This window comes from Choloepus didactylus, chromosome 2 (assembly GCF_015220235.1).
Source record: "Choloepus didactylus isolate mChoDid1 chromosome 2, mChoDid1.pri, whole genome shotgun sequence".
NCBI classification, from domain to species: domain Eukaryota; kingdom Metazoa; phylum Chordata; class Mammalia; order Pilosa; family Megalonychidae; genus Choloepus; species Choloepus didactylus.
Window position 1 is genome coordinate 8,225,100 of NC_051308.1, and position 72,089 is coordinate 8,297,188.

At 36.3% G+C, this 72,089-nt stretch overlaps 1 pseudogene; it reads right to left on the reverse strand.

Moving 5' to 3' along the window:
• Positions 1–11,560: 11,560 nt before the first annotated feature.
• Positions 11,561–25,096, reverse strand: LOC119528240 (annotated as a pseudogene).
• Positions 25,097–72,089: the final 46,993 nt, after the last annotated feature.

Consider the following 72,089-nt stretch of genomic DNA (forward strand, 5'->3'; position numbering starts at 1 on the left):
GGTCCAGAAGTATAAAAACTTCTGCTCACAATCCATTGGCCAGAATTACCCACATGCCCCCAACCAAACTGAAAAGGAGGTTGAGGGATATTTTGTGAGCTCTCTGTACATGGAACTTTTAGTCTGTGGGTAGGGGAATACACAGATAATAAACAAGTTAGCATATAAGTGATTGCTAACAGTGATAGGTACAGTGATAGATAATAATAGATAGAGCCCAGTTAAAATTGAGTGGTCAGAGAAGTCCTCTCTGAGGAGGTTGCATCCAAGCCATAAATGAGTAGAAGGAAGCAGACGTGAAAAATGTTCCAGTCAGAAGAAGCCACATTCCTGTTTCAAAGGTGGCCCCTTGATCCCAACTCCTGATGGGCACAACTTTGTGCAACCCCCTACCCTGAATGAGGGCGGGACCTGTGACTTCCTTCTAATCAACAGAATGTGAGAAAGGTGATGGGGATGTCATTCTTGTGATCATGTGATCATGCTGCATCATACAAGACTCCAGCTTGCTGGCAGACACTCTCTAGGGTTTCTCTCTGTTGCAGGCGTTGAAGAATCAAGCTGCTGGGGATCCTACGGACTCAAGGGAATGAATGCTGTAACAACCTGAGGGAGCTTGGAAGTGGATCCTTCCCCACTCGAGCCTCTGATGAGAATCCAGTTCTAGACAGACACCTTGATCTCAGCCTTGTGAAAGAGGATCCAGGTAAGACATGGCTACACCCTTTCTGATAGAAGCTGTAAGACAGAAAATGTACTGAGTTTGTGGTAATTTGTTATGCAGCAGTATATAACTAACACAAACAGTGTCACAGGGTTCTTATAATCTGTTAGTAACTACTCTAAATAAGTTTTTATTGTGGGCTTTTTTTGTTTGACTTCCTATTTTTAAAGAATCCTTCAAGCATATGTAAACTACATAAAGTAAAAGAATAATACAAATACCTTCTAGCTTACAAGATAGACTTTACCAATCCCCATAAACCTCCTGCATGCACTTCCTAATCCCCTACCACTAGAAGTAAACAAAATCTTGAATTTTTTGTCTATCATTACTCCCTTGCTTTCTTTTCTAGATTTTCCACTAAAGTGTATATCCTTTAAACAAGGTGTCATTTTGCTTTGCATGCTTTTGTACTCTATATGAACAAATCATGCTGTGGGCATTCTACAAATTGCTTTTCTTATTCAATATTATGTTTGAGCTGCATCCGTGTTGATATGTGTAGCCTTAGTTATTACTATGTTTTTCACATTGCTTGATAGTATTTCATCTTATGAACATACTGTATGGTATTTATCCATTCTTCTGTCAATAGACATATGAGTTGTTTCCAGATATTTTTCTATTGTAGGCATTGCTGGAATGCATGTTCTTGTCTATGACTGCAAGTGGATTTGCTGCATCGTGGGTTGTGCACATTTTCAAGGTTACTAGAAAATATCAAATTACTTTCTTAAGTGGTTGTATCAAGTTACTCTCCGACCATTTGTGATCATCCCCAATATTCTGCATTCTTGCCAAAACTGGTTGCTATCAAGTGTTTTAATTTTTTTCAATCTGGTGATGCGAAGTGATATCCCTTGGGTTTTATTTGTCATTTCCAAGACTAATAATGCTGTTGCGCAGCTTTTATGTGTTTCCTGGCCATTTAGACTTCCTCTTTTCTGAGGGGCTTCTTTAAGTCATCAACTGAATTGGTCACGATCCCAGGAGGAAACAGAAGGCACACTCATGGGGGGAACTGGAGGAGACTTTTTAAAAGGATACCTTACAGATGTGTGTGGAGGACCTCAGGGCAGGTAGCAGTGCTGCTGCTAGTTAGCACCCCTAGACCTGAAGAAGCAAAGGGAGGACGCAGTAACGGTACTCCTAAAAGGAGAGAGGATCAGAGACATGAAGGTGACCTTCTGTGATACAGCCCACCTCAGATGGCCTGTAAGGAGGGCCTTGGTGGAGGTGGATGAACTCTGGAGTCAGTCTCTTCCCTCCCTCTGATCTTTGGCAGGTGCTTCCACTGTTTGAACCCCCTGGGAGCCCCAGGGGAAAATGGAGCCTACTGTTGTAGTCCATAAGGACGAGATTACCTGGACACAGAGCAGGGAGGCAAAAGGTGGCGAATGGATCAGGAGGGCAAAATGTGAGATCTCTGTGCCTTTTTTCTACTGAATTGGCTGAGTTTCTCCTGATGATTTGCAGATGTTTTGCATATATAGATATTTCTTTAACTTCTTCCTGGCTACATTTTCTGTTGGGATCTCACTGCTTTCCCATATATTTGGTATAATCTTTGGGGTGAAGTTTATCCTTACGTTGAGTCAAAATTTGCCTTCCTGAAACATCTTGTCCTTGACAATGTTCTAATTCTCCTTAAAGGGCAGACCTTCAGAATTCAGAAGATACTCTCGTGTCTTCTTTATTTCTTGAGTGCCTCTCTTTTTTGTGTAGCACCCAAGTCAGATTTATGATTCATATAGAGTGTGTGGTCCACCAATGGCTGCTGCCCATCCCCATTTCACATGAATTATCAAACTAGGTCTCCTTCATCCTATTCATACACAAATTATTTGTGAACCTAAATTCTCATATAACAATTGTACCTGTTACAGTTTTATCTTATTTAATGCAAATTTTGAGTACCTATTCCTATTGGAAACTATATATTTGATTCTTTCATAAAATGTATTAGTCCTCTTTCCAGTCTTGAGTCATACACAGTCTTTAAATATGGACTTTGTTTTAAATAAACCCACATTCTATTTTGACTCTGCTCTTTACAGTATGACTATATACAAATATCTTTTCTGAAATTCATCTTCTTATTAATAGAAAGGCAAAAATGTCTCTTATGCAGGGCTGTTGATTATTTTCAAAAAACTTGTAAGGTTGTATCTTTTGGAGTTTCATACTTCTTATGGTTGAGTAATTTCCCATTATGTATATATATATCACATTTTTTTATCCATTCATCTGTTGATGGACACTTGGGTTGTTTCCATCTTTGGACTATTTTGAATAATGCTTCTATGAAGCATTATTCTGTTCAATCTCTGTTTTCAGTTCCTTGGGTATATGCCAAAAAGTGGGATTGCCCCGTCATATGATAATTCTGTTTAACTTTCTGAGGAACTGCCAAACTGTTTTCCACAGCAACTGCACCATTTTACATTTTCACCAACAATGTACTAAGGATCCTACCACAACTTGTTATAGTTTTTTTTTTTTTCTTTTTTTTAGCCAGTCTATTGGGTGTGAAGTGGTATCTTGAGGTTTTAATTTACATTTCCCTAATGGTTAATGATGTTGAGTATCTTTTCACGTGCTTATTGGCCATTTGTTTATTGTCTATGGAGAAATGTCTGTCCAAGATATTTGCCCATTTCATAGATTGGGTTGTTTGTCTTTCTTTTGTTGAATTGTAGGAGTTTTTATATATTCTGGATATTAAAACATTATCACCTTATGGTTTCCAAAATTTCCCCCTATTACATAGGTTGTCTTTTCATTTTCTTGACAATGTCCTTTGATGCACAATAGTTTTTGCTTTCAATGAAGTCCAATTTATCTATTTTAGTTGTTTATTTTATTCATGCTTTTGGAGTAAAGTCTAAGAAACCATCTACTAACAAAAGGTCCAGAAGATGCTTCCTTCTATTGTATTCTGGAAGTTTTATGGCTTTGGTTTTTACATTTAGTTTTCTGTGTATAAGTCTTTACATCCTTGGTTAAATTTATTCCTAGATATTTGAATCTTTAAGTTCTTACGCAAATGGATTGTTTTCCCTGAATTCCTCTTCAGATTGTTCCTTGCCAGTGTATAGAAACACTACTGATTTTTGCATCTTGATCTTGTAGGCTGCCAATTTGCTGAATTTGCTTATTAGCTCTAATAATGTCTTTGTGTATATCTCAGGGTTTTCTATACGTATAGGATCATGTTATCTGCTAAAAGACATCCTTTCCAATTTTAATGTCTTTTATACCTTTCTCTTGCCTAATTGCTCTAGCTACAACTTCCAGTACAATACAAAATAATAATGGGAACAGTGGAAACACTTGTCTTCTTCCTGATGCTAGATGGAAAGCTTTCAGGCTTTCATCGTTGAGTATGATGTTAGCTGTGGGTTTTTCATATATGCCCTATATCATGTTGAGGTAGTTTCCTTCTATTCTTAGCTTTCTAAGTGTTTTTATCAAGAAGGGGTACTGGATTTTGTCAAATGCCTGTTCTTTGTCAATTGAGATGACTATGTATTTTCCCTTTGTTCTATTAATGCTGTATATTGCATAATTGATTTTCTTATGTTAAGCCACACGATTATCTGCGCTAAATCCTGTTGATCATGGTATATAATTTTCTTAATGTGCTGTTGGATTTAGTTTGCTAGTATTTTGTTGAGGATTTTTGCATCTATATTTATATTGGTCTGTAATTTTCTTTTCTTGTGATATCTTTATCTGGCTTTAGTATCAGGAGAATGTTGGCCTCATAGAATGATTTAGGAAGTATTCAGGATTGGTGTTAATTTTTCTTTGAATGTTAGATTCCCCTGTGAAGCTTATTGGGAGATTTTTGATTACAGATCCAATCTCTTTATTGATCAGTCAGCTAAGGTTTTCTATTTCTTCTTGAAAATCTTTCTACACAAATATAGGTATATGTGTAATAACTGTATTACACATATAAGATATGTATGTTTCTAGGAATTTGTCCATTTCATATAGGTTGTCTAAATTGTTGGTGTATGATTAATCATAGTGTCTTATTATAATACTTTTATTTTTGTAATGTCAGTATTAATATTCCCCCTTTCATTTCAGATCTTAGAAATATTTGCTTCCTCTTTCTCTTTTTTCTTTTCAGTCTAGATAAAAGTTTGTCTATTTTATTGATTTTCTCAAAGAACCAATTTTTGTTTCATTGAGTCTCTCTATTTGTTTTTATTCTCTATTTCATTTATCTCCACTCTAAACTCCTGTATTTTCTTTCTCTTGTTCTCTTTTGGTTTAGTTTGCTCTTCCTTTCCTAGACTCTCCAATTGTGAAGTTAGGTCTCTGATTTGATATTTTTCTTCAACATTACCTTTGCTACATCCCCTACATTTTGGTATGTTGTGTCTTTGTTTTCATTTCCCTAAAGATATTTCCTAATTTCGTTTGTGATTTCTGTTTGGCCTATTGTTTCATTGAGTATGTGGTTTAATTTCCATATCTTTGTGACTTTTTCTTTTCTCTCCTAGTTATTGATTTCTAGCTTCATTTCATTGTGGTGAGAGAAGATACATTGTATTACTTCAATATTTTTTAACTGATTGAGACTTGTTTTGCAACATAACATATGGTCTGTCTTGGATAACAATCCATGTATACTGGAGGTGAATGTGTATTCTGTTGCTTTTGAGTGAAATGTTCTATATATGTCTGTTTGTTCTAGTTGGTTTATTGTATCCTTCAAGTCTTCAATTCCCTTACTGATCTAATGTCTGGATCTTCTATCCATTATTGAAAATGGTGTTTTGAAGTCTTCTACTATTAATGTAGAACTTTCTATTTCTCCCTTGAAATCTGTCAATATTTGCTTCATATATTTTGTGACTTTGCTGTTAGGTGCATAGATTTATAAGTGTTATGTCTTCTTGTTGAATTGATCCCTTTATCTATATATAATGACTATCCTTGTCCTTCATAGCAATTTTGACATAAATTCTATTTCATATGATATTAGTATAGCTACCCCAGCTCTCTTTTGGTTATTATTAACATGGTATATTTTTTTCCATCCTTTCACTCTCAACGTACTTATGTCTTCTAACTTAAGTTGAGTCTTTTGTAAAAAGTATATAGTTGGGTCAGCTTTTTTTAATACATAGTAGTGATAACTTTCAAAGTACAAATACAGGTAGTTAGAGAGCAAATTTCAAAGAATGTTATGGGTTATAGTTCCACAGTTTCAGTTATTTCCTTATTATGAAATATAAGCTATATACAGAAAGGTGATAGTTGTCAAAGGACAATTTAATGAGTAGCTATAGAGCAAATTTCAAGAATGTTATGGGTTACAGTTCCACCATTTCAGTTATTTCCTTCTAGCTATTAATATGCCTGTTCTAGATTGCTAATGCTGCCAGAATTCAAAACACCAGAGATGGATTGGCTTTTATAAAAGGCGGTTTATTTGGTTACACAGTTACAGTCTTAAGGCCATAAAGTGTCTAAGATACAACATCAGCAATTGGGTACCTTCACTAGAGGATGTCCAGAAAACCTCTGTTAGCTGGGAAGGCACGTGGCTGGTGTCTGCTCCAAAGTTCTGGTTTCAAAATGGCTTTCTCCCAGGACGTTCCTCTCTAGGCTGCAGTTCCTCAAAAATGTCACTCTTAGTTGCACTTGGGATATCTGTCCTCTCTCAACTTCTCTGGAGCAAGAGTCTGCTTTCAACAGCCATCTTCAAACTGTCTCTCATCTGCAGCTCCTGTGCTTTCTTCAAAGTGTCCCTCTTGGCTGTAGCTCCTCTTCAAAATGTCACCCTCAGCTGCACTGAGTTCCTTCTGCTTGTCAGCTCATTTATATGGCTCCACTGATCAAGGCCCACCCTGAATGGGTGGGGCCATCCTCCATGGAAATTATCTCATCAGAGTTATCACCCACAGCTGGGTGGGGCGCACCTCCAAAGAAACACTCAAAGAATTACAATCTAATCAACACTGATAACATCTGCCCACACAAGACTACATCAAAGATAATGGCGTTTGGGGGGACATAATACATTCAAACTGACACAATAGCCTAGCATCTAAAAAAATTATTTATATAAAGGTTCATTACTCTTAATCCTTTGTTAAATTCTATCTTTTCTTTTGCTACCTCTTCCTCTCATTTAATCACTGTGTCAATCTTAAGGGGTGACTAGGCAGTGACCATGATAACTTGTTCACGTTGAAAAGAGGTGTTGACATTATGGGGAAGGGGGCTACATCTGGTTGTTTTTCTTAAAGAGACTGTTGTCTCTGAGTTTTAGGACTTGTCTGGCATAGGTACACTCTCATGGATTTAGGGGTCTGAGAGATAAACTTAGTGCGTGAAACTGTTATAAAATCTCAGATAGAGACGTAGATGTTTCAGGGCTACTGTTGGTTAGGGCTTGATATATTGTGGCCATTTGCTATATCTAGCTGGAGCTTGCATAAGAGCAACCTTCAGGATAGCTTCTTGACTTTATTTGAAATCTCTTAGCCACTGTGTCCTTATTTTGTTATCTTTCTTTTATCCCTTTTGGTCAAGAAGGCATTTCTAATCCCTTGATGCCAGGACCAGGCTCATTCCTGGGAGTCATGTTGCATGTCACCAGGGAGATTCATTCCCCCAGCAGTCAAGGTCATGCTTTTTTATCCGTTCCACCAATCTCTGCCTTTTGACTTGAAAGTTTAGCCCATTTACATTTAAAGAAGCTACTGATAATGTAGAACCTCTTTTGCTATTTTTCTATTTGGTCTTTGTAAATCATGTACTTTTTGACCCTCAATTTGTCCATTAATGCCTACTTCCATATTTATTTGATTTTTTGGATTGTACCATTTTGAGTCCCTTCACATTTCTGTCTGTGTGTAGTTTTCACATATTTTCTTTGTGGTTATAATTGACTTAAATTTGACATCCTAAATCTAAAACAATCATGTTTGATTTGATATCAACTTAAATTCAATAGTGTACACATACGCTATTCCTATACCTTTCTGTCTGCCCAATTTTTGTTGCACTTGTTAGAAATAATATCTTCATACATTGTATTTTCAAAACCATGGATTTATCATTCTTTTTTTTTCTGCATTTCTATTTTAGAGCCTTTAAGCAGTAAAAAGTGGAGTTGCATACAAAAAAGTACAATGCAATACTACTGGCATTTATAATTACCCATATGGTTAGGTCTTTATTTCTTTATGCCACTTGAATCCACTGTCCATTTTCTGTTCCTTTCAGTCTGAAGAACTCTCTTTAGCTTTGCTTGTAGTTCTAGTGGTGACAAATTTCCTTAGTTTTTGTTTATCTGGGAAGTCTTAATCCCTCCCTCATTTTTGAAGGACGTTCTTGCTGGATATAAAGTTTTTGTTGTATTAATCAGGGTTCTCTAGGAAAACAGAACCAACAGGAGATATCCATAAATATGAGATTTTATAAAAGTGTCTCAAAAAAAAAGTGTCTCACACAACTGTATGGATGCATGAGTCCAAATTCCATAGGGCAGAATGCACAAGTCCAAATTCTGTAGGGCAGGCCATGAGCTGGCAAGTCTGATGAAGGTCTTCAGTGAACTCCCCAGAAGAGGCTGGCTGACTGAAGAAACAGTGAAAGTTCTCTCTTCTCCTATAAAATTCTCTCTTCTCCTGACAAATTGAGGGTCAAAAAGTACATGATTTACAAAGACCAAATAGAAAAATGGCAAAAGAGGTTCTGCATTATCAACTTATTGGATTAAATCCAACTGATTGGATTCTTTCATTGCAGAATACAATCCCTTATTTGATCATAGATGTAATCAGCCAAAGATGCAATCAGTTGACTGATAATTTAATAAACCAGCCTTCTGTTTATTAACCAGCCATGAAATGTCCTTGCAGTAACTGTTAGGCCAGTGCTTGCTTGATCAGACACCTGGGCACCATCCCCTGGCCAAGTTGACACATGAACTTAACCATCACTGTTAGCAATTGATTTCTTTCAGAACTGTAAATATTTCCTCCTACTGCCGTCTTGCTTCCGTGGTTTCTGATGATATATCGGTACTTCATCTTATTGGAGCTTGTATATAACATTGTATTTTTCTTGCAGTTTCAGAACTCCCTACTTGCCATTGTCATTTGGCAGTTTGACTACTATGTGTCTGGGTGTAATTCTCTTCAAATTTATCCTGTTTGGTGTTCATTGGGCTTTTTGAATGTGCATAGTCATGTCTTTTGTTAAATGTGGGAAGTTTTCTGCCATTATTTATTTCAACCTTCTTTCTGCTCCTTTCTCTCTTTCTTCTCCTTCTGGAATTCCTATAATATGTATATTGGCATGCTTGATGGTGACCCACAGGTCTCTTAGGTTCTGTTCACTCTTTTCATTCTTTTTTCTTTCTGCTCCTCAGACTGAATCATTTCAATTTCCTTGTCATTGAGTTCACTGATTTTTTCTTCTACCAGCTCTTATCTGCCATTGAAATCCTCTAGGGAATTTTTCATTTCAGTTATTGTGGTCTTCAACTCAAGTATTTCTGTTTAGTTAATTTTAAAAATTTCTGTCTCTTTATTGAGATTTTCATATTGTTCTTTAATTATTTTCCTGATATCCTTTAGTTCTTTCTCTGTGTTTTCCTTTATCTCTGTGAGCATATTGAGGATTGTTTTTTAAAAGTCTTTGTCCAATATTTCCAAAATCTGGTCTTCTTTGTTGATGGTTTCCAGATTTTTATCTTGTTTCTTTAGATGGGCCATCATTTCCTTTTCCTTTGTTTGCCTTCTAAATCATTGGTTGCATACTGTACATTTTAATATTTTTAAGTGTTAACGCTGGGATTTAGTCCTTGGACTGTCTGTTCCTTAAGTTTATATTTAGCTAGTGATAAGATGGAAATTTCCTTGAGGGCTATGAGCTAACAAAAACCAACAAATGCAAAAAACCCTTTCACAGTGTTTGCAAATTATCTGTCAATTGCTGGTGCTCTCCTATGGAGTTTAGTTCTCCTATCAAGATCATTCCATGGGAAATGTAACATGCAGGGTCTCTAGATCTTTTCTGAGCTTGTGTCTTGTCCTGGGCTTGTGCTTACTTGTCTTAGGAATTCTCCCATTTATAGGAATTAGAATGCCCCCTCTACTTTCTATGAAATAGACTTTCTCCCCCTCTGAGTGCTCTATTGTATGACTTAAAGCAAGTAATCTTTTGTACCAGGTCACTTTGACTTAATTAATTGTTTCTTCTACTGCTTTAGCTGTCCACAAGCTGCTTCTGCCTGAAGTGCAAGTTCTAAGAGAGTGAACCTGAGACAAGTTTCCTGGTTCGGTCTTTCATGTTGCTACCCAATAGATTGGCAATGACATACAGGGACCACAATATACCCATAGCGGTTATTCTGCTTCCTTTAGAACAGAGCCAGGGACCCACAATGGGAGTGCAGGCTGGGTTCACAGCATGCCAGTGAGGAGTGGGGGAGGGGCTAGCATGTATACCATAAGCTTCTCTACCATTTTTATTTTAATTAATTCATTTACTCATTTGCAGCTTCTTGGTTGGTTTTGGCCAAACTTTCTTATTTAGTATTCTCTAGTTTTTAACACACACTTAAATGGTCTTATTGGGGCAAAGGAAAGGGGAGATTCTTGCAAATTCCTAAAAAAATGTCAGAAAGGCAAAACATGGCACCATTATCTATTTGCTTTTTTGGGTTTACTGGGTGAATAGCACTTTCCTTACTAAAGCATCTGATCTCAAGTTTTTCATACTGAGAACATTGAGATTTCAGTTTTAAGGTATACTGAAATCCTAAGAGTAGCATTACCCTGAGCACCCTCTAATATCTAGCTTGTTTGAATAAGCAGAAAGATTCATGTCTCCGTTTTACATGGCTTGATGTTTGTGGAAGCTCTTAGTGGAGTACTTGCTACATTTACTGGGAAAAATCAGATAGAAAGTGGCCTTTAGGTTCACTTTTAATAGGAAAATTACAACACTAATACACAAATCAAATCTTACACAGTTAACATTTGCTTGTTGAAAGCAATGCCTTAAATCAAATAAAATTAAGCTGTTTTACTTTTCCCTCACAAGAACATTAAAATTAGGAAGGGGAACTTAAACAGGAAATTTTAAAAAGATAATACAAATTTTCTTAGTAATCCTTGGGTAGTTATAACAGTTTCCACTTTTTGTTTGTTTCTTTGAACAGGGATTTTGGTCCAAAGTTGTGTTTGTTCTTAGTATCTGCTCTGTCTCCCCCTGTCGCAGATCGGCTTCCTCCACAACTACCACCTTTTGGTTCTCCACAGCTTGAACTACTATAGGAAGCACATGGAGGAGGGTACCTCTTTTCCATAGAAGGGGGAAGCCCTCTTTCTTGTCTTCCAACATGATCTTGACCACTTGAATAGAGATCACTTCGGCTGCTTGAGTAACTCTCGACTTCCACCATATCTGTCACATGAGCAGCTGTAATCATCAAAGCCACTGCTTCACCATAAGATGGCAGGAGCTCTCATGTAGGTGGAACACGATGTGAGTTACCGTAACTCTCATATGAAACTCTGAAGCACTCTCCACTTGGATGATCTCATAGTCTCAATCACGACCATAGCCATCTCTTATCAATATAGCCTCTTGATGGATAGTCATCACGTGAGCTGGAATGACCATAATCACGGTATGTATAATCCCTTGCTGGTGGTACATAATCTCTTATATCATGAGAATTTGGTTAATCTCTGCTTGAATAGCTGTCTTTAGTAGAATAGGCAGCTATTAGTAGAATTGGGGACAAATAAGCATCTCTACAAGATGGCAGGGGTTCCCTTCGTGGTGCCCTCCTTAACTATCTCTTCCATGTGATACAGGAGCTCTTCCTCCCAGTCCACTGCTGCTGCAAACTGGTCCTGAGGGGGCAGATCTTTTAGGAGGAGGACCCCCACTTCATGGTATGGTCCTCTTTTTATAGGATGTGGTCCGCTGGAAGAACTCATACTAAGATTCATGGAATAGGCACCATCAGCCATGTGTCCTCCACGTGAGGGAGGTCCCTTGTTCCTCCATGTCCTGCTTTTCTGCCTCTAAAACTTCTGGGATGGCATCTGCTTCTTGAAGGCGGAGGTGATCCATGTCTACCACTTTCAAATGATGGTTTAGTGGCTTGTTCCACCTTGATTGCTTTTCCATCTAAAGACTTTCTATTCATGTCTCTGCCTGTGTCCTTGGCATCAGGCAGGCTTTCAAAGGTAACCAAAGCAAAACCTCTCTATTTTTTGGTTTCACAGTTTTTCATCAAGAATATTTCCACTATTCCTTGATATTTGCCAAATACTGCTTCAAGGGCTTTCTCATTTGTTTCTGTGTTGAGCCCACCAATGAAGAACTTTCCTGGATGGTCTGCTTCAACCTCATTTCCCCCTGGAGTCAGAGGAAGGTGAGGATGGTTTCAAGCTCCTACAAGCTCACTGATAGGTGTATCCTAGGTGCTCAGCATGCATGAGGGCTGCTGGGTAGGGTCAGAGGACAGGAGGGTGAAGCCACTAGCACTACTGCCCAACGAATGTGAACAAAGGAGACAGCAACCTTTATACTGCCCGGGAATGAGGCTGAAGGACTTCTCCTACCATTTTTAAAGCTGTGTTTTCTTCATTTGGTAGTCTCCCAGTTACTACAACCCTTTATCTATTTTCTGGAATTTTGACTAAGATAGATCTGCCAGTCTTTGCTAGTTGTTCAAATATTCTGTGGGAGAATGGCATTCTGGAGTATCTTATACCCCCATCTTGGTTGACCAGAAGGTTATTCTCTACTTTTTCCAGTTTGCCAGAGCTGCCATTATGCAAAATGCCAAAAATTAGAGCTGCCATTATGCAAAATGCCAGAAATGAGGGGTTTTATTAGGTTACAAACTTACAGTCTTAAGGCCATAAAAGTGTCCAAACTAAGGCATCAACAAGAGGATACCTTCACTGAAGGAAGGTCAATGGCGTCCTGAACACCTCTGTCAGATGGGAAGGCACATGGCTGGCATCTGCTGGGCCTTTGCTCCCAGGTTGCGTTTCAAAATGGTTCTCTCCAAAATGTGTCTCTTATCTTCTCTCCCTCAGCTTCTGTGCATCCTTGCTTGGGCTTCTGTCTCTCTTAGCTTCTATCTCTCAGCTCTTATGTGCCTTTGCTTGTTCTCCCAGGGTGTTTCTCTCTAAGTGTGTGTGGGGGTCCTCTTTTAGCTTCTCCAGGGCAAACTCTGGGCTTCATCTCTTAGCTTAGCATCTCCAAATGTCTTTCTGTCTGCATTTCCAAGCATCTGGGTATGTGTTGGCTCTTAGCTTCTCCTGGGGGCAAACCTTGATTACATATCTTAGCTTCTCTTCAAAATGTCTCTCTCAGCTTCTCTGAATGTCTCTCTCAGCTTCTCTGAGCTCCTTCTCTCCATGATCTCTCTTAAAGGACTCCAGTGAACTAATCAAGATGCACACTGAATGGGCGGGATCCATACCTCCATGGAAATAATTTCATCAGAGGTCTCACCCACTTTTGGGTGGGTCACATCTGCATGAAAACGATCAATGAAAGTTTCCATACAACCAAATTGGATTAAAAGATCATGGCTTTTCTGGGGTCCATAACAATTTCAAACCTGCATGTTAGTGTTTTTTTCTGAACTTGTCTCTTATCCAGAGCATGTGCACATGGCCTTAGGAATTCCCCCATTTACATGTATCTGAAAGTCCCCTTTTTCCCTAAGAAATAGTCTTTCTTCTATGTCCTAGTTGCTATATTTTATCTTAAAGCTGGTAATCCTTTGTCCCAGGCTTCTGTGATGTGATTATTTCTAACAGCATATTAGCTGCATTGTGGGCTCTTTCTTTGTGCTGGGCAAGCGCTGGGATGGTGATCATGTGATACATCTTTGTCAGTGTTTCAGGATGCCACCAGATAGAGTGGTACCGATACACATGCATCCCAGCAAGTGCATAAGGGTCACTGTTCTCCTTCTAGAACTGGATCCAGGGATCTACACTGGGAGTTTGGGCCAGCTCTGCACCAAGTTGGGAATGGTGTGGAGGAAAGGCCAGCAATGTTGCCATGAGATTTTCCTACCATTTTTAAGTTTCCTTTTTCTGATTCAGTGCTTGCCCCTTTATTTAAACATTTTAACTATTTTCCAGAGCTCTGAAAAAGGTGTTTCTTCTAGTTTTTGCTTATTTAAAACTACTTTGGGAGGACAGAACCTAGGAGTACCTTGCTCTACTATCTTGGTGACATCATTCTTCAGCCCTTTTTTTATAAATCAGATTTCCTCTCAGAGTGGCCTACTTCTGAGCTTCAGTTTTTAAATTTAATTAACTAGTTAACTAAATTGAGGCAATGCTGGATATTTGATGATCATTTATTAGCACATTTCTTTTACAAATGTTATTGTATACTTTTTTACTCAAATGAGTATCATGATACACATGTTCTCATTTTTGCTGTCAGATGAATTTTTGTACAACCCTGCTTTGGTGATTGGCTCGTATCAGCCAAAATATTTTTAGTACTAATGTTGCAATTTTCTTGGCTTCTCCTTGAATTTCTGGGGTGATTCACTGCTGGATCATAGTGCTACATTGGCAGACTCATTTTGCTTTATGGTGTGCCCTCCCCTCCACGTTTGCTTCAGATGGCCTACAACATATTCATAGGATTCTTGGAGCCCTGAATACTTGGCTACATTAATGACTGCCTCATACATTGTCATCCAACATGACAGAAAGACAGGGCTTCCCTGGAATAGTAAAAGCAGAGGAGCAATATTAGCATTAAGAAGTAATATTATTTACTCAGCACTATCATTTGAAGGTACATGAGATTAATACAGTAAACTCAAAAGGTTTAAAAGCAAAATGATGGAATCTGTAATGTTTATTAATGGGCAAAGATAAATGATAATTTAGTGGCTGGGATTCTGGGGCTAAGCACAATCAATTTGGATTAGATTCACATTACCAAAATGAATACCTTTTATTTCTGCATAATGTTAGATCATAAGTTTTTAGTTTTTCCACTAGACTACAGAAGTAAAAGAAATTCTGGTTTCACCATAAATTAATTAACAACAGAAGTATAACAGGTTATCATATTTCAAAAAGAACTAGGTTATTTAAGGATTACTGTTTAATCATAGTTTTAAGAAATTTGGACAGTCATTGAATCTATTTCTAATCTGGGGAATAATCCATACAATATCAGAGGGAGAACTATTCTATATCACACTAGAACTATGATAATTCACTTTTTTATATATAGAGAGAGATCTTAGATGGTGCATTGTCTAGCAAAATGGAAAGCATAATCAGGAAATAGATGATTGCAGAAGACAGTTGGTATCAACTGGGCCTCACTTGGAAAGATGTTTTGAAATATTCAGTGAGAATGTTATCTGGCATAATCCAGAAAGCAATAAAACTTTTCTCGGGCCTCCCAGGAGGGAGTTGCCAGTGGGGACTTGGAGATTTGAGGGATATTCATGAATATGTTTAGTGAATGAGACTTACATAAGGTGTGAGCTGTCAGTTCAGAAAGACCAGCCTGTGGAGCACGTCTCATCTACAGTGGGAATGAGCACCTTGCAGTAAGTATATTTTATGCTTAACCAAATATTTTAAGATTTTCTATTCAAAATAATATATAACTCATTATGCCATGTTTTCCTCTTCTCCCTCCACTTGATATATATACTATCATTCTAGTATCTGAGAGTATCTATTAATACTGAAATTCCATGTAAAACAAATATACATGGCAAACCAAACAATTACTCACCACTACTATCCCCTCTGCATTACAGTTACTGAAAGCATTTTCATATGATGAATTTCAAAACACAGCTTGAAGTGAGTGAAATGTCTTCTAGGAACATATTTTTAGAGAAATATCTTACAGAGGACTAAAACATATTAAACTTATCCACCCAACCAACTCCACACTTACACAAATAAAATATTTATAATATTACAAAAGCATCTTATTATTCTTTAATACAGGACATTTTTCTTTAAAAATCCTTTCATCTTAAAAAGAAATGCATGAGTCATAAAATAGTTTGGGATTTTGTAAAACACTTTAATATTGAAGTTGAGTTTTTTTATGATCACTTGGCTATTGACTAGTTGTCTTTTAAAACATTTTCAGCTAATTTTTATAATATGAAATTTCAGTAAAGTGAAAGGTAGATTTAACAATAAATATTTCTATCTTAGTCTCTTCTACACTTTCTAACAAATTGATTTTATTGAAGATCGTGCTTGTTTGTTTACTAGTTTATTTCACTATATCAAAACTAACTATTGCAATGGTTTAGCAGTTCCTTAGTGTCCAGGAAATTGTTCCATTTGCCTGTGTTTTTTAAAGCAAGTCCCTTAATATTTAGCTTTCCCGTGTTGTAGTAATTTCTTAAGGTTTTTGCTATGGAGTAATTAGCATTTGGATTGTTCTACCAGTCATTTCCATTCTCCCATTAATCTTGGGGTATGATTTATTCTTTCTACTTGCTTTGATGCCCCACTTCCTAATACAAAGAATTACTGTTTTCTTAACCGTGAAGTCTCTTTTGTGCAGTGAATCGCGTATGACTCTGCTACTCCTTAGATTCAGTTATATTCCAGAAATATTCAGGATCTCATTGTTTCGTAGTATCTTTCAACATTCATACATTATTATTTATTTGAGGCATTCAACTCCACCCACTCATTTTTATCCTATAATGTCATTTCCATCATTACTTTCTTGAAATTCTCTTTTCCACATCTAGTGACTTTTCTCTATATGATTCTATAGATAACCATTATTTTAGAGCATAAAATGTTTTTCAAAAAATGGAATAAGTGAACAGGATGGCAGTAGTGGGAAAGGGAAATGATTTTAGAACCTTGAATGCCTATTATCTTGCAGGATTTTTTTTTTATATACTTAAAAATATCCATTTGGGACACAAATGATTAATCCCATATTAAAGACTTTTAAAAAGGTTTAGAAAGGTAAAAGAGTTTGCTTAAAGTCATAAAACTAGGAAATGGCAACATATGGATAGGAAATGAAATTTTCCTATTTCATTCATATTCTTTCTCACTAGATTGTGCCACCTCCTTGTGTGTACAAATAGATTCCATATTTCCTGTGATTGGTTCTTTATAGCACACTCTAGATCAAGTACACTTAGTGCCAAAGGTCATGAAACAGGCTGAAGCTTGACTGCCTTTGAGATAAGGCTTAATACTATTTAAAGAGCAAGTTGTAGACTGGCAGGATACCAGATAATTATGTATTTTGGACAGCTCTATAAGTTGCCTTGAATTCTGGGCTAATTCTAATAGTACCTTTGTGTTCTACTAGGGGCTAAAGTTGAAACACAGTCCTGAAGGAAGTCCTTCCATATGTCTGATTTTAAATGAGAATGGCACCAGAAGTCCAGAGGCTTCACAATCTAAGACTACTGGTAGGAAATCTAGGGTGTTTTCATCTTTAAGAGACTACTGAAAATTCTTCCGTTAAGGAAAATATTAATAAATTTTACCACATTAAAAGAAAACATAATACATGGTAAAATATCATAATGTCAAAAGACAAATAACAAACTAAGAAAATATTTGCGTTTTATATCATAAACCAGGGGCTAAATCCTTAGTATACAAATAACCATACAAATGTGTAAGAAAATAAATAGTATACAATAAAAGAAATATAAATAGTGCTTAAATATATGACAGGAGGTTCAATATCAATGATAAGAAAACAAATAAAAATGAAAACTACACTGGTCTCCTGGGTGGGGTGTTTCAAGAATTTCAAATGTGACTAGTATGAGTCTATTGGATTTGGTAATAAAGTAGTCAACTTCTCATCTCAGTTCCAGTAGTTTCTGAGCTATTATGGATGCCAAATATCAGTGGGTTAAAAAGTGAATGGGAAAGGAAGATGGGAGTATAGCAGTTGTAGCCTGTTCTTTTGAGGAATTTGATATGAAGATAAGGTAGTCAATAGAACAGATTTAAAGAAGGCACAGAGACAAGGCAGTGTATTTTCCGTGAACATTTTAATATTAGATATGAACACATTTGTAGTCTAAAATACAGGAGCCAGGAGAGGAAAGTTCAGCTTTTGGCAATTGAAGTTAGGTAATTTGGATCAACTTCTCTATGAGGATTAGACAATTTGAACCAAAAATAAATCTGCTTGAAAACTTTGAGAGATAACAAAGCAAGGAATAATTATGAGGACAAGATCAGATAGAAGATGGAAACACAGAGGGGTGACCATAAGCTTTTCCACTTGGGACATCCACTGATTTCAGAATTTATGATTGAGAGGCTGAGAAGTTGAACAGAGCTTTTGTTAGACACTCAGGACTAGGATGGCACAAAATAGGGTCAAGATAACACTGAAGGCCAAGGTGTTTGATAACTTCTGATGCTTTGGGTTGGAAACAAGGAATCATTCATTGGTTGAAATGGAAACTGACATCTTAGGAGTAAGAGATATTCGGAATTAAATGGACCTTTACAAGGACAGAAACCCTGATTGGAGGAAGTTATCCTTAATTGGTAATGACTTTATCCAACTGCCAAAGATAAACTTAAAATCCCTGTAGAATAAGACATCATCATACTAGCCTCAAATTAGTTTTACTAATTTTTAAATAGAATCTGAAGCATTTAAGTAAGAATAAACAATCAAGGAGATGTGACAATAAGAACAAAATTTTTTAAAAAACAAAAGAAAGAGATCATAGGAAAATCAGGTGGTGGTTAAATGGACATTAAAATAATTATTTTTAATATTTTCAAGGATAGAAAAGGTAAGATTGAGAATTAGTATTGAGAATTATGTTAGAGAAATTGAACTTAGAAATTTCAGAACTGAAAAATATAATAAGCACAATTAAGATCTCAGTAAATGGGTTTAACAGCATTTTCGATACCACTAAAGAGAGAATTAGTGGATCAGAAAATGGGTATAAGGGAATATCCAAAACAAAGCATGGAGAGACAAAAGGATCAAAAACACAGAGAAGAGATAAGGAACGTATAATATACGACTGAGAAAGACTAACAGAAATGTCATTGGAGAGAGAGAGAGAGAAAGAAAGGGTCAGAAGCAATATTTAAAAATTTTCCAAAAGACATCAAGCCGCAGAATTGAGAATTCTTACAAACCCCAAGTAGGATAAATATAAAGAAAACCACAAGTGGGCACATTAGAGTTAAACCAAGAACAAAGAGAAAAAATGTGAAAAGCAGCCAGCAGGGGTGAGAGTAAATCACATTATCTTCAAAGAAGCAACAATTCAACTGAGAGATGACTTCTCAGCAGAGACAATGGAAACCAAAAGAAAGTAAAATGAGATCTGCAGAGAACACCTAAAGTTTTATTCCCAGTGGAAAAAAAGTACTTGAGGAAGGAAGTTTAAATAAAGACAGTTTCCTGTTAAAAAAAACAACAAGAATTTATTATCATTAGATCTGCACTAAAGGAAATACTAAACAATGATTTTCAGGCAGAAAGTAAATGAATAAATAAAAGAGAAGAAATATAAAGGGTAAATATGTGACTGAACAAAAATTATGAATAATATATACAGTATTAATATATAAGCTAGGAAGGGGGAAAATGAGCACTTCATCTGGAAATCTGGTTAAAATACTAAGTAACATTAGATATTGATATGTCAAAGATGTTTTAATCCTAGTATAACTCACATAAAGGAAAAATAAAAGAATTTATAACTACTAAACAGAGAGGAAAACATAATGATAAAAAATAATAAAAAAGAAGATAAGAAAAAGGAAAAGAGTATACAATCAATCATACAAATATAAAGCAAATAGTAAGATAGTATATTTATGCCCAAATATATCAATAATCACAATAAACAAAACTGTAGAATAAATATTCCAATTAAAATACAAAGATTGACAAGCCAAATAAAAAATATAAAACAAGTATATGCTGTTCAAAAGACACATCCAATATATAAAGTTACAAAAACATGGAAAGTAAAACAATTCAAAACATCCATGCAAACACTGGCCAAAATAGAGCTGATTTGGTAATAGTAATATCAGCCAAGGTAGACTTTAAGGAAAGTGTCATTAGTAGAGGTTTAGAAGGGTCTCTAACGATAAATGATTTAAATCAACAAGAAGACATAACAATTCTAAATTCTGAATTTGTGTGCATGTATAAGAAAGTCATAATATACATAAAGCAAAAATTAACAGTACTAAAAAGATAAACAAATTTCCAATCACAGTGGGAGATTTTTAGGACAGCTCTTTCAGTAAATGATAGAATAAACAGACAGAAATACTGTTTTGGTTTGCTGAATTTTCTGAAATGCAATATACCAGAAGTGGGTTGGCTTTTACAATGGGGATTTATTAGCTTACGAAGTTACAGTTCTTAGGCAGTGAAAAAGTCCCAACTAAAGGCATCAATAGGATGATACCTGGACCCTGAAGACAGACTGCTGGTATCCAGGACTGCTCTGTCACATGGGAAGGCACATGGCTGGTGTCTGCTAGTCCTTCACTCCTGGGTTTCATTGCTTTCAGCTTCTGGTTCCAGTGGCTCTTCTCTGAGCTTCTGTGGTCCTCTCCTGGCTTCTCTGGGGATTTTCTCCATAAGCATCTCTTAAATTCATCTCTCTACTTCTCTGGGGCTTCTCTGAGCTCTTATCCTCTCAAAGGGACTCCAGAAAAAGGATTAAGACCCACCTTGAATGGGATGGGTCACATCTCAGTTGAAATAACCTAACCCAAAGTTCCCTCCACAACAGGTCTGTACCCACAGGAATGGGTTAAAAGAATGTGGCCTTTTCTGGGGGTACATAACAACTCCAAAGTAACACAGATATTATATGTAACAATTGCATTATTTTCAAAAGCCAAAGGGAGAGGATGAAAGCTGAAGAAAGCAGAGGATGAGTCCTTCCCATATTAGCCCACGCCTTGACCACATGGAACGACTTGGGTCTCCTGAACATGCTATGGCCTTTCACATTTCCACATTTTCCACTTTCTGCTTTCTACTGTTTGAATGTCCTACTCTTCTTCAACTAGAAATGTCTTACTTATTTTCTTAAAGGCTTAGTTCATATATAATTTCCCTGGTTATTTCCCTTTTCTGGACTCTCATAGCATCTAGGTTATAAATATATTATGGCAAATGTTGCATTCCAATACAGGATTTATTTCGGCATTTCCCTATGCACTCTTTGAAGAAAGGGACTGTGACATACAGGTAGATGCATAGACAGCACAATTCCTAGTATTTAAAAGAGGCTCTATAAGTGTTTATTAAATTTATTTACCATATATCACACCCATCCTTTTTCTCTCTCCACCTCTATGTTAAAAGTAAATATTTCCAAACCTACTCCAGACTCAGCCTTATTTAAAATATTTAGACTATTGTAAGTGCACCAACAGCTCAGATTACTAGAACTTTAGAAAGATTTAGAAGTCTGGAGGCACTAATAGATAGCTGGAGTGTGAGAAAATGTGGCTGCATCCTTCTTATCAAGGTAAAAGCCTAAATACCAGCCAATATTAAAAGTGAAGGATGAATAATTAGGAAATTATTTAACCGTGCCATTTAAAAATTTCTATTATCAAAGCTTAACGTTTAAGTAAGGCTTCCTGCTTTTGGCACAAAACAATTAATTTAGGATTAATAGTGCTTGGCAATGTATTTTCAAGGTCTGAAATTATGATGTGATATGTGCCATAGCTTGTCAGCTGCCCTGAATGCAACTTTGCGTTGTTATTTCAGCCCCTTGGAAAAGGGAATATTCTTTTCTGGTTACCTCATCCAGCAGTATTCCAGGGAGCTGTTGGACTAAGTAGCAAATGAGCTATTTTGGACTCAGAACATGATGGTGCTTCTATCTTCTTTGGAAATAGCCAAGGGAAAAATAATAAAAACCAAACAAAAGCAAGTTTAAAGATGGCAACTTGACTTTTTCTTTGCAAATACTTACCTTGTTTGTAATTATTAAATGTGTGACTTCTAAAAATGTTTTCTCTCTTTTCTCTCCACTGTATCCTCAAGTTAGTACCTTATCTGGTTCATAGTATTTGCTCAATAAATGTTTGACTGAATGAGTAAATGAATGTCTCATTCTATAGTACCTTTAAAGACCTTGATTTTAAATCATAAAACAGAAAGATAAATGTTGACAAAGAAACAAAAAAAAAAATGCAAAAACTTTTAATGTTATCAAGTGTGATAGGATCTTTTGTTTCCAAATCTATTTTTGAATGTTTTTCATCTCATCTAGTTCAAATCTTGAATGTGAGAAGTTTAAGTCAGATTTTAACAACTCAACCCAAAAGTGGCTGGCTTTCTTTGATAATTTGTTATAGCTTTTCTTCTTTCAGATGTCTGAGTCTTTCTACAGCCTCTCCTTTCTCTAGAAGTTCTCTCAACACAATGATTCCTCAATAGTCTGACATTTCTTTACCAAAAATAGTCATCAATCCCCATTTAAATTGTTTATTTTTTTTGTGTGTAGTGTTTGTCTTTCCCTCCTGCCATTAAACTTTTAAATAACAAAAGGAAAAATGGACAATAATTTATCAGAACAAAGAAACTTGTTTGTTTTCCTAAAACTAGTGAAATTCAATCCCACTTATAAAATGAAAAGCTTTTACACACTGTATACTGACCGGATATCAATGTATGTATAACCTTTTAGCAAAACAAATAGAGAATTAAATCTCCTGATTGGTCTGTAAATATTAGGCTGCTTTTCTATTCTTGCTGCAGCAGGAATTCCAAGCTATTTGTCTTTTTAAGCTTTGCAAATGTAAAATACATTAATGTAGGTTATTTCGTCTATTACAAATTCATCTCACTGTCTATTAACATATCTCAACTCTAACTCCGTGGCACTTCTACCTGTATTATTCATTTTTCATTATCCCATAATCCAGGCCTCTCTGCTGAGAGACTGTAAAAACACAACTATTAGGCTCAAACTCAGGGAGATCTGTCTGTTGGGACATGGATTAGATCATCAAGTTATTTCAACAGGCTAAACCAACTGCCACTCAGTTATAGTGTGAGTCTCCCACTAGTGCCAATTCTAGCCACAGTCCATGATTAAAAGTTTCCTTATTTATTTCCAGTTGCCTCTAGCACCAACTCATATTAACTTGACAAGGTTCTGTGCATTTCTAGTTAACTTTCCTGATAAACTAGCAATCTATGTCTCCCTCTGTATATATTTTCCTTCAAATGAGGCTTCAAGACGTCAGTTTCCCCAAAGAGAGTTAATACTGGACTGAAGACAAAAACTTCATATTTTATCAATCTCAGGTCAGAACATTACCTGTCAAAATCGATTGTTTTTCTTCTCACTCTTTTCCTTATTAAGAATTCCAACAAAATATGTATGAGTTGAAGTAACAGAACAAACAGCATAGCCTAGAAAGTTTAAAGTTTAAATTCTACTCAATGTCAAGGCAAAAAGCAATAAAATAGGGGTATGAGTTACTGAGATTTATCAAAGCACTTTTTAAAATGTTGATAAGTTGGAAAAACCTAATTGTAGAGCAATGGGGTATTAGTTAAATAAATCATAATGTAGCCATTCAGTGGAATGTGAGGTGATCATTGTAAGTGATGATAGAAACATGTTTTTATTATTGAACCAGCAAAATATATAATATTTTACTTCTTGTGTGCATATAAAATTAAGGGAGATTACAAAAGTAATTATTGCTAGATTAGAACATTTCAGATAACCTTATTGTTTCTTTTGCTTTTCTGCATTATGAAATTCTCTTTTTTTAAAGAATGGGCAACACATAGACTCAACCGTTGTTTCTCAACCATGATTGAGAAAGAGGGACCATATTTACCCTTCTGCTTTGAGCAACCAAAAATCTGGACAAAATATACAAAACAATGGTTTTCAAACATTGGACAACAGACAGTCCAGGACATTGCTGAGGGAAGGCAAACAAATGAGGCAAGCTTGATAATTGTCCCAGCTTACTGCCTAGAGTGACTTTCCAGGCTGTAGTACAGGAAAGGGGAAACAAAACTGAGCCTGGAACTATCGCTGAGTTGAGAAAGCAATGTTGAGAATTGAATTTGGGGAAGCCAAGGTGGCTAGAATTAGCAAAGCAGAGGACTGGAGAGCAGAGAGTGGCCCAGAGAGTGAGCTCTGGAGATCTGCAAAGCATTCCTTTGGAGTCTGTATTTCAGTACAACTAAGCACATGAATGTAAGGAAACTAGATGAAGCTAGAGAAAGAATCACAAGAAAGGAGAAATCACATAAAGATGGGAATTGTTCATGTTCTCAATAACAAGACGGGAGAAACTTCGAAATATAATGGGTATAATGTTGAATACTCAGTAGGATATTGTCCCAGTAGTGAGAAGAAATGAACCTCAGAATAAAGGCTCAATTTATTCTGCCTATCGTAGCTTAAAAGCAAACCTCAGAAGGATCAGGACATTTCCAAGTAAATTAACTGTATCATAGGAAAAAGCTCAAAAACAGTTAAAGAAATAGAAAAAAAATCTCAGCATCCAACATTGTAATTCTCACAAATCCTGGGATCTAATCAGAAAGTACAAAGCATGCAAAGATGCAGGGGAAAAATGATCCATAATGATAAAAATCAATCATTAGGAAAAACAGAAATGAAAGCTATGATAGAATTAGTGAAAAAAGGTTTTAAAACATTAAATATACTCCATATGTTCACCAAAGTAGTAGAGGAAACACAGTCATGTTAAGGAGAAAAAGGGATGATAAAGAGACCCAAATTGAACTTCTAGAGTTGAAAAAATACAATGTCTGAGCTGAAAAATACACTGGATAGGCTAGCCAATAGAGGTTATAAAATGCAATCATTAAAATTACTCAGTTAATCCTAAAGAAGGCAGAAAAATGGAAAAATAGAGCAAAGAACATATAGGATAAATAGAAACAAATAGCAGGATGGTAGATCAATACTTGTAATGGTTAATTTTATATATCAACTTGCTTAAGTTATGTCCATTTGTTTGATCAAACAAGCACTGGCCTGATTGTTACTGTGAGGGTATTTCATGCATGAATTTAAATCATTAGTCAGTTGGTTGTATTTCTGGCTGATTGTATCACATCTATACTCAACAAAGGAGACTGCCCCCAGCAATGAGGGGAGTTTCTTCATCCAATCTGTTGGAGACCTTAAAAGTGAGATTAATGATTTCCTCAGTCAGAGCAAAGAATTTCTATCTCTGCTTCAGCCAGCCCAATTCTCCTAAGGAATTCAATGTCACCTTCATCGGAGTTTCCAACTTGTAGCCCATGAAATTCAGACTTTCCAATTCCCATGGTCATGTGAGTCAATTCCTATAATAAATTTCTTAGTATATATCTTGTTGGTTCTGTTTCTCTGGAGAACCTGACTAATACAATACCAAAACAAATCAATATTTGTATTAAAGGTAAATCCTCTGAACACCCCAATTAAAAGGTAGAGATCATTAGCTTGGATAAGAAAGCACATCTGTAAGATACCCATTTTAATTTTAAATTTTAATTTAAAATTTTAATTTAAAATTTTAATTATAAATAAGCAATAGATTAAAAGCAAATGGATGGACATATCAGGTAAATTTAATCAAAAGAAGGTTGTAGCAGCTATATTAAAATCAGGCAAAAGGAATATCAGAGCAAATAGTACCAAAGATAAGATAATTTCATGGTGGTAAAGGAGTTGATTCATCAAGGAGCACATAAGATTCCTAAATGCTTATGTATCTAATAACAGAGCTTCAAAATACATAAAGTAAAATGGATATTTCTGAAAGGAGAAGTAAATCCATGATTATAGGCAAAAGTTTCAGCATCTTTCTTTCAACAATTGAATGGACAAGTAAACAAATGTAGCAACAAAGACTTTAATGACATTAGCAAAAAACTTGATTTATTTAACATTTCTAGAACATTATAATGAACAACATCAGAATACAAACTATTTTCAACTGCACATAGAAAATTTAGCAAAATAGGTCATATTCTGAGCCATAAAAAATCTCAGCCCCCAAATTATAAATATTGAAATCACAAAAATTATGTTTTGTGATCAAAATAGAATTAAATTCAAAATCAGTAACAAAAGATATCTGGAAAATTCTCAAATATTTAGAAAATAAACAACACATGCCAAAATAACCTATAGGTCAAAGGAAATTAGAACTTATTTTGAATGGAATGGAAATTGAAATATGACATGTAAAAAACTGTGGGCTGTGGCAGCTATAGCAGTGTTTAAAGGAGTTTTGTAACCTTAAATACTTGAAAAGAAGAAAGTCCTTAAACAAATATCTTCATAGTCCACCTTAAGAAACTAGATAAAAAAGGGCAAATTAAATCCAAAGAAAGCAAAAAGAAAGAATTTTTAAAAAGTAAGGCAGAAATAAATATAAATTACAAAATCAATATAAAAAATCAACAGATCAATAAAATACGATCTTTGAGAAATTGTAGACATTTTATAATGTCTATAAAATTAATAGACATTTAGCCAGACTGATCAGGAAAAAAAGAGGGAAGGCACAAGTTGCCAAAACATAAATGAGAAAAAGGATATCTATATAAGATCATTCAGAAATCATGAGGCTAATAAAAGGATAAAGTAAACAAATTTATGTCAAATAATTAGACAACTATTAAATGAAATTGAAAAATTGCTTGATAAACTTCCAAATCTCACTCAAGAAGTTATAGATAACCTGAATAGGCCTAAATATAAAAAATAAATAATTTTTATTTTCAATGTTTCCAAGAAAAGAAAATCCTAGGCTTCACAAGTGAATTCTTTCAAATATATTAGGAAGAAAAAAGAAAGAAGAATTCTGAACAAACTCTTCCAGAAAATAGTAGTGATATACTTCCAAACTTAATCTGTGAATCTAGCATTGCTCTGATACCAAAACTAGACAAACATATGAAAACTAAAGTCCATTATTTCTCATGAACATAAAAACATAAGTTCTTACAAGTTTTAATAAATAAATTTCATTAGTATATTAAAAAGGATAATATATCTGACCAAGTAGTTGTTATCCCAGGAATGTAAAATTGATTTAATATGTAATTCATCATGTTAGCAGACTAAAGGAATCTAATTCACCATATTAAGATGCGAAAGAAGAAAAATCATATGATCATCAAGTAGATGTAGAAAGCATTTGACAAAATTCAACAGTTTATGACTTAAAAATCTCAGAAAACAAGGAATAGAGGGGACCTATTGGAATCTGTTAAACAACATCTAGGAAAGCTCTACAGCTCATTTACACTTAATGGAGAAAGTCTTAATGCATCCACCCTAATACTGGGAATAAGATGTGTGTCCCACCACTTCTGTTTAATAGTTTACTGTTAGTCTTAGGCAAGAAAAATATATAAAAGGAATCCACATTGGAGTGTGAGAAGTAAAACTTTCTTTCCAGATGACCTGATTATTTAGGTAGAAACTTTTAAGGGATCTATAAAAATGCCTCTGGAACTAATAAGTGAGTTCTGCAAAGTTACATCATACATATTCAGGATATAAATATCAGTTGAATCTTTACAGGCTATCAGTGAACAAATGGAAATAGAAATTAAGGAAACAATGCCATAAAAAATACTTAGGGATAAATTGGCAAAAGATGCGTGAGTACGTACACTAAAAGACACACAAAAAAATGCTGTGAGAAATAAAAGACCTAAATTAATGGATACATATACCATATTCATTGGTCAGAAGAGGCAATACTGTAAACATATTAATTTTACCCAAATTTATCCATAAATTTAACACAATTTCAACCAAAACCCCAGCATCCATTTTGTAGAAATTCACAAACTGATTATAAAATTTACATAGAGACACAAAAGTTCTAGAATATCCAAAAGAAATTTTGAAAAATAAGAGCAGAGTGAAGAACTAGCCACTTGATTTCAAGTCTTACTACAAAATTATCAGTAACAAGGCAGTGTTGTATTAGTATAATAATATTACATGGATCAGTAGAACAGAATGCATTCCAGAAGTAGACACACACATAAATGGACAATTAGTTTTCAAAACAAGAGCAAGGCAATTCAATAGGGAAAGGATAATCTGTTCAACAAATGTTGCTGGAATAATTGGATATACATATGTAAAAAATGAACCTTGACACCTTATACCATATGCAAACATGAACTCAAAATGGATCATAGACATAATGTTAGAGTTGAAACTGTAAAATCTCTGTAAGAGAAACTGGAGAAAATTAATGACCTTGGTTTTGGAAAAAATTTGTTAACTATGACCAAAAAACCACAAACTACAAAAGAAAAAAATCAATCAATTAGACTTCATCAGCATTACATTTCCTCTTCAAAGACACTGTTAAAACTGAAAAAGCAAGACATGGAATGTGAGAGAATCTTTGCCAAACATATACCTGATAAAGGACTTGCATCTACATATAAAAAAAACATTTAACAATAAGAAGGCAACCAATTAAAAACGAGTAAGTTTTGAACAGACACTTCACCAAAGAAGAAATATAAATTGCAAATAAACGCATAAGAAGATGATCAATCTCATTCGTCATTAGAGTAATGCAAACTAAAATCACCATGAAATACCACTATATACACACTAGAATAACAAGTTTAAAAATATGGACTGAGGTAAGCAGAATTGGAAGATAATTCCCTGTGATCCTCACCCTTGTATAATCTCTGTCCCTTGAGTGTGGTACAAACAGTGAATATGATGAGTTATTATTGCTGAGATTATGGTTTATTTTATGGTGAAAGACAATTTGCAGATGTAATGGAGATCACAGGTCAGTTGACCTTAGGATAGGGAGATCATCCAAATGATACTGACCTAATCACATAAGCCCTTTAAATTTGGACCTAGAGGTAAGTATGGGAAGTCAGAGAGATTAGAAGTGTAAGAAAAGTTCTATGGGCCAGTGCTAGCTTTGAAGATGGAGGGGCCATAAGTCAAGGAACATGGGTGGCCTTTAGTCATTGAATGCACCCCTGGCCGACAGCCAGCAAGGTAAGGAGGACCTCAGTCCTACAATCTGAAGGAACTGAATTCTTCCACAACCACATAAGTTTGGAAGAGGGCCCCAAGGTCAAGATGGGAATGCAGCTTGACCAACACCTTGATTTTAGCCTTGTGAGACCCTGAGACCAGAACCGAGTCACTCTGGATCTGGACTTATATGCTAATGTTCATAGTATACTTACTTATAATAGCCCCAATCTGCAATGTCTATCAACAGGTTAATGGATGAACAAACTATAGTATAGAATACAACTCAGGGATAAAAATGAAGTATTGATAAATGCAACAACATGAACAAATCTCAAATCATTTTTTCTGAGTAAAAAAAAAAGCCAAACCAAAAAGGAGTGTAAATTATATGCAGATATACTATGTGATTCCACTTATGTCAAATTCTGGAAAATGCAAAATGACAAAATCCAGCTAAGTGGTTGCTAGGGAAAGGATGGAGAATGTAGAAATATAGGAATAAGTTATACAGAAGGAAGAAATTTTGGTGTGGGAAGGTATGTTCACTATCTTGACTGTGGTGATGGGTTCATGGACCTATACCTATGTCAAAGCTCATCAAATTGTATACTTTCAATATATGCAATTTATGGTATGATAATTATATATATGTATAATGCAAGTTTATTGAGATATAGTCACACACCATAGAATCCATCTGAAGTGTGCAATCAATGGCTCAGTGTCATCATATAGTTGTGCATTCATTGCTACAATTTTAGAACATTTTCATTGCTCTAAAATGAATAAAAAAAATAAAAATAAAAAAGAAGCACCCAAAACTTCCCATACCTCTTACCCCCCCTATTATTTTTATATTTTTTGTCTTTATTATATTACTTCTCTGCCCTGACTGGATAAAGGGATAAGGGAGTGTCAATCACAAGATTTTCCCAATCACTCAGTCACATGATAAAAGCTTTATAGTTATATAATCATCATCAAGAATTAAGTCTACTGGATTAAAGTTCAACAGATTCAGGTATTACTTTCTAGCTATTCTGATATACTAGAATATCCATATAATGCATAAGAATAACCTCCAGATGACCTCTCAGCCCTATTTGAAATCTCTTAGCCACTGCAACTTTTTTTTGTTTCATTTCTTTTCCCCCTTTTGGTCAAGAAGGCATTCTCAATCCCATGATGTCAGGGTGAGGCTCATTCCTGAGAGTCATGGCCCACATTGCCAGGAAGACTTACACCCCTAGGAGCCATGTCCCACGTAGGGGAAAGGGTGGTGAGTTTATTTGCTGAGTTGGCTGTGAGAGAGAGAGGCCAGATCTGAGCAACAAAAGAGGTTCTCTGTGGGTGACTCAGGCCTAATTATAAGTAGGCATGGCTTCTCCTTTGCAGGCATAAATTTCAAAAGGGCAAGCCCCAAGATTGAGGGCTTGACTTATTAAATTGGGAGTCCCTAATGCTTTCGAGAATATCAGGAATTCCCTAGGTGGGGAAGTTTAATATTTCCACAATTTTCCCCAGTGCCTCAAAGGGACTTTGCAAATATATTTTTATTTTCTGTCCAAAATACTCTGGGATATATCAGGTATTACATTAACCTGTACAGAATAACAAAATCTCATTCCCTATTCTAGTTTCCATGAAATTATGTTGTTTAAATAAACTGATCATACAGGTTAAATTAGATAGTGTGCTACAGAGAATATAAATTTTGTACCAAATAAACATCTCTTAAATAACAGTTAAAACTCGGGAACAGATGTGACTGCTGCATCATCAATTGCCCAGTTTCTGCCACATTCCATCCCCTGACAACCTGTGCTCTCGAATTCAATTCTCAGCATTTGCTCATTATACTTAGTTTATATTGAGGCCTTACAATATTTGTCCTTTTGTTTCTGGCATATTTCACTCAACATAATATCCTCAAGGTTCATTTACCTAGTTGCATGTCTCACAACTTCATTCCTTCTTGCAGCTGCTCAATACTCCATTGAAGGTATACACCACAGTTTTCCCTTCCATTTGCCCATCGATGTACCCTGAGGCCACCCCCATCCATTGCAAATTGTGAATGCTGCCTCCATAAACATCAGTGTGCAAATGCCTATTCATGTCTCTGCTTTCAGTTCTTCCAAGTATATACCATAAAATGGGGTTACAGGACCATTTGGCAACCCTATACTTAGCCTCCTATGGAACCACCACACTGCCCCCAAGAAGTGCTGCACCATTCTACTTCCCTACCAACAGTGAATAGGTATATCCCTGTCTCCACCTCTTCTCCAGCACATGTATCTTCTGTTTATTTTTTTTAAGTTTTATTCATACCCCATACAATCCATCTTAAGTGAGCAATGAATTGCTCCCAGTATGCATTCACTATGAAAATCCAAATGAGAACATTTCCATTTTTCTGCAAAGAAAGAAGAGGAAAAAATAAAAGAATAAAGATTTTAAAAAATAAAAAAGAAGAAACACCACCATAACAAGAAGAATCCCATACCTTTCCTTATATACCCCTCTGTTGACATTTAGCTTTGGTATATTGCCTTTGTTACACTTAATGGAAGCATATTTCAATGTTATTGTTAACTGTAGACCCTAGTTTGCATTGATCGTATTTTTTCTGATATACCGTCTCATTTTTAACACCTTGCAATATTGACATTCACTTCTCCCACATTAAAATGTTCTTACAGTTCTACATTTAATCACCATCATCGCCCACTCTAGGTTTTAAGTTATACAGTACCAGTTTTTATCTTCTATCTTTCCTTCTGGTGTCATACATGCCCCTAGCCCCCTTCTTTCAACCACACTCTCACTCAGCCTTGTTTACTAGTAATGGGATTGCTGGATCATATGGCAATTCTGTATTTAGCTTCCTGAGGAACCACCAAACTGACTTCCAGAGTGGTTGCACCATTCTACATTCCCACCAACAGTGAATAAGTGTGCCTCTTTCTCCACATCCTCTCCAATACTTTTGGTTTTCTGGGTTTTTTGATAATGGTTATTCTAGTAGGTGTGAGATGACATTCCCTTTTGGTTTTGATTTGCATTTCCCTAATGACTGGTAAAGTTGAGTATCTTTTCATATGTTTTTGAGCCATTTGTGTTTCCTCTTCAGAAAAGTGTCTGTCCATGCCTTTTGCCCATTTTTTAATTGGGTTGTTTGTCTTTATGTAGTTAAGTTGTAAGATCTCTTTATATATTCTGGATATTTAACTCTTAACTAATATGTCGTTTCCAAATATTGTCTCCCATTGGGTAGGCTGCCTTTTTACTTTCCTGTTAAAGTCCTTTGATGTGCAAAAGTATTCAATTTTGAGGAGATCCCATTTATCAATTTCTTCTTTCATTGTTCGCACTTTGGGTGTAATATCTATGAAACAGCCTCCTATCACAAGATCTTTAATATATTTCCCAACATTTTCTTCTAAAAGTTTTAAGTTCTTAGCTCTAATGTTTAGGTCTTTGATCCATTTTGAGTTAATTTTTGTGTAAGGTTTGAGATATGGGTCCTCTTTTATTCTTCTGGATATGGATATCCAGGTCTCAATCACCATTTGCTTTGTCCCAGTTGAGTCAACTTGACTGCCTTATCAAAGATCAATTGCCCATAGATGAGAAAGTCTATTTCTGAACACTCAATTTGATTCCATTAGTCAGTATACCTAGCTTTATGCCAATGCCATGCTGTTTTGACCACTGTAGCATTGTGTGCTTTAAAGTCAAGTACTATGAGACCTTCTACTTAATTTTTCTTTCTCAAGATATTTTTAGCTATTTGGGGCACACTGCCTATACAAACAAATTTGATTATTAGTTTTCTATTTCTGCAAAGTAAGTTATTGGGATCTTAATTAGTATTGCATTGAATCTATAAATCAATTTGTGTAGAATTGATATTTTAGCTATATTTAGTCTTCCAATCCATGAACACAGTATGTCCTTCCATTTATGTAGGTCTTCCTTGATTTATTTTAGCAATTTTTTGTGTGTGGTTTACTGGATGTAAGTCTTTTATGTTCTTGAAAATATCATATCACTGCCTTGTTGCCTCCATGGTTTCTACTGAGAAATCTGCACTTAGTATTATCGAGCTTCCCTTGTATGTGATGGATTGCTTTTCTCTTGCTGCTTTCAGAATTCTCTCTTTGACACTGGACAATCTGATCAGTAAGTGTCTTGGAGTAGGTCTATTTGGATCTATTCTGTTTGGGGTATGCTGTGCTTCTTGGATCTGTAACTTTTTGTCTTTCATAGAGTTGGGAAATTTTCAATGATTATTTCCGCCATTATTCTTTCTGCCTCTTTTCCCTTTTCTTCTCCTTTTGGGACATCCATAACACATACATTTGTGTGCTTTATGTTGTCTTTCAATTCCCTGAGACCTCGGTTCATATTTTTCCATCCTTTTCCTTGTCTGTAGGATTTCAAATCTCATGTCCTCTAGCTCACTAATCCCTTTTTCTGCCTCTTCAATCTGCTGTTTTGTGTCTCCATTGTTTTTCATCTCTTATATTGTTCCTTTTATTCCCGTAAGTTCTGTCATTTATTTTTTTCAAGCTTTTGAGTTCTTCTGTGTGGTCACTCAGTATCTTCTTTATATTGTTCATCTTTTTTTTGCCCCATTTTCCTTCATCTCATTGATTTGATTTAAAAGATGTGTTTGAACATCTTTAATTAGTTGTTTCAACTCCTATATCTCATTTGGAGTGTTAGTTTGTTACTTTGACTGAACGATATCTTCACACTCCTGGTATGACTCGTGACTTTTTGCTAGTGTCTTGGCAACTGATATCCTTGATTTGTTTATTCTGGAAGTCATTTTCACTCTTTTACCTGGTGTTTTCTTGTTGGCAGGCTTTGTTCTCTACTGTTCTTTGACATTCAGTTCAACTTATTCCAGACCTCTAGCATAGCTTCTGTTTAATTGATCAGAATTTTTCTGCTCTTGTTTATCTGGTTCTTGCCCTGCCTATATGGAATTTTTTTTGAGAAGGGTCTCCCCAGATTGGATTTACCTTAATCATATTTTCACAGATAAAACAGGTCCAGGTCTCAGGAAGAGGGTGTAATCAGTATCAAGATTCCCTCAAGATGAGACCCAGCAGGTTGCCAGTCTTTCCTGTGAAGCCTCTTGATTCTGCATTTTTCCTATCCTTCTCAGCAGGTGGCACTCATCAGCCTGCAGCTCTCCACCAGCATAATGTGGTACGGTGCCTTTAATTCTCAATAGACCCTGTCCCTACCAGGGGCATGGTTGAGACAGAGGCTGAGGCAGAGGGTTGGCTTAAACTGTTTGTTTTGCAGCCCCTGGGCCTGAATTCTCTGAGTGAGAGCAACCACTTGTGCTGGGCCCTGCCCTCCCCCTTTCTTGGAGAAGATGCGTCCTTCAGGGAATTATCACCTTTACCTGACTAGTTACTTTGTCTCTCAGATATTCTTTAACTCCATCCTTGCCTGTGGCAGTGCTGACAACTGGAAAAATTTCTTGCTTTCTTTATGCTAAAAATTAAAAAAAAAAAAAAAAATCCTTTTCAGAGCCAGTCCACAGCCCACCAGTTCACCAATCAAGAGTTGCAGTTGGTACCTGGTTCTGTGTGTCTCTTTTCTTGGGTCACGACCCTTTCCTAGTATTCTGCACCCAGCCAACTCCAAATGCCTCTGAATTTTTTGTTTTTGTTTGTTTGTTTGTTTAGCAGCCCTGCCTTCTCTCTGCCATGCACGAAGAGAGCTCTGGGTTCCTTTTGTGCTTTCACTGGATTTATCTGTGCTTGGAGCTTGTACTCAGCAGTCCAAACTTGTTAAGTAAATCCGCAGTTGAGCTTTGTTGAGCTACCTTCCCTTGCTCCTAGTAGAGACTGTTTCATTTTCCCACGGGGATGTGATTCCAGACCAGCCTGCCATGCTAGTGGGGGACGGGCAACAGCCTCCACTGATTGGGAAACTGACTTACAGACTCCTCCTCTTTCACCTATTTGCTATCTTTCCCTTTGTTTAACATCCAGTGCAGATAATTTGTCATGCAATTTATAGAATTTAGTAGCACAGCTCTTATTAATGTTAATATGTGTCACGGAGCAGATCTCGGCCCTTCACCCATTCCAGACTGGTGAACAATGTCTGTCTAGTCATAGAAGCCCCCCAAACAGTGTTCTGGCAGTTTCTGGCTATTTACTGGCTGCCCTAGGGGACAAACAAAATTCCATACTTCCTTATGCCACCATCTTGCCCCACCTCTCTCCAGACAATTACATTTTAATAATGTTGTCTTAAAATCCCAGGTACTATCTGTAAAATAAAATAAAAGCAGAATAAGGTTCATGGTATACCAGCTCTATTCCCAGATGTATTCCCAGCTCTGTTCCTAACTAGTTAGGTGAAGTTAGGCAAATGACATTGTATCTAATGTCAGTACACTCCTCTGTAGAATGGAGTGGTAGAATAGATGATATTTAAGGATCTTTTGAGTTCTAACATTATTATGAATCTTTAGTAATAACAGCTACCTTTAATTGTATGTTTATTAAATATCAAGCATTGTACTCATTACTTCACAACCTGAGATGTGGCTTAGACAAATCAATGACTTTTCCAAGAACATAAAGTGAGTAATTGGAAGATTCAGGATTCAGACAGTTCTGTTGAACTCTACAGCCTATGCTTCCAGCCAGTCTGCTATGCATTTGTAAATATAATTGTTTGACAACAGTGTTCACTCCCTGGTAAACTTCCTAGCAATTTAGATTTGATATGTTCTATTACCTATCTTTTGACCTATTCAGTCCCCTCCTATTTCCCCTATTGGCTATCTTTTCCCTTAGTTTAACATCCAGTGCAGATAATTTGTCATGCAATTTGTGGAATTTAGTAGCACAGCTCTTATTAATGTTAATATGTGTCATGGAGCAGAACTGTATCCATTGTACTGAGAATTTATTCTAGATACAATTTCATCACTAACATAACAGCTCACAAATTAGAAGGGCTTAATATAATTCTGAAGCCTACTTTTTATTTTCTATCATTGCCTTTTCACTCAAGAAGAAAAGTGGAAGAAAAAATCCACTGTGTACAGGATAATGCTTACATTTTTTTTTCTTTTATGGAATTTAACTTCACTTGAAAAAAAGTGATGTTAGAAATCCTGAAGCGAGTTCTCAGAGGACAGATCAGTTATCATAAATTTTCCCTTTCCTTTGCTTGCATGTATTTCTCAAGAGATAGAGTACAAGTATATATATAATCAAATGGAAAAATTACTATGCTAATTAATTAATTAATTATCTTATGAAACAGAGGAGAATGGAGAATAGATTCATCAGAAAATTTCACCATCACAAATCAGCCCTTGAACCCTCTTCCTGTCTTAAGTGGGCTGTGTTGCTGCTGAATTTATAATAGCCTAGAGGATGAGCTGATTAACGATAATCTGTTCAGCCTTCGAGCCGTGACAGGGCAATACTTGTTCTTTATTCACACAGTGGTTTAAACTTTTTATGCTAGGTCCAAATAAGGACTTAGCAGGTAAGTGGAAGAACTTATTGCCAAATAAATCCCACTGAAAAAGGGGAAGGACACAACAGGATATGGAAAATGGTTCTGTTTAACCCTTTTCTTGCATCTACCTTTCCTATTTCCTCTATGTAAGCTTTTTCTTTCTTATCCTATTCAGTATGATTCTATCATTTTTTAGTTAGAAACAAGAGACTAAAGAAGCTCAGAGACTGGACAGGGCTCATGTGTTGTAGTCCCTTTGTTCCTTTCATTCCAAACTGCTCTTGGGAGTTCCACGTATCTGCTGACCGAAGAGGTCAGCTCATTGCCTTATGTTCCCTGCTGGGAGCCATCTTGAATCAGGTACATGGGGCAAGCAATGCTGGAAAGCCTTTGTAAGTAGGAAATATATTAATTTTAATTTTATTTTTTTAATATTGGAGGAACTTATTACTTAAAAAAGCATTAAAAGTAGCCTTATCAAAGCTCAGTTGACATACAACAAATCACACCCATTGTGAGTGCACCATGACACTTTGTTTTTCTTTTTGTTTTTTTTAATTCGGTTTTATTGAGATATATTCACATATGATACAGTCTTCCACAGTGTACAATCAGCTGTTCAAAGTACCATCATATAGCTGTGCATTCATTACCCCAGTCAATTTTTGAACATTTTTCTTACTCCAGAAAGGATAAAAATAAGAATAAAAGTAAAAGTAAAAAAGAACACCCAAAGCATTCCGTCACCCCCCTCCATCCCACCCTATTTTTCATTTAGTTTTTGTCCCCATTTTTCTACTCATCTGTCCATATACTGGATAAAGGGAGCATGAGCCACAAGGTTTTCACAATCACACAGTCACAGCATGTAAGCTACACGGTTATGCAATAGTCTTCAAGAATCAAGGCTACTGGGTTGCAGTTCAACAGTTTCAGGTATTTCCATCTAGCTACTCCAATACACTAAAAACTAAAAAGGGATATCTATATAGTGTGTAAGAAGGCCCTCCAGAGTGACCTCTCAACCCCATTCGAAATCTCTCAGCCACTGAAACTTGATTTAATTTCATTTCTCTTCTCCCTTTTGGTCAAGAAGGCTTTCTCAATCCCAGGATGCTAGGTCCAGGCTCATCCCTGGGAGTCATGTCTCACATTGCCAGGGAAATTTACACCCCTGGGAGTATGGTGACATGATCTGATGCAAGTCAGTGTTTTGAAACCATGACCACAATCAAGACAAGATACATCTTCATTGTCCACAGAAGCAAAACACATTTACGACTTCAAATTTTCCTTTCACAACCTGGCCCCAACTTCTCAGCCTTGTTACCAGTAACACAGGATTCTCATCATGGTCATCTACAGTTGGACTTAACTCACTGTGCTAGGATGAAGAGTGTCCCCTCCAGATTTGCGTCTACCCAGAACCTCAGAAAATGACCTTATTTGAAGATAGAGCCTTTGCAGATGTAGCTGATTATGATGAGCTCATAGTGGGGTAGGATGTGACCTCAATCCAATGACTGATGTCCTCATAAGAAAAGGTAAGTTTGGACACAGACACAGACACACAGGGAGAAGGCCGTGTGAAGATGGAGGCAGAGATTGGAGTGAGGCTGCCACAAGCCGGAAGCGCCAGGGACCACCAAAAGCTGACAGAGGCTGGGAAGGATCCTTTCCTACAGTCTTCAGAGGCCGCATGCCCTGCTGACACTTTGATTTCACACTTGTGGCCTCCAGAACTGTGAGAAAATAAATTTCTGTTGTTTAAACCATCCAGTTTATGGTATTTTATTATGGCAGTCCTAGGAAACAAATACACCCACAAATGTGTTTTGTTTGGCTATCATACCATGTTAATATTTCTAAATCAGTTTTTAAAAATTTCATTTCAGTAACATAATGCAATCTAAAATTTCCCCTTTTAACTATATTCAGATATATAACTCAGCAGTGTTAATTAATCTGAATTGGTTTTCAATATTAAAATTTGGCCTATTTCCCATAAAAATCCAGATTTCTGTTTTCTTTTTGATCCCAAATCTGGGCCAGCATTTCAGCTGGAAGCCACATGTTTGCTGGAGCTGTGCCTGCTGGCCCCTTTAGGCAAGAGTCACACTTCTCAGTATGCCTTAGCTCCACATGATGGTTTTACTAATTGATGTCATTTGTCTAGCATCCCCACGTGATAGAGTTGGAGATGCAAGCCAAGGAACCCCAAGAACTAAGGCAAGCCAGCACCAGAACTCGACAGGCTCAGGGAGATTGCTGACCCCTTGATTTTGGACTTCTAGCCTCCAAAACCATGACCTAAATAAATACTGGTTGTTTAAGCCAACCCATTTTGTGGTATTTGTCCCAGCAGCCTAGAAAACTAAGTTTAGGAAGTTTCCAAAACATAGGAAAATGCCTTAATTAAAAAAAAAAAAAAAATCCTAGCTAGTTTTCTTACATTTTGGTGATTCTCTGGCTAGAATCTATCATATTTCTGACCAGAAGCTATCATATTTTTGCTGGGTCTACATCAAGAAAAAGTCTTGAAAAAAATTTTGATGCATTAATCTTTCCTTAGATAAAATACATTGGAGTTCAATGCCATTTCTCAGTAGCATTCATGAAAAGAAAAATACTGGCTTACATTTTGCAATCCAATTCTTTTTCAAAAAGCATTTTGTGACTGCCTACCATGTTCAAAAAGTTCTATAAACACTGTGGAGAATAAAGAAATGAATAACACCTAGTCTGTCTTCTCAAGGATCTCACAATCTAGTGGGAGCAACTAAAAAATACATGAGATTTCTGGTGATGGAAAACGCTCAAACAGAAGCTTAGAGATTGGGAAGTCAGCCAGTGTATTCATGAAATAGCCAAATGTATCACTCCTGCCTGAACCACAGTTTGTGTGCTGGGATTCGGAGAGGGTGTGTGAAGCTGAAAGTTGAAAAGAAGTGGGAAGTCAAATATAAAACTGATATTAAATGTTTAAATACCAGATTGGGGAGTTTGGGTCTTTATTGCATAGAGGTAATTGAGAACTGTTAATTTTTGTAGAGTGAGGGTTCAGATTGGAAACAAGTACTAGAATGTCTGCTGTGTGTCAGGGTATCTGTTCAGCATTTATATATAGAATTTTAAGGTTAAAGTAAGTTTTGCTTGCTCTCTGCCTCTGTTTGTCTCTCTGTCTCTTTGTTTCTCTCTCTTTAAATAAAGCAGACATCTATTGACGATCCCAAGGTTAGTTTCAAAATTAGTAACAGGATAGCGAAAGACCCATGGAGAATGAGCCTTCTCTACAACCCAGAAAATTCAATCCCAAGAACAATTTCGTAGCAATTTTAGGGGATTTATTTGAGCAAATAATGCTAAGAACAATTTTTTTTTTTAAGATTGTTTTTTCCATTTGTTTTGATCTGGTGCAACAAACGACTCCTAACTGGTGAGCAGTGGGCCACTGAAGGTGTAACTGGTTATCCTGACTACTCCAGTGAATCAGGTTGTATTTAAAAACAGGCATTTGTGAATGAGGCAGATGGCAAGAGCAGGCAGGGCTAAGACCCACAGAGTGACAGTATTAAGACTCTCTTCCTGTCTTCATCACTCTGATGGATGATAATAATTTCCTTTTTCCCTGCTGATAATAAATTTATGCTTTTCTTTCTCAGTGTGAGGATATTTTCCAGAGATTTTCTTAGCTCAGTCTTGATCAAATGATCTTTCGGAGGACAGACTTTTGGGGATTGGCTTCTGCCCCTACCCACAATGTGGATCAAAGAACCAGCCCTGAGACTCTCTTAGCGAAGCCGAGCATTCCTTGTATAAGACAAATGTCTCTTTTTATCCCAGCCCAAGGTAAAGGACCAAATTAAATTACTTTCCAAAGGGCAAAAGAGATGATTGTATTCCATGTGTGAGGACACACGTGGTTCAGGAAGCCAAGAACATAGCAGCCTGGTGGCCCCTGCAGTCCGGAACACCTGGACCCCTGATTTGCCATTCTGCTCCCATGCTCTCTTCTGAGTGGCAGGAACCAAACGCCAACGGGAGAACTTTCTGGGCGGCCACCTCAAGAGTTGGCCAGGTCATGCCATATTGTGTGAACTCACTGATATTACATAATTAAGATAAGCAAACTCATAGAGTCAGAATCTAGAATATAGGTTACGAGGGGCTGGATTGGGGATAGGGAATGGGAAGTTAGGGCTTAAAATGTAGAGGGTTCCTATTTGGAACAATGGAAATATTTTGGTAATGGATGGCGGTGACGGTAGCACAACATTGTGAAAATAATTAACAGCACTGAAATATATATCTGAATGTGGTTTAAAGGGGAAATGTTAGGTTGTAGATATGGTAACAGAATAAAAATGAAAAAAATAATCCATGGACGTACCCTCCACAAACAGTGGACCCCAAGTTAAACCATGGACAATTATAAAAATGTGGTTTCATCAATTGTAACAAATGTTCCCCACCAATGCAGGGTGTTAACAATAGGGTGGTATATGGGGACTCTGTATTTTATGCATGATTGTTCTGTAAACCCACAACTGCTCTAATAAAGAAAATAATTAAATAAAGAGTGACCAGGGCAGCCCCCGAGTCTGCACTGTTAATACCTGTCACAGGGACCCCTCACGTGCTAATTGTGATGATGGCAGCCTACAATTTCGTGTGTCCTCAAATGTTTATTCTCCCCTCCCCCAGTGTGGATGTTTCTAGCTTTAAACCTTAAAAATGTTTTTTCTTAAATTATCCATGGGCCATTTTTGCAGCATTACTTAGACTTTGATGGATAAATATTAAGTGTGAAGCCTGTTTTAAGCCCTTGACTGGGTCACATCAGTGTGTAATGATGCAGGGACTGGGAACCCAGGAGCAAGAGCTACTGAGTAGAAATAAAGACATGTCAAGAAGATTTAAAGAGCCTTGCAGTATAGCTAGGTCCAGTTGCCTGCACCCATCGTACTCACAGCTTACTGGTAGAATATCAGTGACGGATTGCAATTGAGAAACTCCCTCCTGGACACACGAGCCGTCTCACCCTGCAAGGGAGAACATTTAAGAAAATCACTGCTAGTGAGAACTCTGCTTTGGAAAAGTTACTATTTTATAGCTGAAGAAACCATGAGCCGAACCTGCTCACAATGATAATTTGAGGTTTAATTAATTAATGTCTAAAGTACTTTGAAAACACAAAGGGCTATATAACTGCTAAATATTATTAAATGTTAATAGCCATGTTCTCAAATAACACTGATATTCATTTAAATTCCTAAACCTTATTATCAGAATGAAATGCATGCTAATGAGGCTTTTCTAATAAATTTTTGTTTATGATGTATTTAGAGTGGTACTGCTTATCTTGCTAGAGCAAGTATAAATTACAGCACATGGCAAAAGGGTTGCTGCCTTTTCTCCATGATAATTAAAATGGAAATGTAGAGAAATATAATGAATATATTAGGCCAAAAAATTGTATTAGAACCACTGAGGTTCACTTTATGATTCTGAGCCAGTGATTCCACTTCTTTGTAGAGTAGCTCCATTATTTTGTTTGTCAACTTTTGCCTAGTTGGCCTCGCCTACCAGTTCTAAATGAAATACATTTACATTTTAAAACAAAGTAGCTTAAGAAATATTTTCAAGGATTTTTCTGAAAAGCTCACATCTTCTTTGAGATAACTGGAGATATCTTGGATGCCTTCCATCAAGCTCAGGGATTCCTGTTTCATTCTGCTTCTTGCCTGACAAGCCACTATCATTGACACACAGGTGTGAGGTGGGCTTGCCTTGCTTTTCATTTAGTGCATTGACTGGGCAATAATATTAGAGCTTGCTTCTTGGGGTGTTGAATCATTTGTGCTTCAATTAGTGAAGACTTCGATGAAATCATCAGGTAAAATAAACTCATATATTATTTATACATGGTTTTTGCTAACTGCTGTGCCTGCTTATATTTAGGATATAGTTGGCTACTGTGGCTCCCTTTTAAGTTTGGAAGTCTGAAACTATACACACTCTGGAATCAGAGGCCATAGAAAAGTTTTCTTTTAACCCTCTCCTTATCTCATATAAAAGTCATACCTATTATTCATTAAGTTATATGGTAGCACAATGCTAAATAATTTACATGAATTACCTAATTTTATCCTCATACAAACTCTTTGAGGGAGATAATAATATTTTCCCATTTTTCAAAAAATGCCCAAATGTACAAATCACTTTAGTTTCAAGCTTCTCTCAAGAGTTTTAACAGCATGACTTTGAAAATAAACATTTACATTCTTCAGTTTTGGTTTAGAACATCCGTTTATAATTTAGTGATATAGTGATATAATTATATTATTGTTTTGTGAAGATACTTTATAAGTTAAGGCTAGCAAACTTTCTCTGTCAATTTTGGGTAAATACTTTTCCAATTTTTTAGAGCACATTAGAATTTTTTAAAAATTTGAACTACTGAAGTTAAAAAAAATCATATCTGGCCATATTTTCTTTGGGGATCTCCTTTTCTATATTTAGAAGCCTTTCTTTATCTAAATATCAGAAAATTATCCATTAATTTTTTTCTAGGTCTTTACTTGAATTTCTTTACAGGTTTTTTTTTTTTTTCTTTTTTACATTGAATATATTACTCAATCTGAAATTTATGATGATATGTTATATAAAGCCAAGCTCCAAATAGATCTTTTTCCTTCAAAAAGTTATTCATTATTTCTAAAATTTTTATGAAAGGTTACTAGAGATTGGGAAAGAAACCAGGCTTACCAGTGTATCAGTAATTCTAGAAAGTATCTATTTCTATGCTGCATTTGACCAACAAGGTTTTGTAACACAGAACATGTCACACTAGAATAAAGTAACGCTCTAATTGGCTGCACAGGCTTGGGATGTTTGGGTTGAGACCTCTGGAGAGTCAGAACTCTGTTCTCACATCATTAACTTGAATGCTTGTATCCCTTGGGTGTGAACAGCAGAAATGGCTGCCCTGAAAGTCCATGGACCTTGGCTTTGTAGATGCTCCTACCATTTCTTTTCAAAGGCCAGGACTTCAAGCCACATACTGATATAGACAGCCAAGGAATATCTTCAGACATTATGCCAGCAATATGTCAACCCAGGATGGGGCTGCAGTATAGACGATCTTTATGTCAAATGTCACTCACTGCTCCCAGGATACTGGCTACAATCCAAGGATATAGGACATGGACTCATGTTGCCTAATTGCTTTTTCCCAGACAGCAGCAACTTTAAGGACTCTAGTTCTGTTAAACAGAAAAAAATTGCCTGTTTCTGGAATTGTTACTCATAGAAGATGAAAAAGAAATTGATGTGTATCACATCCTGCATGCAGCCATGCTGGTGATGGCTAACACATACTGTGCTGAGCATTCCATGTCTTTTCCCATTCAACCTTCAGAATAATTCTATGGAGAAGTGTCTGTCATCACCTGTAATGATTTATCCTTATTTTACAGACACCTACCTAGTAAGAGAGAAACAGGATTTGAACTCAGACAGTTTGATTCCAGAACATATGCACTTAAGCACCAAATAGCCTATTTGAATTAGGTACAAGTACTTAACATTACTAATAAATATTTAAGAGCAATGAAATTATTTTAATTATCATAGGATTTACCCACTTAATACAACCTATAAAATCTATTTAAATAACTTTATAAGGTAAAAATACATTTTTGACTCATAGAATAATGAAATAAACTCAAAGTAAAATCTATCAGAAAACACCAAATGCTATCCTCATATTTTAATAACATCGATTATAAAAAAAGAATTTAATTTAATCTGCCCATTTAGATTTTTAAATATAGATTATGCAAAGCTATTAGTAAAGAGACTGAAACCAAGTCCCTGAGATCTAGCTCCCCCAAACAATTAAAAATTTTTGTTGAGTTTTTTTCTTTCTACATTTATGTACACAGTGAAAGAAATACAAACCAAGAAGTATTCATGAAAGTGGATTATCTGTAACCAGTCAAATGTAAATGGAAAAAACTAATCAAAAACTAGAAGATTAAAAATCTTAAAGAGATATGCAAAGGCCTACTTAAAATAAATATTCTCAGGTTCTATTTGCAAAACTGGAACCAATATGTAAATAAATCCATAGCCACTTAATTAAATAATTAATGAATTCCATGGGTAAGTATTGAAGAAAAATTGCATCTATTCACATGATTTTTTCTTTAAAAAAATAAAACTTTCAAAGAAAATAATATAAAATTATTATATATGATACAATATTACTACAACTAATAATTCAAATATTTAGGAAGCATATTAATTTCACATTGTAAAAATTATTTAAAAACTCAAACTAAAAAAGGAAGTGAGGAGCCATTACCTTGATGTTTATTATTTGTCTGAGTTTATCATTATAAACATCAGGGATTTGTTCTGAAAAGAAGACATGAAGAACTAAGTAAATAAGTAAATCCTCAGAAATAGAAAGCTCCCTGGCCTGGTAGATGACACTGGACAAAGAGATAAAGCCATAGGGAAAATATTAAAGATAGAAAGCATCATGATAAATAATGACAGATAATCCCAAAAGGATGGTGATTGATTGGTAGTGATGCCACCATCAGAATATCAGGAAAAATAAAGGTAGGGTTTCAGCTCATAGTCTCCTGACTGAGGTCTTCAAGCAGAGAATAAACAAAGTGACTTTTCCATATTACCCTAGTATTTTTCTCAACATACAGCCTTTTTTGAAGGAGTCCCAAAACTTTAAAGATGCTATATTGGAAGAAAGATGAATAATGTGTCTAAGGCCATTACTTTGCTATGGAAATCTTGGTCAGATTCTTCTTTGTGCTTTTCTGTACCTCCTAAAATTTATATAGTGAAAATGTATTTTCTGGAATTATCTAAAAGAATAAATATGCTCTCCCATAGAAATTTCTGGGCTTGTAATCTTTATAAAGGAATATACACAGTTTAAAATACAAAATTTTAAAATGTTCCTAATTCAAGTCTTTCTAATCAGTTATGGCATTTCATTCATTCATTCACCAATCGTTCAAAAATCTCTATGAAGTGTACACACCGTGCCAGATGACAAATTACCCTTGGGGCAGAAAAGTACATAAGACAAAGTTCTTCCAATCCAGGAGTTCACCGTTTAGTAGGGAAAATAGACATATTATAAAGGAATTCAAATAGGGTAAATTACATATGATTAAAGCTGTAGCAGTGGGTTTCACTGAGGCAAAAAAGGAGGACATGAATAATTCAGTTTGGATGCACCAAGGAGGGTTTTGCAAAGAAAGAGACCATTCAACTGATGGGATGATGATTCAGCTGTTGGGAATCTCTTACTCCTGCTCCCACTGGTATAGCAGGGGACAGCATGGTGTGTGGGAAGGGGACATTATAAGGAGCTGAGCAAATGGTACTTTTACAGAAGGGTCAAGAAATTTTGTTAGAGTAACAGGAATGGTTAAGGGATGTTCAAAGCTCCCACTCATAGTCCTCCTCACCCCACCCTCAAAGACAAAAATGAATTGAAAAGGTTCACAGAAATGTTTGGGGAGCCACAGTCCCAAATGCTGGAGTTCTTCCTGTCCTGAAAGAAAGGGTTAAAGTTCGGAATATGCTTTCTTTGCATACTTCTGCTTTGGGGGACCTGGTAAGGTGAGAATGACTATTGATGCCCCCTCTTGGGAAAGAGCCTGACCATCTTTCTTCTACTTAGATACCTCCATCTTGACACTTGGCCAGAGTACGAAAGGTCTCGAGGCTGCCCATCCTTGGTGGAAGTTCTGATGGATCCAGGGCTCCATTCCTCTTGTGGAGAACACACCCCTCCCCTGACCACCCCATCCCTTGGCACCCCTTTCACCCTTTTAGAAATGCAAGCAGGAGACAGAATGAGAACGTGGAGAAGAACTTACCCAAGCCTGCCTAACCCAGGCAAAGGGTCCTTCCTGGCTCTCTGTGGCCTAGCCCAGTTCACCAATTTCCACATTAGAGTTGGGGTCAGAGTCCCTGCTAGTATAAAATGTGCCTTGGCATGGTGTTGGTCTCTGTTCATATATTTCTCCCTGAGAAACTTTCAGAGAGTAGTTGCTATTGATTCCAGAACTTGAATGCTCCTGAGTTTCCTAATCATAACAGTCTCTCCAGCCAGAAAGAGTAATGCTGTAAGGGTCCTTCTTTGCCATTCTGGGGGGAATATTTAAAAGTCCACTGAAGGATTTTGAGCCAAGTGATCAGATAATCATCTTTGAATGATCATTTGGACAGCTGTATTAAAACTGGATTGTGAGAGTGGCAGATACAGTAGAGATTCAAGAGGCAGAGGACTAAATAAACAATGCTGAAGATACCAGCCAGGGAGAAGAGGAAAAAGGTAGAAAATATTTAAGCACCTAGGGCTTGTAGTGATCACAGTGCAGAATCTGATCCAGAAACTGGGTTATCTAACTCATGAACTAGAGAAATTGCTCAACGTGGAGAAAGATGAGTCAAATTATGAATATGGAAAGTTTGCAATGGCTCTGGGTAATAAATGGAGAGACTCTTTCGTAGCAGATATGTTAGATGGGTCCTGCCCTTGTGAGAGAGAGCAAAGCATGTGTGAGGAGTTGAAGCCGTACATTGAGGTGTGATAGATCTGAGAGAGTATTTGGTATACGAAGGTCAGTGAGCTGAGAAAAGAAACCTTGGGAACATACATTGTTATGCTGAGTAGAGGAAGAAGAAGATAGATAAAGGGACAGGAGAAATTTTCAAAGATAGGCATTTCTTTCAGAATTTCTCTATAATTTCAGAGCAGGGGTTGAAAAATTATGGACTGTGGGTCAAATCCAGCCTTCTAGCTGTTCACATTAAAAAAAAAAAAAGTTGTATTAGAACACAGCCATGTTCATTCATTTACATTGTTGTCTACAGTGGTTTTAGGCTACAGTGGCAGAGTTGAATAATTGTGTAGTTGCAACTATTATGAACATTATGGTCCACAAAGCCCAAAATATTTTAGGCCACAGAGCCATGACATGGTTACTATTTTTGATATATATCAGCTATAGAAAGAGTGAAGAAGATTACTTTAAGGTCTCATCTGTCTCAGTTGATCTGTACAACCATTGGGAGAACTGAATTCTGACAGCTATAAAATAAGTTAATCAACTCCATTGTAGCCTTATTACACAAGGTGTAATGTGATTTATCAAGATGTATCATATCCTCACTAATCATTGTTCCATCACTTGGAGAATTAAACAGAATCTAGTCTTCAGTTTGGAGGCATTCACTATTTTAGGCAGCCATTCTCGGAGATCTAAAGGGAACATGGAAGTTGCCAGAAGACACTGAGTATCTGGGGAAATAAAACCAGAGACTTAAAAGCATTCCCATATTCAGAAATCTAGGAACTGACACAAGTTGTGCTATTGAAACATATGTATAAAAAGGCACAGATTGCTTCACCAAGTCAGCACAGGAGCAGAAACTGATAATAAGATTGAGTAAGGTTGATGTGTATAGCAGCCTGAACCAGGGAACCAGTTAAGTGCTGCCCCTTCTCCACCATGGCCCCAGCTTCCCAGTGATGCCTGCTGACAATTAGGTACCAATGAATGTCATAGGTGCTTTTAGCAGAAACTACAATTTTTGAACATCACTGCTGAAATAGCTACAATTTCATATTTAAAATGTCAATATCTAAAATTAGTTGGCACAACATATGTGAATGGAAGAGAAATAAAATAATCTACCTTCTGGGGAAGACTCAAGAAGATTGAAGGGAACTGTGTGAGCTGGCCTTGACCTTTAGCCCCTCTCTTCCCACATCTGCTTTGATTATCTACTCCCAGAAGCTGATGCTTATTGGTTGGGAAGAAAGGATGTTAATGATTGCATTCTACTGAGAACCTTGATATAATCACACCATTTGTCAGACCATACAGGAATCAGTAGATGGTTTCTCACCCTCTCTGACAGACAAGGCCAGCTACATAATTTGTAGGGCCCAGTGCAAAATGAAAAGGTGGGGCCTCTTGTATAAAAAGCATGAAAAAGTGCCATTTAAGACACTATGACACAGAGCTCTTTCCTTTCTTCCATGGTTTCTCAATCAACTTGTCACAGTGGTTCTTGTTTGTTATTTAATATTGTTCCAGGTACACAAAATTAAAATTTTAAATCATCATCACGTACAGTTACAGTGTGCATCACCAGTTTTAAACACAAATATAAGGACATTTAACTAGTATGTGGAATCACCAAAATTACAGAATTTGTACATGTTTGTACATGCATATGTAATTTATTCTTACCAGAATAATGGAAATTCTACACAAAAAGAAATCAACAGTTTTTATATCACTTTTTGAATGTGTATATTCCATAAAAACTCTCTCTACCTTCAGCTTACTTATTAGTAAAGGAAGTATTGAAAGGAAAGGGGACTATGAGTTGCCCTAGCTTTCCTTTTCCTCTGTGTCTTCATAGGTGGTTGACTGATACAGGGAAGCAACACAAGGAAGAAAAGAGGTAATAGGGTTCCTTGGTTGGTGTTCTTAGAAGGTCATTACCTTCTTTCTGAATTCAGATCAAGCTCTGGTTTGAATGGAGAGTGGCCTCTCAGAGCTGTCGGCACCTCTGCTTGCTCAGTCATCGACATAACATGCTTACCTTGTATTTATATTGCATCTCGTTGAACTCCCACCCATTGTGGATCCACTTGATTTTTGCTCATGACATCATGAATTCTGTCTGCTAAACAGGCATCAAGGAAGGGCAGACATGCATGCTGCATGTGTTGCATCTGTGCACAGGCATGCTGTGTTGTCCCAGCAGACTTTGCTTACAGAACACAAGTTCAAAGATAAAATTATTAAGAATTTCAGGACAGTGACAGCAGACCATGAAGCCACTCAGGCCCTTCTAAATGTGGTCACTGTGCACAGGTTGCATGTCCATGTAACAGTTGTGCTCCAGGGTTTCAAGAAGAGGCTTGCCTGGACTCACACTAACCGGTGACCTGTCATCTCAAGGATCAGCCAGTGGCAGTTAGACACTGATTGTGCATAGACTTGAGATCAATTCAAAGTTCTTGCTCAGTTTCAGACTTCTCCAGATCCAACTGCAGCCAACTGCATAAGCCTCTCAAGGGCTTCTATTTGGCTCCCTGCTCAGCCCTACTAGTTCTTTCAGAGTCACCTAACAAACCTTCCTGAATGTGTTTCATTTCTTGATCACCTGGTTTTGATGAAGGTGAGACTGGGATTATGAATATCCAGTTGTCAAAAATCAGTGAGGGTTTTTTGACTTTAGCCATCCTTGCCAGGGAGAACGCTATGTGAGAAGGAAACGGAAAACTCCCCTCCAAGTATCCCTATATTCAGACCCATTCCTGCCCCAGCAACCAAGCCTCACAGGGCCACACTGGCAGTTTGTCTCCCCTGCCTCACGCAGACCCTCATTTTACTAGGATATGCAGCTTTTGTAAGGACACACACTCTCAGGCATGCACAAGGCTCCAGCATTCAGTTGGCAAAGCCTGTGATGCTGGATACTCCCAGTCAGGCTCATGGTCCTTGTTGCCCTGTGGTAGAATAATGAGAATGGGTAGCATTGTCCCTGTTTGGTTCATTTTGTATTACAGACATCACAGGCCTTGTCTTGGTTCGCCGGGGCTGCTGTGACAAATACCACAGGCTGGTTGGCTTCAACAACAGGAATTTATGATCGCAAAGTTTTCTAAGCTAGACGCCCAAAATCAAGGTGTCACTAGGATCAGGCTTGCTCTAAAGTCAGTGGTGTTCTGGTGCTGGCAGGCCAGCAATCCGTAAGCCAGTCTCTGCCTCTATCACTTGGCTGTCTCTCATCCCATCTGTCTTCCACTGTGTCCAAATTTCTTCTTCCTGTAAGGATTCCAAGCATATTGGATTAAGGCCCACCCTGATTCAGTTTAGCCTCACCTTAACCAATACCATCTTTTACAATCCTTAATGAGACCACATCCTCAGGACCAGGGTTTAGGACTTGAACATGTGTTTCACGGGGGTATTGGTGGGGGCACGATTCAATCCAAAATGGGCCGCGAACCTCATCTGCACCTCTCATAAGATTGCTCCCCTTGGGCTACACATGCCTAGGATCTAACCACATTGCTTTTTCTCTCTGTCCCAAATTACCTGACCCAGTGCCTTTCAATACAATTCAACAACTGTTTTTAGCATCTCTCATGTGCTATGTGCCAGTGCCAGGGAACAAAGATGAATAAGACAGAGTCTACATTCTGAATTGTCTATTGATTTATCAAATGCCTGTACTGATGATGATACATCTGTCTTCCTTGAGCTTCATACATTAGATCTCATTTACACAACTTTTGTATAGTCTGTGCTTCACATATTTTTCCATTGAAGATTCTCTAATGGTGGGTTTGAGGGCAATGCTGGAAGCAGCCACCTCATTAAATAGCTTTGAAGTCTCACATTTTAACTTACAAATTCCTGTGATTTTTGCATTCTATCCATAAATTATACAGATTTGTTTTAATATAGATCAACTTTAATTAACTGTTAAATTACTTAACTTTGCTCTCATACTTTTCAGGGAAGTTGACCCTCAGAGAAAACATTTATCTTGTGGCTTTACAAAACATGACTGTTCAATCTGTGAAGTATAGACGACAATATTTATTCATTTTTTTAAATCTTAATTGAGCACTCACTAGAGAGAGGCAATGAGCTGAGCACTGGGGATGCAGGGGCCAGCAAAATCAGACACTGTTCCTAGACTCAAACGTTTATTGTCTGACATTGGCCAGGAAAAAGGACTGTAATAAGGCTAGTGTTATTCCATTTGAATCACATAATACCACGTTCTCTACTCAGTAACTGAAGCTCATAAAAGATAAGAACTGGTATCTTCTGAAGCTACTCTTGTTCCGAGTTCTTTCCAATCCTTAATTCTGACTCTGCCACCCTTAGAATAGGAAATATTGACTTGAGTGGGAAGTGGGGTAGGAAGAACATTTTTTAAGTAGAGCATTTGGTCCTCTAATTGGGGTTTCAATGTAGACTGATTAGTTAAAAATGAACTACCTTTATGGTTAACTGAACTGAATTTAAGCACTATGAAATAATTCCGTTCTGACAGACAGGTTCGGCCAAATGACCTTCTTTCTTCTATTCAGTTTCTGGCTTTTTATGAGACTTTTCTGCCTCACTGGAAAGTAGTCTTAGTCAGTCAATTTTGCATATTTGGTTTGGATCCCTTTCTTGAGTAGATTAAGATCCAAGTGTGCTCTGTGTTTTTAACTATATTAATTGCTTGATCAGCTCCCATCTGAGAAGCTCAGTGAAATGTTTTACAATTACATCTCTGCTTCTCTGCCTCCTCTTTTTGTTTATTAACCCTGCATCTGCCATGCAAATTGTACAAATTTTGCATTTCTGGCACTAGCAAATTACATTTATTCTTGAGTTCCATTAGAAGCTTTCATGTGTGATTGAGCTTGTTTATTTCTTCTTTTCTGTCAAACGACTTCAATCTAAAGTCTCTCTGACTCAATGGTATGGCAAGCAAGTTTTATCCTTGCAAAATAATTTCTAAGAATTCAAAACAGAAATAAAGAGGAGAAAAAGTGTCATCAAATACTGACATTTTTCTTTTTTATGAACAACTGAATTCCTAGAATTTATCAAAGTTTAATAAAGCATTTTGGAATGATCATCAATAAACCAATGAGAAAAAAAATACACAATCATTTCAATTCTTGTATTGAAGATAACTGTTATGGACAGTTTTTAAAAACCGTATCTTTGTAAGGGCAAAACAAAACTTTCAAATAATTCAAAATGGATTTGTATATTCAGGAGTTCCATGCCATTAATGGGAATTGACCATAATTTTGCCATGAATAAAACACTTAAAATTTTCATGGATCTTTTTAGGCAGATAACAAAACATGGTGTTAAGTAAAAATGGACAAATTCTCTCCAAAGAATTATAAATAATGAGATAGTATGAATAAATAATCCATCTTTCCTTGTGTACAATATTTCTATGGATGTTAAATATATCTTTAATATTCCAAAATAGCACACAATTAAGAATTAATTGATTTATTAAAGCATTTTAAATTTTTATATTCTCTTATCAAAGAAATACAAATTACTTCGGAGATCTCTTCTTACAATAATGACTGTTCACTTGAGAAGAAAAACAAAGAACATCAAAAACCATAATTGGTCTCAGATGATAATTTGAGTTTTCTCTAAATGCCAGTTGTTTAGAGTTAAATTTTTATGATTTCTTATGCTTTGCCTCTGATTTCTCAAATTCCTAGTAAATGAACTCACATTATATATTTAAAATAAGCATTGTCTTTCTTTGTCTTTCCTGTTATCCCGTTGGCTTTTCTAATTCCCTACACTCTAGCCAAACATCTCTACCCTCCCAACCTCATGCTTTAGTTCATGTGTTTCCATTTGCCTGAAATAGATTTCCTAGTATCTATGCCCACCAACATTCAACCTACCTTAATTTCTCAACATGAATACCTGCTTCTCAATGAAGTTGTTCCTGAAAGTGATCTTTCTCACCTTTGAAACACTATATGTAGAGTATTCTGATATGCCACATTAAACAAAAAGTACAAAACATGGACTTTGTACTCAGATCTGGGTTTAAATTGTAGTTGAGCATTGGCTGTATATTCTTGGACAAACTACCTGACATCTGGAGTTTAAGTTTTCTCATCTGTAAAATAGGAATAGCAATGTCAACTGTGTAATGCTGCTGTGAGAATCAAATGAGATAATTTACGTAAAACTTGATCCAGCGTCAGTCCAATAGAAAGGGCTCAAGATTGGTAGCTATTGTTATATTACTATTATTACTTCTCAGATTTCTTCAATGAAGAACTAGTTGTCTGCTTTAGTTGGGAGAGGACAATTCTACCTCCCTAACTAGATAGTTATGCTAAGCAAATGTCCTACATTTCTTTTATCTTTTACAGTGTCTAATACAATGGCCTGGTACTTAATACATCTTAATTGACAGTTTCTTCTGTGAGCACCTTGAATGGCTATTCATTAAAAAATTTTTTAAAATGGAAAAAGAAATCAATCTTTCTTATTTTTGTACTCAAGTGTTTTGTGTGTTTGTGTGTGTGCATGTGTGTGTGTACACTCAAATGTGCTTATCTGGCAACTTCTGACTTGAAAGCCAGCTAACTTTGTATTCTCATTAAAAAAAAAAAAGTACTTCTCATGATTGGTCATTCTCATCAATAAACAAAATGCAATTAGATGTGCCAGTATTTTCAGAGCAGTATCAGCTAGAAAAGAACTCAAAACAACTTTTCCTAGTAATAGATTCTTAACAGTTTAATCTAGTCAATGATATTTAGCTCAGTATCAAGTTTTCAACCTTTTTTTAGCTTTTGAAAATTATAATTTCTGAGTAAGTAAAACTTGAGAAATAAAAGACATCTTGCTAGCATAATTTGTAATGCACTCAGTGGTTAAAATAAGAAAAATTAGCCTTTGAGTGAAACTTAAAACACATTTGTCAAAAGCTAGCAGCCAAAACACAGGAAAGCAATTTATCCAAAATTAGATTGCTTTGGAATACTAAAGTTAATGGAATCAAGAGAGGGAAAAGGTGGTGAGATAATATGGCATCATTAAAACCTTCAACCTAGATGGGAGATAATCTAAGTTAACCATGTGAACATTAACTTATGTCTTAAAATGCTCTAAACAATTGGGAGCTGTTAGGAAAAATACCGAGGAAAAGAAGAGCACAGAGTGATTTTTGTATCTGTTTTTTCAAAGGATGTTGTGAAGCCCATTGAAATCCTGTTCTGGTGAAGCTGTTTTTAACTTACAAATAATTTGATTTAAAGTCCAAGTCTACAAAAAGAAAATCAAAGAGTTAACAATAATACAAATCCAAGTCTAATTTGTGGACTAACTCAATCTGAGTCACTGAAACAACTCTAGGTTTCAGGATTAAAACTGTAGTGTTTGGACATGAGGCTGCCTCATGGAACCTCCATCATTTACTGATATTCATTTCCCTCAAAAGTGTTTAAATGTATCCTAGGTCTGAACATTGCAAAAACAAAAATCTGTATCATGAACTCTGCTTTCCTTAAATAGAAATGAATAATAACCATGTTTCATAGAATAGGTCCCCTTGGGTTATAGTTAGCATTTTATTTATTTTTATTATTTCAACTAATTCTGTTAGAGTGAATTTTTCACCCTTTGGTCCCTTATGAAAGCAGAAAAATATAAAATAAATGTAGTAGTATCCAAAGCTATAGCATTTATATTCTTTTGAAAAGAGTAATATTATTTGCTAGAGATCATGTTCAGTCATTTATAGTCACCTTTGTAAAGCAAGAAATAACCTTGTTGTTTTTTTTAAAAAAAAAAAAAAAAACCAAAACACTGACATTGTTGTTCTATTGTCACCTTCTGGTAATTGAAAATGTGTTTCTGTCAGTTCTACCTAAGATGGAATGTAATTCATTCTAAGATCTTGATCTTAAATTGGTAGCAAGAAAGCCAGAGAGGAAAAGCAAGAAGTCTTTACTTGTTCTTTGCACGAGTAATTTTGTACTGCCCTTTCTGATAATGTGAGTTATTTTTCTTACTGACTCTTAGAAGTCAGCAATAGGCTTCTATTTTTTTTTTCCCCAACAGCTCTGTTTTAATCAATTGATAGCAAAGTGTCTCTCCTCCTGGCTTTGGAAAACACATTTGTAGTGTTTATTTAAAAATAAAATCCAGATTGCTTTGTTAGAACAAGCATCTAGACACAGTAAATAGCTAAATCTTTGCCACAGTCTCCTCGGCTTTATATTTTCTGAGAGCCAACAAACTTCTAGAACGTGTGTGACCTTATAGCCTAGAGTACAACAATAGTTACAGGGAATTAGTCTTAGATAGTCTCAAGATCATGGATCCAGAATAACTCAGACTGTTATCAAGCTCGATTGGATAACGACCCAAATCTGAGGCTTCAGAAGGATCACACTCTGTGGTGCTTGTCTATAATGCAAGGAATGCAAACAGAATCTTAATTATACTTGTAACACTGCCTGAGGTAATCATATCACAGAAAAATACTGACGAGCTCTTTGGAGATTTATGTTTTTTCTTCTTCAGTGAAATCCAAGAGGACAGCTGGAAATGAGAGTACATTCCTTTCTTAACTGTCAAGGAATTCAAAAAACAAGTTAACAAGCAGATTTGGAGGAGATTATACCTTCCCATCAACCAAGTACAAAAAAAATCACTTTATCATGGAATTTAAATGAATTGATGAGGTCATATAAGCAAATTTCTCATGGAACTACAGTTCCATGTACATATTTTCAGATAGAGTTTCCCCTGGCTGTTTACACACTTCTAGAAATGGAGTTTCCTATTTAGCAAGGCAGTCTGTTCTAACCTATATATAAAGAGTTCTAAATACTAGGCAGTTCTTTATACTGAGGCAAAAAATTAGCCTCTCCTAGAACTTCTTTTTATAGTTCTTTGTACTGTCCTCTGGAGTTAACAGAGTAAATTTAATTAACTCCTGTTTCACATGACAGTCTCTCAAATATTTGAAGATACCTACCATGACCAGTGCTTGTGGGTGCTGTGGTTCAGTGGTGTTAATTTTATTTCTTTTGATTTCTTTCACACTGCAGGGAGCTGGGAGGTATAGTTAGCCCCCTCCTCCTTTTTCATTTTAATTGCAGTAAGAGTATTTTCCTTTGTGTTTTTAAGGGCTATTCTTCCACTACTTTGAACAAGCCCTTTGCTAAATTAAGAACCATGCCCATTTTAGCTCTTCAATATATATGGGTTTTTTTACCCTAAGTATATAGGCATTTTCGATGTTTAAATATTCTAATCATTAAGCATATAAGCATTTGGACTTTTTAAACAAAGAATCATCTTGATACCATGTATGAAATAAGTACACTGATTATAGACCAGAATTGTAAATGCCGTAGTTTGTTGGCCTTAAAGTAATATTTAAAAAAAAAAAAAGTGGTTCCCGTGGAGTATAGATGTTGGAAATATAAATCTGAAGCTGAGCCATCATATGCTCAACTGCTTCAAGGGAAGGTGATAAATAAGATGCAGCACTTATCTGCATGCTCATTTCTCTAGTTAGTATAAGGAAGACAGGTAGATATATGCATAGGTGGCTGGCAGATCTGAAATATGTCATTCTCAAAATTGCAAATAAACTTATGGTGCATGTTTGAGAAGTTTTCTTGGTAAATTTATTTGCCGAGGCATTCTGACATCAGCATTTTTGTTGCAAGTGAATATATGAATTAACCGAGCCTGCAGATCCTCTTCTGAAACTGGAGACCACTCCATGCTGGGTCCACAACTGACATGGGTGGGGGCAGTGTGGTATGAACTGGGAAAGATCAAAAGGACATTTTCTCAATTCTGTATCATGGTAGGAGTGTGGGCATTTGTTATAACAAATTGGACCATGCTTTTCACTGTATCTAAACTATACCTCCAGTGAAAAGTAAATTTTAAAGGAAATGCATTTTAAGGGAAATTTGATGTTCTAGTTTGCTAATGCTGCTGGAATGCAAAACACCAGAAATGGATAAGCTTTTAAAAAGGGGGTTTATTTGGTTACAAAGTTATGGTCTTAAGGCCATAAAGTGTTCAAGATAAGTCATCAACAATCAGGTGCCTTCACTGGAGGATGGCCAATGGTGTTTGGAAAACCTGTTAGCTGGGAAGGCACATGGCTGGCATCTGCTGCAAAGTTCTGGTTTCAAAATGGCTTTCTCCCAGAATGTTCCTCTCTAGGCTGCAGTTCCTCAAAAATGTCACTCTTAGTTGCTCTTGGGGCATTTGTCCTCTCTTAGCTTCTCCGGAGCAAGAGTCTGCTTTCAACAGCCATCTTCAAACTGTCTCTCATCTGCAGCTACTCTCAGCTTCTGTGCTTTCTTCAAAGTGTCCCTCTTGGCTGTAGCTCCTCTTCAAAATGTCACTCTCAGCTGCACTGAGTTCCTTCCTGTTTGTCTGCTCATTTATATGGCTCCAGTGATTTAATTTAGACCCACCCTGAATGGGTGGGGTAACACCTCCATGTAAATTATCCAATTAGAGTCACCACCCACAGTTGGGTGGGGTGCATTTCCATGCAACAACCTAATCCAAACATTCCAACTTAATTCCTGCTAATATGTCTGCCCCACAGGATTGTATCAAAGAATATGGCTTTTTCTGGGGGACATAATACATTCAAACTGGCACACTTGATAAGACCAATTGCAATAGCCAGACATGGCTTTGTTTTGTTTTGTTTTGTTTTTGCAAACAGACATAGTTTGAAAAATCAACAAATTATCAAAATCTGATTTTCCGGAAGTTCATACCTGAAGACAGATCCTCAATACTCTGGGGGAGCAGGAGGAAGACGCTTTAATTTATGAGGGACTTTCCACACATCTAGGCAATGAAACTTGGTTTTGTGGTCCCACTGATGCATAAATCCCATAAAGCTATTCAGCCATTGGCTAATGTTCTGAAATCCCCCAAACACCCTTTTGTGCTAGGGAAAAAAGTCCTATTTAACTGGGCATCTAAGATGCTTTACTGATAAAGCAGGACCAGCAGCTCTGTCTGAGGCATTTCAGCATAAAGTTCCCCAGAAGCTAATGGGATCATAGTACTTTAATAGCCTTTCTTACGAAGTGTCCTCATAATGAAGCTTTGGGTAGGAATTAACTTTTGTTTTCTTTGAGTGCCAAAAGAGCTTCTCTCTAGTTAAGGTCACTCCATTTAAAAGTATTTTTCTCCCTGCTTCTCAAATGTATCAACAAGAGAGGGGCCTCAATTTCTCGCCTCATGGAGTGGGGCAGTCACAATCTTGAATGGGAGCTCCCAATAAACAGCACATGAAGAGCACATAGTAAAAATGCAGAACCTAGAGTTTCCTGGACCAACTGTAAATATAGTCTCATAAAGATTAATGCTTCTAGAAAATGTTCAATCAGAGTTGAAGGATGACAAGACTTTTCTATATAAAATTTTCAAAAACAAAATCTCAGATAGCACATGTATCTATTATTTTTTCTGTCTTAATTTGTATTTAAAATATGGAGTCCAAAACATTCTGATATTTAGTGTTTTTAAAGATTTACCCCAACCAGAATTTTGGAGAGCGGAATTGAAATGTTAATTGAGAATCATTACAAGAACATGACTTGCCATTAAATATGTTTTACTCTTGTATCGTATCCACCTACAATTTTGTGCTAAGGAGCTAGGAAATTATGAAATATCATTTTCAATAAAATATCATTTATCAATGTATGAATTTAAATGTGCAAAATAGAAAAGAAATATATGATAAGGCCCTTATTTCAACAATATTTTGATGTGGTTAGGAGAGTAAAACTAGCAGGAATAAACTGATATTTAAATGATAACAACATAGGTATAAGTGTTAAATAATCTGATAAAAAATTAAAATACTAGAGGGACATAAATTATAAGAAAGGAAATATCAGTATGGACTGCTGTTGTCATGGGATGGCATGACAGAAAACAAAGTTTCATGGCTGCTCAAGCAATTACCAAGTAATGGTTCAGCTTAAACAATGGGAATTTATTTGCTTAAAGTTTTGTGGCTAAGACAAAGTCCAAATCAAAACATCATCAAGGTGATGCTGTCTTCCTGAAGACTGGCATTCTGGGGCTGGCAGCTGGCCCTCCTATTTCCTTAGCTTGTCACATAGTAATGCACATGGCGGCCTCTTCTGGTCTCTCCCTTATCTTATGGGTTCCATCGATTTCAGCTTCTGGATTGCTCCCTCTGTGGCTTTCTCTCTCTCTCTCTCTCTCTCTCTCTCTCTCTCTCTCTCTCTCTCTCTCTCTCTCTCTCTGTCTCTCTCTCTCTCTCTCTTTCTGAATTTCACTCTGCTTATAAGGGACTCCAGTAACAGGATTAAGACCCATCCTGATTAATGGAGCCACGTCTTCTTAACTGAAGTAACCTCATAAAAGAACTTTCTTACAATGGCTTCACACCCACAGGAGTGGATTAAATTTAACATGTTTTTTGGGGACACATATAGCTTCAAACCATCACATTCTGGAAGGATGACCTGGTTTGATTTGGTGAAGATGAGGAAAAGAACATTTTTTTGGGAAAGCAGTGAAGGAGTGGCACTTACTAATAACGACGAACAGTAGGAGTTGTAGATATTTTAGAGGCGAAAGTTTTGAGGACCTTAAATGTAAAATATCAGATTTGATGTGAAAAGTAAGAGGCAACTTTAGAAGGTTTTTAAGGAGGGTAGAAATAAAATGGGAGTGTGTGGAGGAGGCAAGGCAGAGCTAGGGAAGGAGCACTACATGTAAACCCTAAGGTCCCAGGTGGAACACAGTCTCTGCATGTCATGATCAGGACTTAAGGGATGTAACAGTATTTGATAAACTATATATCATCGCATCATCATTGCATTTTACTATTACTCTGATAGTAGTGTTCACAGGAATAACAAGGGTTGGGAGGCAGTTGTTAAAGGCACACATGTGTAAGGGGACAGGGATCAGGACTAGGTGTATTAATGACTCAAGGTGGAACTGAGAACTAAAATACAGGAACTGAAATTAGTTAGTCCTACTGTATTCTATCTTTTGACTGGTTTCCATGTAATGAGGCAAATATCTTTCCTACTTTACTAGTCTTAATGTATATTTCAGGTCATAAACTTGTAAGTCTGCATTTGCTAATATTTATGTAAAAAATACCATTTGTCATAATTTGCTCAATTATTGCCTGGCAAAATACTTTAAAATTAGCACTCAATAAAATGTTAATTGATTATAGCAGTGATTGCGTCTAACAAAAATACACATTTGAACAAGGTTCTTAAAATTAGCCAAAAATGTACCCTCCCCAATAATAATAAATTAGTAATGTTCTGGTTTCCTTACTATCATTTTGGAGATGGAAGTGAGAGATTTTCCAAATCTGCATTGCTTATCAGATACAGCCTGGGAACAGACATTAAGGATCTTCTACCAGACCAGCCAAGGGGATGGAGATGATAATGATAAAGCCTTCCAAAATGAAAGTGAACATTTTATCCTTAAAAGAAAACAAGCAAAGGTTGCTTTTTAAAAAATCCACTAGGAAAGGAAGATAAGTAAATCTTGTTTGAAATCCATAGATACTCCAGTGACCCCAATAGTTGGGAGTTGGGGGTACAATTTGACAGCATCTGTATATTTGCCCACATACTGTTAAGTAGCAAAGAAAGAAAAAGAAAAAATATCAGCTGTGCATATTATCTCTTTATTTCAGAGAACCCTATGAATTTAAGGCTCACAAAAATCTATCACACAAGCTTGCGATAGCAGTAAGAGATAAGAACGCGAGTAAAGGAAGGCTTTCTGTAAAAAGTACCTTAGAAATTGTTCATTACACAAAACTGATAAAACTTCAACATGCAGAGCCTGCAAAGAATGCCAAGGGCTGAAATGAGATTGGTTTCCAAATAGAATGGTATCTGGTAGAGCCAGTTTGTAACAAAGGATGAGATGACAAGAGTGCATGAACAGGGAGAAAATATCTTAGAACCTTCTGTAATGGAGCCGGTTCCTAAAACAATACTGAGAGGCAAACCAGTTGGAAGAGCTTTTCATAAGGCCCAGGTTTCCTCTTCAAGAGTCTTTCCAATGGTCTGTTCAACTTTTTTTTTTGGTGTTTAGTCATATGCCAACTGCTATTCAGTATTAATCATCTTGTGCAAATGCCCTGCTTTCCTCCATGATTTGGCAACCTTTATGAAGGCAGATCCACATGCTATACTTGTCTTCTCTGCTTACCACCCCCAAGTGCCTAGCTCACTGGTAAAATGGAAACTGAGGTCCTCATTGTAACCACTAATGCCAGCAAGTTCCCTGTGCAGTGTGGTGGAATATAAAGCTAGGATTATTGAACAGGTGGCAAATGGGTGCTAAAATCTGCTGGATGCTAATTGCCAAATGGATAAAGCCTCTGGAGTGTATTTGTCCTAAAGCAAATTGCAGTTATTTTACTTTGTAATTGTTTTCTAATGATTTCTATTTGCCTACTTCAGTAAAATATTTTACTTGAGTGATGCAACTAACAAGCATAAGTCAGGACAATGAAAATAAAATGGAAAATGTTAGGAAGAGAAAGGATAAAGAAACACTGAGTTTCAGCAACCAGTTGTTATAGTTATTATAATCAAGTGCTAAATATACCTCTGAGCTTACTGGCAGCCAAGGAAAAAGGGTTTTATGGCTGGTTTTGGACACAAATGAAAACATTTAACTTCACCTGAAGAGATCAGTTTTCTCTGACAGTAAAGCCTATAAGAATTTTTATGTAAATTCATAATGTGAATTTTTATGTGACATATATATTCAAGAAACTAAATTGTCAGTTTCTTTGACAACTGTTTTGCCAAAGACTTTGACAGGTTTTGCAAATGGACATTTCTTAAGTAACTCCTGAAAGGACATCAAGGATATCTATGGATTTAGTCATTTATTCACCCCACAAAATTTTAAGTGCCTAAAATGTGTTGGATCCTGTGCAGGGTGCTAAGAACTATACACAGTCTCATTCCTTAGCCAAGGCTCTGATTAGTGGGGAGACAGCTCCTAAGATGGAAATTATAATAAAATGTGGCAGATTCAATGACAAGAAGTTGTGTAAGGCACTGAGAAAACACAAAACCTAGCCCAGGACATAACATTAGAAGGAGACTTAAGATAAGATTCAATGGGAACTAAGATCACATGGCCCAGTGGCATTTCTTCCTGACAAGCTGGCGGTACAATGGTAGGTCTAGAGGAAAAAAGCAGAGGTTGAAAATTGGTGAACTATGGGCCAAATCTGACAGGCAGAGGCATTTTGTTTTGCTTACACAATCATTTAACATTTTGGAGAAATGGCATTAAATTTTTTTTTTAATGGATTTCTGGCTTCTTTGAAAATGAAAATCTGTACCACACAGCAGCAATTGACTTCATGTCTTTGCCATCCATATTTGATGCCTTGGATGGTTGCCCACAAAAATCAAGAAACCTCAGTCAACTTGTGGCATTTGTGGAGCATGTTCACATAATGGGTGAATTCTCTAATGAGCTTCAAGTGTTAACACTCTCGTTTTTTGAAAGTAACATATTTATGCATCAGAGACATGCAAATTGCACAATTGTCATTTGCTGTAAAAATTTAAGAATATGCTTTTATTGTTACCTGAGAAAAATATTCCCACTGAAGAGAGGTGCGGAAGTACTTGAAAAGGCACATACTTTATTTTTTCTCAAAAGTACAGGTAAAATCTATTCCAATGACTGAACAAGTGCTCTAAACCCAGAGTTATACAGAACCTAAGCTGATGGAGTGGATTTGAGAAAACAGAGAGTAATAATGACAAAAGACCCACCATTTACTGAGCGTTTATATCAAGCATCGTCTTTCACACTATATATACATTTTCTCATTTAATCTTCATAACAAACATGTATTTTAAGTTATTATCTTCATTCTGCCAACATGGAACCTGAGGCTGAGACAGGGATTCAGACACTTGCTCAAGGTCATGAAATTGGTAAATGGCAGAGCCAGAATTCAAACACAGGTCTGACAGCAAAACCTGAGGTCTCAAATACTGTACTACACCATCTCCAAAATCAAAGACTATCACAAACTACAATTATGGCCAACAAATCCTATCTGAAATATTTTTCAGAATTATGTATTTGATGAGATATTGCAAAGTAAATGAATTTACTGGATTCCAGTAATATGAAGCTTGCCAATTTACAGGACCATAAATCAATGGGGCACAGTCAAAGTGTTTAGAAGACAGTTTTGGGAAAATTGATTCATTATATTGGAAATAATAAAACTATATAGAAATGCACATTATAATAATAATGGTACAATGTGTTAACACCTATCATATTGGCAAAATTGGAGAGCTGGGAAAAGCCAAGTGTTGGCGAAGATGTGGAAATAGGGCAGTGGTTCTTAAACTTATTTGTATATTTATATCATCTGGGCAGGTTTAAATACTGTTGATGCCTGGGTCGGTCCCACCATCAGAGATTCTGATTTAATTAGCCTGGGTTGCAGCCTAGGGGGTAGGATTGTTTGAATCTCCCCACATGATTCTAATTTGCATCCAGGATAGAGAAACTAGTATGTGGTTCTGAGCATGTGTAACCTCTCTAGAGAACAACTGGCAATTGTTCAATTATCTTTTTATATTTCATCTGATCCAGAAATCCTGCTCCTGAATATACATCCCAGAGAAGGTCTCACCAATGTCCAGAAGATGCATATGCAATGCAGTTCGTTCCAGCAATTGTTTGCAGTAATAGGAATAGAGGCAATCTGTTTGTCCATCCAGGGGGGATGACTACACATTTGGACACGTAATACAGGAGGTTGGGCTCAAGCGACTTGCCTACACCTACACCTTGGTATGGTGTAGAGAGTCATCAATATAGAGATGGTATTTATAGTCACAGGACTTAATGAGATCACTTAGGACTAGAATGTAGATAGATAAGAAAAGCAAAGGCCAAACCCCATACACTCCTACCTTTAGGGATATGGTACAGAAGGAGCCAACACAGGAGCATAAGAAAGGAGTGGCCAGTGGAGAAGAGGAAATCCAGGGGAATGTGATATCAGGAAAGCCTAGAAAAGCCGGGAATGGAGACCCACATCACCTACTGCTGGGAAGTCAAGCAGGCTGACTCGGCAACATGTAGGTGATTGAGGATGCTGATAAGAGCTGGCTCAGCTGTGTGTTCGGGATTAAAGGCAAAATAAAATGGGTTGAGAGGAGAATGGGAGGTAAGGAAGAGAAGCGGTGAGTTTAGTTAACCCTTTGAGGAATTTTGTTATGAAAATAAAAGAAAAACAGGGTGATGTCTAAACAGACAGAGGGAAATACAGGGACAAGGTGGATGTTGTTTTAAAAGATGGATAGTATTAAGACATGATTGACAGTCCTGGGGAATGACCTAGTAAAGATGATTTAACTGATGTTGCAGGAGAGAAAGGGAATAAAGTCTAACGGGAAGGATTCCAGAGCACAGGTTTAGGGCAGACTGCTGCTGAGTCAGGTAGGTTGGTGGAATTGGGGATGAGAAGTGATGTAGTGATTATTTGTTACTATTTTCTCTGTAAAGTGTGAATTAAAGCCATCAACCAAAAGTGAGAGGTCTAGGAGATGGTGGGGATTTCATAAGAGGGAAGAGGTGAAATAGTCACCTTAGAAAGCAGGAAAGTAAATTTACAAGAGAAATATTGCTTATTGTTGGCTGGATCATTCCTATCATGCTTTGGGTCACAGTTGAGATGCTACTTTCCTAAGACACCTTCTCTTAGCTACTCTAACACTCAGCACTTCTATCATAGCCCTTACCCTATTAAGTTGTCATAGATGTTTACTTGCCTCTATTCTCCCTCTTATCACTTCTGTCTAAGTCAGGGTCTGGGTTCAGAGTTAGAACCCCAGTGCCTGGCAGAATGCCATAGTACATTCTCAACAAATATCAGTTCACTGAGTTGTTGAATTCTAATTAGGTGTTGCATGGAAAAAGTCCTATGTCAACAGTTAATATCCACTCTAGAGATTTTAAGGCATAAATGACTATTTTCAACCAAGTTTAAAACTACCATGTGAAGGGTAGAAGTAAATAAAGACTGATTGTTAAATTATCAATAATACCATCACCTTGATTAGAGATTTAAGTATAATTCCTCCTAGAATAATCCCATAGATTGTTTTTAAATAATTGTAGCAATTGTGCATAAACAGATACATGCCTTTAAAATTAATAAAACTAGTATTGGAGAAATGGCTCACAGTGATACAATCTTCCTATGCTGGTTTGGATGTATTATGTCCCCCCAAAGCCATGTTCTCTGATGCAATCTTGTGGGGGCAGATGTATTTAGTGTTGATTAGATTGGAATCCTTTGATTGAGTGTTTCCATGGAGATGTGATTCAATCAACTGTGAGTGAAATGTTTGATTGTATAATTTCCATGGAGGTGTTACCCCACCCATTCAGAGTGGGTGTTAATTGAATCACTGGAGTAGTATAAAGGAATTCACAGTCAGAAGGACCTCAGAGCAATGGAGAGTGACATTTTGGCGTAGCTGCAGCTGAGAAACACATTTTGAAGATGGCTATTGGAAGCTGATGCTGACATTTTGGAGAAAACCATTTTGAAACCAGAACTCTGGAGCAGACACCAGCCACATGCCTTCCCAGCTAACAGAGATTTTCTGGATGCCATTGGCCATCCTTCAGAGAAGATACCTGATTGTTGATGCCTTACCTTGGACACTTTATGGCCTTAAGACTGTAACTGTGTAACCAGATAAACCCCCGTTTATAATAGCCAATCCATTTCTGGTATTTTGCATAACAGCAGCATTAGCAAACTGGAGCACTTCCCAATCCAGATTTTGTAGGGAGAAAATCTCAGCAAAACCAACACCAATGTTAGCATTTAAGTCGATAAACTCTTATTTAGACTGAAATGAGTTCAGAAATATATTACCTAGTTCTAGACCTCTGTGGGCTCTATATATTCTTGGTAGACTGCAAATACTTTTTTTTTCCTCAAGAAGCTATATCCATATTTGGAGGAATAATTTAACATTATGTATACCAGCTAATCCTCTAATAACTGAAATCAGTGTGAATATCTGACACTTAGATACTATGAAAATTACTTCTAGAACATTGGCTGTGACATTATGTAATTATTGGCATGAGGGAATATGTTTTTAAAAAGCTGTATCTGTTATAAGTAGATTCTCTTAAGGTTCTACTCTTCTCACACCAGAGAGGATTTTTTTTTTTTTTAGCTCCTGAAAAATATACCTCTAATGACATTCTAGAATAGGGGAAAAATATAAAACATTTGTCTTTTGGGCTTAGAGTTATGTAATTATAGTTTTAAAATCCTGACTTATTTGGGTTAAAACATATCTTATTTCCCACCCTTCTTTCCTCCTTTCATTCTTTCCTCCCTTCCTCCCTTCCTTCCTTCCTTCTCTCCTTCCTTCCTTCTTTCCTTCCTCATTTTTTTCTTTCAAACAGATATTGATCAAGGGCTTACTCTACACTGGGAACTGGAAATGCAGAAATAACTTAAAAGATATGAAAGTCACATACTAGTGTGTGAAAAAAAATACCCCAAGGAACAATATAAAAAGTGACATGTGCCATAATAGAGGAATAGGTAAAGTTCTGTAAGAGAAGGGTATGTGAAGGAATACATGTTTTGAAGATAGGGTCAAGAGCTGGAAGCATGTCAGAATGTCTTCAGGAAAGGTAATGGGCCAGTTGACAACTAGAAGAAAAATAGATTAAGGCAACTAATAAACTGTTTTAAAGAATCACAAAGAAAATTTTGATGGGATATGATTGGTTATTTAAAAGCATGTTGCTTAATTTACAAATATTTGGACTTTTTAAAGATAGTTTATTGTTAGTGATTTCTAATTTAATTCCATTATGCCTAGAGATTTTGAAATGTATTAAAATTTGATTAATGATCCAGCATATGGTCTGTCTTGGTGGAAGTACTTGCTCAATTTAAATATAGTGTGAAATTGTTGGATGTGTTGTTCTATAAATAATTAAATCATCATGACTGGCAGTTTTGCAGGTCCTCTATGTCATTGCCAACTTTTTTTGCCTCATTGTTCTGTCAGTTGCGTAGGGAGTTCATATTTAAATCTCTATCTATGATTGTTAATTTATCTATTTCTCCCCTTTAATTCTGTCAAATTTTACTTCATCTATTTTGAAGCTCTGTAATTAGAGATACACTTTAGATTGTTATGTCTTCCTAATGAATTGACTCTTTTATCATTTTGAAATATCTCATTTATCTTTGATAAGACTCTTTGTCCTGAAGTCTGTTTTATTTATACTAATATGTCCATGGCATTTCCTCAAACTCAATGATATGTCCATGCCATACCCCTCACACTCAATACTGTATGTTTTCCACCCTTCTACTAACAAGTTATTTGTGTCTTTATATTTAAAGTGTTTCTGTTGACACTGTATAGCAGAGTTGTGCTTTTCCATTCTTTTAATTCTGCTTTTAATTGGAGTTTTTAGTCCATTAACATTTAATATAATTACTGACATTTTGGATTTATGTCTACCATTTTAGAATTGTTTTCTGTTTTTTGTTCTTTTCTTCCTTTCTTGATATTTTTAGAGTTAAATTTCCTTTTAGATTTTTATAAAGCTATACTTCTTTGCATTATTTCTTAGTGTTTGCTCTAAAGATTACAATAAACATTTCTCCTTAAATTTCCACAATTTTTTAGCATCAGTATTGTACTACTTCATGGCAAGTGTAAGAATCTTGTAACTGTATAAATCCGTTTATTCACTGCCACCATCCTTTCTGCTGTATTTGTCATAGTTATTGCATTTATGAATGTTATAAATACCAAAATTCAACATTATAATTTTTCCTTAAATGACTCATATATATTTTAAGGCTATTACGAGGAAAAATTGTCTTTAATATTTACCCATGTAGCACAATGAACTTGGTAGGTCTTTGTTCCAGTTCCTGTAATTACAAATACATCTTTGTAATATTCCATGTTAAGAGTATCTTTTGTTACTTATGAGGGACCCAGGACCATACCTGATAGTTCATGTGCTAACAATTTTGGGTTGGGGCCAGCCACACCTGCCATCATAGGTTGCTTGGTGCCTACCAGAAAGACCAACCATGTAATTAGGGGGTTGTCACTTTGAAACACATCGTATTGGCCTGACCTCTGGGAGGGGTGTAAGCTGCAGATTGAGTTCAACTTCATGGGTATTAACTTCGGCCAGTCATGCCTATATAATGAAACCCCATGTAAACTGGGACACTTGAGGTTCCAGTGAGCTTCCATGAATTTAATGACATTGCTGTGCTAGGAGGATGATATGTTCTGACTCAACAAGGAGATGACATGGAATCTGCTTCCATTTGAGAACCTTCCAGACCTTGCCTTATATGTCTCTTTTGGCTTCTTCTTATTAATCATTTTATTATAATAAAGCTGAAATTATAAGTATATCACTTTCAGTGAGTTCTATGAGTCATTCTAGAGAATTATCAAACCCACGGTGGTGGTGGGAACCATTGAATTTTTAGCCAATTGGTTAGAAGTGAGGTGACATGGACCCAAAAGTTTACAGCTGTTCCTGAAGGGCAGTCTCATAGAGGATGACCCGTAACCTGTGGGGACTGGCCTAACTCCCCAGTAGTTAGTCAGAATTGAATTGAATTAAGTTACTGCAGAATTTGCATTTGGTATCAGTAGCTGTTGGAATGTGATTCAAGTTTTTGAACCCAGACAACCTGTGGGTTTATCGTTTTCAGTGTTCTTAATTTTTCCTGAAAATATAACTTTCTTTCATTTCACTTCAGCCTGGCAACTTCCTTTTGCATTTATTTGTAGTGCAGGTCTGCTGGTGATTAATTCTCTTAGTTCCACTTTGTCTGATACTGTTTTCTTTTTTCCTTTATTCATGAAGGATATTTTTGCTGGGGCATAACATTTTGGGTTGACAGTTCTCCCTTCCACTCCCCTCTGTCACTTTGAGGATATCCTTCCACTGCGTTCAGGCTTTTTTTCCTTTAATGAGGATGCTATTGTCATTCTTATTGTTCTTCATTATGTAATATGTTCTTTATCTTTGGCTGCTTTCACGTTTTTCTCTTTCTCTTTGGTTTTCAGCAGTTTGACTAAGATGTGCCTAGGATATTTTTTGTCTGTATTTATGCATCTAGTCTGTGTGGGATTTACTTAGCTTCTTGATTCTGTATATTTATGAATTTCACCATATTTGGAAAATTATGGCTGTATTTTTTCAAATACGTTTGCCCATTTTTTTCTTTCCTCTACTTCTGGGACACCAAGTATAGCTACTGATATTGTGCTATAGATAACTGAGGCTCTGTTCATTTTTTTCTAACTTTTTTCTTCTCTATCCTTCATTTTATTTCTATTGATCTATCTCCAAGTCCACTGATACTTCTGCCATCTCTAACACATTACTTTTTATTTTTTATTTTTTTCAGTTCTAGAATTTCCATTTATATTTTATCAACTTTGAGGTATAATTTACTTACCTACAATTCACACATTTTAAGTATATAATCCAATACTTTTAAGTGTACAGAGTTGTGTAACCCACACTGCAATCTAATTTTAAAACATTTTTATCATCCCTAAAAGATTTCTTATGTTTATTTGCAGACACTCTCTGTTCCCACCCCCAACCCCAGAGAGCCACCAATCTTTCTGTCTCTATAGCTTTGCCTATTCTGGGTGTTTCTTATAAATGGAATCATATATTGTATGCTCTTTTGTGTCTGGATTCTTTGGTTTAGCATAATGTTTCTGAGGTTAATTCATGTTGTACCACGCATCTGTCCTTTTTCCTTTGTATTGCTGAATAGGATCCCATTATACGGATGTACCACATTTTCTTTATCACAATTTGATAGCCATTTAAGTAGTTTCCACTTTTTGGCTATCATGAATAATACTGCTGAACAGTCGCATATGAGTCTTTGTGTGGACATGCTTTTATTTCTCTTAAGTATGTACTTAGGAGTAGAATTGCTAAGTCATATTCTCAATCTCTCTTTAACAAATTAAGAATCTGTCAAACTGTTTTTCATAGTGACAGTAACATTTTGCATTTCTGCCAGCAATTTATAAGGGTTCTAGTTTCTCCACAGCCTCTCAAATACTTGTTGTTTTCTGTCTTTTTTTATTACAAACATTCTTGTGGATATGAAGTGGTATTTCATTGTGGTTTACATTTGCATTTCCCTAAATAACTAATGATGTGGAGCATCTTTTCATGTGCTTATTGGCCACTTATATATCTTTATGATATATGTCTATTCCAATCTTGCCCATTTTTAAATTGGATTATTTGTCTTATTATTGAGTGGTAAAGAATTCTTTTTATGTTTTGGAAACAAGTTCCTCATCAGATATAGAATTTGCAAATATTTTCCTCTAGTCTGTAACTTATCTGTTATTGTCATATATATATATTATTGAGATTGTTCATGTACCATACAACAATCCAAAGATCCAAAGTGTACAATCAATTGCTCATGGCACCATCATACCGCTGTGCATCCATCACCAAAATTAATTTTTTTTCAATTTTTAGAACACTTTCATTACTCCAGAAAAGAAGTAAAGACAAAAAAAGGAAACTCAAATCCTCCCATACCCCTAACCACCCCCCATATTGATTCATAGTTTTGTTATAGTACATTTGTTACTGTTGATGAAAGAACATTAAAATACTACTAACTGTAGTATATAGTTTGCAATAGGTATATATTTTTTTCCTATATGCCTCTCTATTATTAACTTCTAGTTATAGTGTCATACATTTGTTCTAGTTCATGAGAGAGATTTCTAATATCTGTATAGTTAATCATGGACATTGTCCACCACAAGATTCACTGTTTTATACATTTCCATCTTTTAACCTCCAACTTTCCTTCTGGTGACATACGTGACTCTGAGCTTACCCTTTCCACCACCTTCACACACCTTTCAGCACTGTCAGTTATTCTCACAACATGCTACCATCACCCCTATCCATTTCCAAACATTTAAGTTCACATTCTATCATAATAAGCAACCGCCCCATTCTTTAGCCTCATTCTATATCCTGGTAACTTATATTTCATGTCTATGAGTTTACATATTATAATTAGTTTATATCAGTGAGACCCTGCAATATTTGCCTTTATGTGTCTGTCTGTTTCACTTTGTATAGTGCCCTCAAGTTTTCTTCATCAACCCATTTCTTTTAAGATGGTTTTGTTCACACGCCATACATTCTGTCCTAAGTAAACAATCATCGGTTCCCTGTATAGTCATGTATTTATATATTCAGCACCATCGCCGCTATCTATGTAAGGACATCTCCATTTCTTTCACAAAGAAGGAGGAAGAGTCAAAGAAGGCAGAGAGATAAAAGAAAAAGAAAAGAGAAAAACAAACAAACAAACAAAAACAAAACTTGACAGCTAGAAAGCAACAAAAGGTAAGATACCATTAACTTAAAGTGGAATAAAGAGTCAGACATCACCAATGCCAGGAGTTTCATACCCTTCCACTATTCTCCCCCCCCATATGCATTTAGCCTTGGTATATTGCCTTTGTTATATTAAAAGAAGCATAATACAATGTTTCTGTTAATTATAGTCTCTAGTTTGCATTGATTTTATTTCCCCCCAATCCCACCCTATTTTTAACACCTTGCAATGTTGACATTCATTTGTTCTCCGTCATGTAAAAACATATTTGTACCTTTTATTACAATAGTTGAGCACCCTAGGTTTTCCTGAGTTACACAGTCCCAGTCTTTATCCTTCATCTTTTGTTCTGGTGTCCCACATGGTCCCAGCCTTCCTCTGTCAACCATACTCACAGTCATCTTTGTTCAGTGTACTTACATTGCTGTGCAACTATTTCCCAAAATTGTTTTCCAAACCTCTCACTCCTGTCTGTTCCTTTCTGTCTGCAGTGCTTCCTTTGGTGTTTCCTGTAGAGCAAGTATCTGGTTCACAAACTCTGTCATTGTCTGTCAGAGAACATTTTAAGCTCCCCCTCATATTTTAAGGACAGTTTTGCCGGATATAGGATTCTTGGTTGGTAGT